Source organism: Ranitomeya variabilis, chromosome 7 (assembly GCF_051348905.1).
Source record: "Ranitomeya variabilis isolate aRanVar5 chromosome 7, aRanVar5.hap1, whole genome shotgun sequence".
Classification (NCBI taxonomy): domain Eukaryota; kingdom Metazoa; phylum Chordata; class Amphibia; order Anura; family Dendrobatidae; genus Ranitomeya; species Ranitomeya variabilis.
This window is the reverse complement of record NC_135238.1, coordinates 191,220,698-191,292,786: the sequence shown is the minus strand read 5'-3', so window position 1 is coordinate 191,292,786 and position 72,089 is coordinate 191,220,698. Positions and strand designations below refer to the sequence as shown.

Genomic DNA, 72,089 nt, shown 5'->3' with positions numbered 1-72,089 from the left:
GTTACTCAGTCACTGACTAACTCTCCCTAGAGCTGCAGGGTCTCAGAGGAGTTGTCGAGAAGTGGCATCTTTATCATGCAGATACAGTTGAAAGCTAGGGGTACAAAGAGTCAAATGGGGGATATTACTGAGTGGGGGCACAAATATCAGTATTATTATTGTATGGAGGTACTATAGGAGGCTCAGGTGAGGGATCACTTTTACTGTATGGAGGCACAGAGGGGGCTCTATTACCATGTGGAGGCACCGAGAGGGGCATAGTTACCCTGTATGGGCACATAGTGGGTACTTTCACTGTTGGGGGCAGAACAATGGGATACTATGACAATGTAAGGCACCGGGGTGGATATTATTGCTGTTTGTAGAGCTTTAAATAATAATAATGAGCCATGTCTATTTTTTCCATTTCATAGAGACGAATCATGGATTGAATAAGTCATCATGATGACATGGCTGGGCAGTATTGAGTAGAAATTGTAAAATGAGCATCTACATGTATCAATGTATGATATGTGCTGTATACACTTAGGTCTACTGAGCACCTGTCACCACACAGCTGTCCGGTGACCCGGGACCAGGGGTTCCTTCCCTGTCCCTAACACTTGGGGGCACCCTAGCTCGCCCTGCTCCCTGGGATACTTCAGATGGCAAAGATGCCGGGTCCGCCCTTGTCTTATCTCCTGAGTTAGCCCTCCGTCTGTTCTCTTCCCCCACCCAGGGAAGAGGGGATGCTACTGTGCACCGTAGTACACCAACTCGACAAACAAGGGGTTAGCAGAAAACTCCAGGCATACAAAATATTCACTCACATGTAACAGAGGAATGCACCAGGGTTTGAAGGTAGGGGAATAAACAAAAACAGAGAAGGATAAAGGTACCGTCACATTAAGCGACGCTGCAGCGATATCGACAACGATGCCGATCGCTGCAGCGTCGCTGTTTCGTCTTTGTGTGGTCACTGGAGAGCTGTCACACAGACAGCTCTCCAGCAACCAACGATGCCGAAGTCCCCGGGTAACCAGGGTAAACATCGGGTTACTAAGCGCAGGGCCGCGCTTAGTAACGCGATGTTTACCCTGGTTACCAGTGTAAATGTAAAAAAACAAACACTACATACGTACATTCCTGTGTCTGCTGCGTCCCCCGGCCTCAGCTTCCCTGCACTGTGTAAGCGCCGGCCCTAACAGCAGAGCGGTGACGTCACCGCTGTGCTTTGCTTTCCGGCCGGCACTGACACATTCAGTGCAGGAAGCTCTGAGCAGCAGCGCGGACGCCGGGGGACGTGACAGACATCAGAGGGTGAGTATGTAGTGTTTTTTTTTTACTTTTACAATGGTAACCAGGGTAAATATTGGGTTACTAAGCGCGGCCCTGCGCTTAGTAACCCGATATTTACCCTGGTTACCATTGTAAAACATTGCTGGCATCGTTGCTTTTGCTGTCAAACACGATGATACACGCCGATCTGACGACCAAATAAAGTTCTGAACTTTCAGCAACGACCAGCGATGTCACAGCAGGATCCTGATCGCTGCTGCGTGTCAAACACAAGGATATCGCTAGCCAGGACGCTGCAACGTCACGGATCGCTATCGTTATAGTTGCAAAGTCGTTTAGTGTGAAGGTACCTTAAGGAAATACCACGCATACAAACCAAGCAACAGTCACTGATAACTATACCAACTCTCCTTAATAATTATAATAATAATAATAATTTTATTTATATAGCACCAACATATTCCGCACCGCTTTACAACTTATAGAGGGGACTTGTACAGACAATAGACATTACAGAATAACAGAAATCACAGTTCAAAACAGATACCAGGAGGAATGAGGGCCCTGCTCGCAAGCTTACAAACTATGAGGAAAAGGGGAGACACGAGAGGTGGATGGTAATAATTGCTTTAGTTATTTGGACCAGCCATAGTGTAAGGCTCGGGTGTTCATGTAAAGCTGCATGAACCAGTTAACAGCCTAAGTATGTAGCAGTACAGACACAGAGTGCTATTAACTGCATGGTGTATGAGAACATGATGCGAGGAACCTGATTATGGTTTAAGTTTTTTGGGTTTTTTTAATGGGCCACACAGGGATAGTTAGGTTATTGCGTTGAGGCGGTAGGCCAATCTGAACAAATGCGTTTTTAAGGCACGCTTAAAACTGTGGGGATTGGAGATTCATCGTATTAACCTGGGTAGTGCATTCCAAAGAATTGGAGACGGGAGTGGGAGGTTCTGATTATTGAGGATGCTAACCTCAGGTCATTAGCAGAGCGGAGGGCACGGGTAGGATGGTAGACTGAGACCAGAGAGGAGATGTAAGGTGGTGCTGAGCCATGGAGTGCTTTGTGGATGAGGGTAGTAGCTTTGTACTGGATTCTGGAGTGGATGGGTAGCCAGTGTAATGACTGGCACAAGGTAGAGGCATCGGTGTAACGGTTGGTGAGGAATATGATCCTGGCAGCAGCATTCAGGACAGATTGGAGCGGGGAGAGTTTGGTAAGAGGGAGACCGATTAGTAGAGAGTTACAATAGTCCAGACAAAAATGAATAAGTGAAACAGTAAGAGTTTTTGCAGAGTCGAAAGTAAGAAAAGGGCGAATTCTAGAAATATTTTTGAGATGCAGATAAGAAGAGTGAGCCAGTGATCGGATATGGGGGGTGAATGAAAGCTCAGAATCAAGGATGACCCCAAGGCAGTGGGCATGTTGCTTTGGAGTAATGGTGGAACTGCACACGGAGATGGCAATGTCAGGCAAAGGTAGGTTAGTAGAGGGAGAGAACACTAGGAGTTCAGTTTTTGACAGGTTCAGTTTCAGATAGAGGGAGGACATGATGTTAGAGACAGTGGTAAGACAATCACTGGTGTTTTCTAAAAAGGTCGGCGTGATATCAGGAGAAGAAGTGTATAATTGGGTGTTATCAGCATAGAGATGGTACTGGAAACCAAATCTACTGATTGTTTGTCCAATAGGGACAATATACAAAGAGAAGAGGAGGGGGCCTAGGACTGATCCTTGAGGAACCCCTGCAGTAAGAGGAAGGTGAGAGCAGGAGGAACCAGCAAAAAATACAGTGAAGAAGCGGTCAGAGAGATAGGAGGAGAACCAAGAGAGAACGGTGTCCTTGAGGCCGATGGAGCAGAGCATAGTGAGGAGGAGCTGATGATCCACAGTGTCAAATGCTGCGGACAGATCCAGGAGAATAAGCATGGAGTAATGACCATTAGATTTAGCTGTTAGTAGATCATTAGAGACTTTAGTGAGGGCAGTTTCAGTAGAGTGTAAAGAGTGGAAACCAGATTGAAGAGGGTCGAGAAGAGAGTTATCTGAGAGATAGCGGGTAAGACGGGAGTGGGCCAAGCGGTCGAGGAGTTTAGAGATGAAGGGAAGATTAGAGACAGGTCTATAATTAGCAGCACAGTTTTGATCGAGGGATGGTTTGCTAACCCATTATCTACCAATGTCCTTTTTTTGGGACGCTTAATCTTTAGCTTCTAGCAACTAAGATTTTATAATTTTTATAATTAGGTCCAATTTTTTGTGTTGTGTTTGTAAAATGAATGTTTTCAAAATAGGAAATCACGTCATTGTCATTTTTAAGTGAATATTGGGACGCCCTTTTCTGAACAATCCGTAATTGTAAAAATTTTAATTTGGCAGGTAATGGGTTAAGTAATGGATGTATGATGGCATGCTTAAATGAGGAGGGAAAAATACCGGAAGAGAGAGAAAGGTTGAATATTTTTGTTAGGTGAGAGGTGACAGCCGTGGAAAGGGACTGGAGGAGATGTGAAGGAATGGGGTCACTGGTGCAAGTGGTTGGGTGAGAAGATGCAAGGAGCCTGATTACTTCTTTTTCTGTAACTGGTTCAAAGTCAGAGAGTGAACTAGATGCAGTGGGGGAGGGAGGACAGTGCATGGTATGAAGGGATTGGGAGATAATTTCCAGAGGAATGTGGTCAATTTTTTCTTTGAAGTAATTGGACAGATCGTCAGTACGGAGATCCGTGGTTGGAGCCTGCACTCTTGGGTTGAGTAGGGACTGGTAAGTGTCAAAGAGACGTTTAGGGTTATTGGACAGCGAGGTGATGAGGGTGTTGAAATAGGTTTGTTTGGAGAGGTGAAGGGCAGCGTTGTATGTTTTTAGCATGAACTTATAATGGATGAAATCTTCAGGTAGATTTTCTCCACAGACGTTCGGCCCACCTGCAGCACCGCTGCAGGAAACGTGTTTGCAGCGTGTGCCACTGTTGTTGCCGTCTGTGCCGAGTTATTCTATGTATAGGAGGTGCAGCTTCATCCAGGGCACTTTGCAGGGTTTCATTGTAATGCTTCAGAGCAGAATCAGGACCTTCTCATATGTACTCCTTTTCCTCCGTTAGGGTATAGACCATTAGGGTATGTTCACACCATGACTTTTCCAAGCCAGTACATTCCATAACCTACCTGAAAAAGCATTAAATAAATGCTTACAAGAATTACACTGGACACCTCACACCACACGTCAGTACAATATCAGCGGTATCCGCATCTTCAGGATGCACATACTGTTAAATGGAAGGATGGATCGATCGCCAGAAGGCTCCATGATCCACCATTCAGCCTGTGCATGTGAGTCTGAGACTCTGTGAATGACGGTGACGTCACTACATCACATCTGCAGTGCATAGCATCAGTACTCATGCTGCACACACTGGAGCTGCGCGACAGAGGAGGGCTGTGGGGCTATCATACTCTAGATGGCTTTGGGTTATGTTTATTTTAGAGCGGGAGACAAACTAAACCTTTTGCTTTGGGTTCCCATATTTACGCCTCTGTTTGCATGTATTGTTATTTAATGTAGGTACAGTGGGTATGGAAAGTAATCAGACCCCTTTAAATTTTTCACTCTTTGTTTCATTGCAGCCACTTGGTAAATTCAAAAAAAGGGTTTTTTTTCCTCATTCCTGCACCCCATCTTCACTGAAAAAATACAGACATGTAGAAAGTTTTGCATATTTATTAAAAAACAAAAACTGAAAAATCACATGGTCATAATTATTCAGACCCTTTGCTCAGACACTCATATTTAAGTCACATGCTGTAAATTTCCTTGTGATCCTCCTTGAGATGGTTCTACTCCTTCATCGGAGTCCAGCTGTGTTTAATTAAACTGATAGGACTTGATTTGGAGAGGCGCACACCTGTCTATATAAGACCTCACAGCTCACAGTGCATGTCAGACCAAATGAGAATCATGAGGTCAAAGGAACTGGCCAAGGAGCTCAGAGACAGAATTGTGGCAAGGCACAGATCTGGCCAAGGTTACAACAGAATTTCTGCAGTACTCAAGGTTCCTAAGAGCACAGTGGTCTCCATAATCCTTAAATGGAAGAGTTTGGACCACCAAAAGTCTTCCTAGACCTGGCCGTCCAGCCAAACTGAGCAATCGTGGGAGAAGAGCCTTGGTGAGAGAGGAAAAACCCCACGATCACTGTGGCTGAGCTCCAAAGATGCAGTAGGAAGAAGGGAGAAAGTTCCACAAAGTCAACTATCACTGCAGCCCTCCACCAGTCTTGCGTTTATAGCAGAGTGGCCAGACAGAAGTCTCTCCTCAGTGCAAAACATATGAAAGCCTGCATAGAGTTTGCTAAAAAAAAACACATGAAGGACTCCCAGACTATGAGAAATAAGATTCTCTGGTCTGATGAGGCAAAGATAGACCTTTTTGGTGATAATTCTAAGCAGTATGTGTGGAGAAAACCAGGCACTGCTCATCACCTGCACAATACAATCCGAACAGTGATATGTGGTGGTGGTAGCATCATGCTATGGGGGTGTTTTTCAGCTGCAGGGACAGGACGACTGGTTGTCATTGAAGGAAACATGAATGCGGCCAAGTACAGAAATATCCTGTACTCTGGACCTCAGACTGGGCCAAAGGTTCATCTTCCAACAAGACAATGACCCTAAGCACACAGCTAAAATAACAAAGGAGTGGCTTCAGAACAACTCTGTGACCATTCTTGACTGGCCCAGCCAGAGCCCTGACCTAAACCCAATTGAGCATCTCTGGAGAGACCTGAAAATGGCTGTCCACCAACGTTCACCATCGAACCTGAGGGAACTGGAGGGGATATGCAAGGAAGAATGGCAGAGGATCCCCAAATCCAGGTGTGAAAAACTTGTTGCATCATTCCCAAGAAAACTCATGGCTGTACTAGTTCAAAAGGGTGCTTCTACTCAATACTGAGCAAAGGGGCTGAATACTTATGACCATGTGATATTTCAGTTTTTCTTTTTTAATAAATTTGTAAAACTTTCTACATTTCTGTTTTCTTCACTCAAGATGGGGTGCAGAGTGTACACTAATGAGAACAAATGAACTTTTTTGAATTTACCAAATGGCTGCAATGAAACAAAGAGTGAAAAATTTAAAGGGGTCTGAATACTTTCCGTACCCACTGTATCTTTATCAGAGAAATCTTCTTATATCTACACCAGGACTGCTCATTCATTTTCAAAATTCTCAATTCTCGAGTAAAACCTGTCTTTAATGAAGACAGATTGTTTTATCCTGAGACAGGAGAGATGTTAGTTGCTGCCGATAACGTTCTATGTAGATGGGAAGAGGAGGAGCTCAGCCTGTTGCTCCTCCTACTCTCCCTAAGCGTGTTCATGGGTTGAAAACTCACCAACATAACAGAGTTGAAGCAGTTTTATAGGGAGGAATAGGCTGAAATTCCTCTAAACCAGGGGTGGGCAATTAATTTTCCCAAGGAGCTGCAGCGCCCCAGAGTCCTGGACGTTGCAGTAACGTCGCTCTGCCACTAAGGGGAGTGATGTTATGTCTGATTGCACTAAAGGAGTTTCTCTGACCAGGTAACACACACTACACTTCACACTCCGGCCACCAGGGGGGGGGTTCTATCTAGTAGGCCACTCCTCACACTCTGGTAAAACTGGGGGTTGGACAGGAAGAGGGTGAGAACTAACTGGGGAGAGCTAGAGAGAGGACCTGTCAGGGATGGGATCCTGGCAGACTCCTAGCAGCAGCACAAACCAGTGAGCAACGGGAATACAGAAAAGAGGCAATAGGACCAGAAGGAGTCGTGCTGTAAGATCGAGGCAACATCCTTCTGAGGTGCAAGCAGTCGGTGGCCAGAAAGCCGAGCAAGTAAGAGACTCTAAGCATTACTGCAAACCACGGCAGGACAGCCAATTATAGGTTGGCTGTCTCACCCAAATCACCTAAGCAGACAACGGAGGCAGTTGTGGGGGAGGGGCGACTCTAGGGTCCCGGAAGAACTCCAGGCCTACCCCGTCATACGGGTGCGTCCTACCATATCACCTGGGGGATGGAGAGAACGATTATCGGAGACAGACAGAACCAGTTGTGAGGACTATCCCGGGAGCTCAGCAGGGAAGGACTACAACACACAGGCGCTAGAAGGTAGACACTGATTCCCACCTGTTAAGGGAACTCCTGATGTGCCTTCGGACCGGCCGGTCTCAGGCAGCCCTGTTTACAGCGCTCTGGACTGAGGACCCTGAAACCTTCAGTAAAGAGGTAAAGAGACTGCACCCCTGTGTCCTTGTGATTGATTGCGTCCTGCACCACACACCGAACTGTCATTCCTTTATTTGGGCGCCCCTCAGCAGGGTCACGGATCGGGCCTAGCCACCGTGACAACCCCAGAACAGAGAATCAGAGGCCCGGTACCGGGTACCCCTCGGCCCTGCGGCGGTGGGGGCGCCGCAGAGCCACATGAGAAACTGGCACTGTTGTGGAGGGCCAAATAAATTGGCTAACTTAAAGGGGCGATCCGAAACCAAAGGTGAATTTCATACTAAATGTACCTATTTAGTGTAATTTAATCTCATTACATTCTGACTTCCTCTCTGTCTTTTTTTTTTTTTAACTTCTAATGACAGTTTGTTTGTGATTCACCAGTGCATGCTGGGATACTCAAATAAACTTCAACTCAAAAATATTGCACGAATCCGTTCATTCCTCAACCAAGAATCTGCAAAAACCCTAGTCCATGCCCTCATCATCTCTCGCCTTGACTACTGCAACCTCCTGCTCTGTGGCCTCCCCTCAAACACTCTCGCACCCCTCCAATCTATTCTAAACTCTGCTGCCCGACTAATCCACCTGTCCCCCCGCTATTCTCCGGCCTCTCCCCTCTGTCAATCCCTTCACTGGCTCCCCATTGCCCAGAGACTCCAGTACAAAACCCTAACCATGACGTACAAAGCCATCCACAACCTGTCTCCTCCATACATCTGTGACCTCGTCTCCCGATACTTACCTGCACGCAACCTCCGATCCTCACAAGATCTCCTTCTCTACTCCCCTCTTATCTCCTCTTTCCACAATCGTATACAAGATTTCTCTCGCGTATCACCCCTACTCTGGAACCCTCTACCACAACACATCAGACTCTCGCCCACCATCGAAACCTTCAAAAAGAATCTGAAGACCCACCTCTTCCGACAAGCCTACAACCTGCAGTAACCACCGATCGACCAAACCACTGCATGACCAGCTCTACCCTCACCTACTGTATCCTCACCCATCCCTTGTAGATTGTGAGCCTTCGTGGGCAGGGTCCTCTCTCCTACTGTACCAGTTATGACTTGTATTGTTCAAGATTATTGTACTTGTTTTTATTATGTATACCCCTCCTCATTTGTAAAGCGCCATGGAATAAATGGCGCTATAACAGTAAATAATAATAATAATAATAATAAGCAGTCATCAAGGGTCAAAGGCCGCTGCGCACTCTCTGAAATGAGGCATCATCAGTGATGTCTGTTTCAGGTGCTGGGTTAGTCTTGCTCACCTGATAATGCGTAAATTCTGACATATGCTCAGTATGAGCTTTCTGTGCTATATTCCTTTGAATGCACAGTGACGGTGCACTCCCTTGCTGGCAGAAGAAGTGACAAGCTGGCAACAGAGCGCACTGTCAGTCCAAATTGTAAGGAGGCAATGCGGCTAGCAGGCACTAGTCCAGTCTCTGAAACAGATGCCACTGATGATGCTTCATTTCAAGGTAGGAAAATCAGCTGTGGCAGTGACCACAGTCTCTGCTCACTGATGACATCCCATGTGAGTGCAGTGCCCCAGTCCTGGTCTTTGCAGTACTGTTGCTCCGCCACTAAGGGGGGCTATGGTACGTCTGATGGCACTGAAGGAATTCATCTGACCAGGTATCACATACACCAATACATTTCACAGTCTGGCCTCCAGGGGGAGCTAAGGGTTCTATTCATTAGGCCACTCCTCACACTTTGGTAAAACTGGGGGTTAGGCAGGAAGTTAGATGAGAAAGCTGACTGGGTTGGAACCAGGCAACACCTTGTGGCAGAGGGTGTTGTGGGGGAAGATTCGGTAGGGTCCCTGTCAGGAGTGGGACCCTGACAGAGGCCTGGCAACTAGAGAGAACGTTACGGGACCGTGCCTGCACGACAATGCGGCGGTGCCCAAGGAAGGAAAATAAGCGAGATTTATTGTGCTGAGTGAGAAACGAGATCAACGCATAAGGAGAAATACCAGTAGGAGTCGTGCTGTAAGATCGAGGCAACATCCTACTGAGGCGCAAATAACCGGCGGCCGGAACGCCGAGGAAGTATAGAGCTCCAGGCAATACTTCAAACCTACGGCAGGACAGTCAGTCACAGGCGGGCTGTCTCACCTAAATCACCTACGAAGACATAGGGGGCACACTAGGAGAGGGGCGACTCTAGGGTCCCGGAAGAGCTCCGAGCCTACCCGTCATACGGGTGCGTCCTAACCAGACCATCAGGGAGGGACGGAGGAGAAGAACATCATCCGATCGAGTTGTGAGGGAACACGAGAAACAGACACAACAGTTGTGGGGACTATCCCGTAAGCACAGCAGGGGAGGACCGCAGCACACAAGCGCTAGCAGGTAGACACTGATTTCCACCTGCAAAGGGAATTCTGGAGGTGCCATCGGACCGGCCGGACTTGCGCAGCCCGGTTAACCGTATTCTGGACTGAGGACCCTGAAACATTCAGTAAAGAGGTAAAGAGACTGCACTCCTGTGTCCTTGTGATTGATTGCGTCCTGCACCACACACCGAACTGTCATCCCTTTATTTGGGCGCCCCTCAGCAGGGTCACGGATCGGGCCTAGCCACCGTGACAACCCCAGAGCAGAGACTCAGAGGCCCGGTACCGGGTACCCCTCGGCCCTGCGGCGGTGGGGGCGCCGCATGAGTATCCAAAATGCACTGACATTCTCAAAGGAAACATCGTAGGAAGTAAAAAAAACAAACAAGCAAACAAAAAACAAGCAGACAGGAAGTTATAGAGGGGGAACAGGTAGAATTTTTTAAATTAAAGTATGTTAGAAAAGTGATTACATTATTGAATTAAATAGACATCTACTATGAAATTTACCTTCGGTTTCGGACCGCCCTTTTAATTCTGCATAATGTTAATTTTATTGCTTTATTAAAAGCAGTTGCTTATAAGGTTAAGTTTACAGGAGCATATAAAAATATCATGATTTTCATCCAGAAAAACAGACTGTTTTCCATTTGTATTCTCATCTGTAGAGCATCCATTTTTATATATCAGAAGCGTTAGTAATGGAAATGTAGTTGTAAAAACCAGATGCTACAGTATATGGATGATTCATATGGGATCCAATTTTTTTATCTTTTTTTTGCACACCCATAGACTTCAACAGGTGAGTCTCATCTGAAACACAGAAGATCTGCCGTGATCTTTCTCACACAGACATTTCGAAACTGTAATGTAAATGGCTCAATTCCATAACATTGCTCGTAGTGCTGCCTGTCTGCAGTCGGGTTTATTTTCTTTCACAGACGGCAAAATACAGTTGTGTGAATGTAGCCCGATAATACCTTCTGCAATAAAGCTTATCGTAACAAGCATTAGGCCGAGTCCCACGATCCAGTACTAGCAGCGCTTTGGATGGAGCGTATGTTCGCTGTGTCCAAACCATTGCCGTCTATTGAACGCAGCTAAATCTGCATGTGATCACCGAGCCGGGCGGATTTACCGCAATACATTTCCATTGATGTAATTTCTCTTGTGGACATGTTAAAAATTGTCATGCTGCGGTCTGCATGTCGGTGTCCACGAGTGATCCACAGGCGACTATGCATGCATGGTGGACATGAGATTTCCAGAAATCCCCTCCTCCATGGTGTAACATCTGGCTGCTGCAGATAAATATGCAGCATCAAACCCGCAGCAGTTCCTGATCATGAGCACATACTCTTACAGATAATCAAACAATATATAAATTGTGAGTATTGGGAAATAAGTTGTTTGCCCAACCTTGTAGATTGTGAGCCCTCGCGGGCAGGGTCTTCTCTCCTCCTGTACCAGATGTGACTTGTATTGTTTAAGATTATTGTACTTGTTTTTATTATGTATACCCCTCCTTACATGTAAAGTGCCATGGAATAAATGGCGCTATAACAATAAATAATAATAATAAATAATAATATCCTTGCTCCGCATGCATAGATCCATATCACATATGGGGCAGGAGGTGAAAGGCAGAGTGGGGTGGAGGAGCTGAGCAGCCCCGAATCCACCAATGAGAAGACAGGGGCGGGGCTACAATCCTACCTGATTCTGAGAAAGATCAGATTGGTAGATCAGTCCCTCTCCGGCCCTATGGCTGCAAGTGTCAGTGGGCCGGACAGGAGCAGTCAGAGGGCCGATTGTGGCCCACGGGCCGCAGTTTGCCCAGGTCTGCTCTAAGCTGATATTCAAGACTAATCAACACTTACCAGAAACATTTAGATGCGGTTATTGCCGCACAAGGTGGTAACACCAGACACTAAAAGCAAAGGTTCCCATAATTTTGCCACATACAGACATGATATAGGATAATTTTCTTCATTTAAGCAAATGACGGTCTATTATTTTTGACTTATTTGCTTGATTTTGTTCCTTATCTACCTTTAGGACTTGTGTGAAGGCATGATGTAATCTTAGGTTAATTTTTTCCCAAATATGTAGAATTCTGAAGGATGAACACATTTTAAAGCACCACTGTTAGTTTAGAAGAAAATAACCCCAAAATGGGCATATATCAATAAATTAAAAGCTGGGCGACACCCAAATGTGGTAATTACGTTCTTTCATTTTACATAAAGATATTAAGGATTTTTTTTAACCATTTGGTGTCTACACTAAGGCAGTACTTCCAGTTGTCACTTTTTCAGCAAAACAGAAAAGTACCAATATCTCTGTATAGAAAAAAATGTAACCTGCTCTGATTTACTATTATATGTCCATTTATATGTATTGGATATTTTTTTTTTACAAAAAAGAAGTTTCAGTAACATTTGTAGATATATGTAGAGATTTACAGAAGAGAAGATATGTGAGATAATACAGTGATCCATACTAATCCCATTACAGAACATGACAGTCAACCCCATCCCACCTTGTAGCCCCCCGCCTGAGATGTCTAACCGCAGAAAACAATAGATTGCATTAAACTATAGAATAAATAGAGATAAGTCTTTAGATTTAGGATGTTTAAACCCAATATATGGCTCTAAGGGGTAGTGTTTCTCCTTGTAAAGAGTAACGTCTGGCATGTCAGTGTAAGGAAGCTTATAAGCCATGCAATGCTCATCAGTAAGATCTCCCAGAGGAGCATTGCATGGCTTACAAGCCTCTAATACAGACAAATCAAATCTCTTGCTTTGCACTGAGGAGCAGCAACACCCCGAAACACGTGTCTGCAAATTGAGATTCTGGTTTGACTTTATCCTAAGTCATATGGCAAGGCTGGTTAAAGGGTCGACAATGACTTTTAGGATTGCTACTCCGAATATGTGGCACTAGAGTTCTGGTCCTCTTCCTCTCTGAAGAGACAGTTTGTTTAAGCCCAATATAGACCTTAGAGGAAGCAATCAATTAGTAGATCAGAAATTTATTGAACATGAATTCTTTCCTTGTTTCTCATCCACTGAGTTGCTTTATTTCTTACCAATAAAGAAAACGTTAACATCTCTAAAAGTGGAATAAATCTATTGCTTAGTAATCCGTGCAAATATAAAAGAGGAAAAAAAAAACTACAATCGACTACAATATCTTGTAGTAAACAATAGGTTATAACGTGCAATAGTGCAATTTCTTCTTTGCTGCTCCAACAATGCAAATCTTTGAATAAAAGTCCACAGAGTTTTATATACATTGTTCCCTAAGTCTAGCTATGCATTTGTCTTGAGTTGCTGTTTTTATTGGCATTTTGTGCGACAGATTTGATTTTTCTCGGACGACGCAGTTTCTGATCCCAGCGCTGAAAGTGGAAAAGAAAATTTATGTTAAAATAAAATCAGAATAACACAAATAATAATGATGTAGAAGAATTACATGACTTGAGCTGCATACAATGTGGTACATTCTGTTTTTGGGTACTATGATTTAGTATTACACTCCCTGACAGAAGTTATGTCGCTTATCCACACACAGCTGTCAGGGTATGTGCACCCGTCAGGATTTCTTGCAGAAATTTCCTGAAGAAAACCGGAAATTTTCTGCAAGAAATCCGCATTTTTTTTTTGCGTTTTTTCCCCGTTTTTTTTCGTGTTTTTTTAGCATTTTGCGAGCGAAATTAGCTTGCAGAACGCTAGCGTTTTCCAAGCGATCTGTAGCATCGCTTGGAAAACTGATTGACAGGTTGGTCACACTTGTCAAACATAGTGTTTGACAAGTGTGAACAACTTTTTACTATAGATGCTGCCTATGCAGCATCAATAGTAAAAGATAGAATGTTTAAAAATAATAAAAAAATTAAAAAAATGGTTATACTCACCCTCTGCAGACAGCCGATCTCCTCAGCAACGTCCGTTCCTATAGATGGTGTGTGTGTGCAGGACCTTCGATGACATCGCGGTCACGTGAGCGGTCACATGAGCAGTCACGCGACCAATCACAAGACCGCGACGTCATCGCAGGTCCTTCACCACACCATCTATAGGAACCGAAGCGGCAGCATGCACCGCTGAGAGGCGGGAAGACTCCGGGGCCATCGAAGGTGAGTATATCACAATTTTTTATTTTAATTCTTTTTTTTTTACCAATTATATGGTGCCCAGTCTGTGGAGGAGAGTCTCCTCTCCTCCACCCTGGGTACCAACCGCACATGATCTGCTTACTTCCCGCATGATGGTCATAGCCACATGCGGAAAGTAAGTAGATCAATGCATTCCTAGCCGAATGAAGGAGAGAAAATAGCTTATGGATGGCACTACCTCAATTAAATCCATAATCTTCAGGAAAACCGGTACTAAAGAGCTATATCATGTCAGCAACAGCCATGGCAGAAAAGATGTCGGGTGCAAAACCTTGAAATGACATGTATGTCTCAGGTAGCAAAAGAAAAAAGCAGGGTGCACTCACCAATCTTCAAAGTAGCAAATTTTTTATTGAGTCTTCACAATTAAAAACTTCATGGCCGGGGGACCCGTTGAAGCGCATGGACCACGCGAAACGGCCGTCGTCTCCCCTGCTCGCATGAGCTCCTTTTTCTCTCCCCCGGCCATGAAGTTTTTAATTGTGAAGACTCAATAAAAAATTTGCTACTTTGAAGATTGGTGAGTGCACCCTGCTTTTTTCTTTTGCTACCTGGGGCAATGCATTCCTAGGTGTGCGGAATCCCCACAATTCTGCAAATTTAATGAACATGTTGCTTTTTTTTCCGCAATGCGATTTTTTCGCGGAAAAAAATGCAACATTTGCACAAGAAATGCGGAATACACTGTAAATAATAGGAGGCATATCTAAGAGTTTTTTTCGCGTTTTTTTTGCGGTTTTATAGCGAAAAAACGTGAAAAAAACGCGAAAAATACTGAACGTGTGCACATGGCCTCAATGCGTGCTGTGGGGATTCTCCGATGCCAGCAGTCATTCGATATGCATTCTCCTGGCCACATTCTGACTAGATGGGCACAACCTCACTCAATGCTAGTGTTCTGAGCGAGGACGGACACAGTCTAGTCGGATTGTCGCCAAGAGTATGAATAATTGTGGTCATAGGACTTCTGTGCCCAGAGTTTGGACACTGCCCCACTGATCACTAATATTCACTTATGAAGGTCTCTATAGAATCAACCATTTCACAAACAAAATGTAACTATATTCAATGGTAAATTGCCAAAATCAATGAGATTATAGCTTGAGTTGGGCTTCTTCCTGACAAATACAGAGGTTGTCTTTGGATCTTATCTTCATAAGTGGCCCAGCTTCCTGGCCCAAACTGCCCGCTCTCCAATGTTGCCAGCAAGAGACAAATTTGCTTCTGCAACACTGGAGGAGCGCTGTGTTACTGGAGCTGGCAACATCCAGCAATCTGGCCAGCTTCAGAGCATGCTCCTTGCCTGTGAAACCGTACACCTGAGAACAGGGTAGATTTTTAATAAGAGGTAAGTTGTAAAGTTGCTTGTTTTTCCAAGCACTTTGCAATTTTTCTCCATTTAATAAGATGTGATAACATCTTTCCCTCTCCTTTCCCATAGATCTCATAGTCATGGAGTGATATGCGCTATATATAATGCAGCATTTTGTAGCAAAGACATACAGTGGGGAAAATAAGTATTTGATACTCTGACGATTTTGCAAGTTTTCCCACCTACAAAGAATGGAGAGGTCTGTAATTTTTATCATAGATACACATCAACTGGGAGAGACAGAATCTAAAATCACATTGTATGATTTTTAAATAATTAAATTGCATTTTATTGCATGAAATAAGAATTTGGTCAACTACCAACCAGCAAGAATTCTGGCTCTCACAGGTCTGTTAGTTTTTCCTTAAGAAGTCTCCTACTCTGCACTCATTACCGGTACTAATTTCACCTGTTTGAACTCTAAGCCTGTAAAAAAAAAAAGACACCTGTCCACACAATCAATCACACTCCAACCTCTCCACCATAGCCAAGACCAAAGAGCTGTCTAAGGATGCCGGGGACAAAATTGTAGCCCTGCACAAGGCTGGGATAGGCAACAGGACAACAGGCAAGCAGCTTGGTGAGAAATCAACTGCTGGAACAATTATTAGAAAATTGAAGAAACACAAGATGACAGTCAATCTTCCTTAGTTAGGGGCTCCATGCAAGACCATGCCTCGTGAGGTAAAGCTGATTCTGAGAAAGGTCAGGAATCAGCCCAGAACTACATGGGAGGACCTGGTCAATGACATGAAGAGAGCTGGGACCACACTGTCAAACATTATCATTAGTAAAACACTAAGACGTCTTGGATTAACATTGTGCAGGGCACGTAAGGTCCCTCTCCTCACACCCGCACATGCCGAGTCCTGTTTGAGGTTCGCCAATGACCATCGGGATGATCCAGAGGAGGCATGGGAGAAGGTCATCTGGTCAGATGAGACCAAAATAGAACTTATGATACAAATTACAGACCTCTCCATTCTTTATAGGTGGGAAATCTGCAGTGTATCAAATATTTATTTTCCCCACTGTATATCACTTCTGAGCTCTAAATTGCCATTGTTGTTTACTCCTATAACCCAGCTCGGGAGCTGCAATTATTGGAATTCTTACCTTAACTTTTTTTGCAAGACGATCCCTCCACTTTTCAGCAAGGGAACCTTCCACTAACAGAAGTCTGTGTTTAAAAAAAATAAAAATATCTATATATTTATATTTATCTCCTGTGTGGTAATATTTTGCATTTAAATTACGTCTCCCTTTTTAGCACCATGTGAGCCTGTTAGTGCACGTTTTAAAACGAATACTCGGCTTGATGGTTCCTGCAGGTGCGGCACTGGTCTCTGCACACCAGGTGTTCTTACAACGCGCACTGACAGTGCGCTCTCTTGCCGGCTCGTTACATCTGATCAGTGCCAACAAGCGAACGCACTGTCACTCTACATGCTGCACAGTGGCAAGAATCTAGTGAGTATCCATCAGAATTGACAACTGACACATACTCAGTAGAGTGGGGAGTAGCCCAGTCCCTGACAAAGGATTACAATTGTCCAAAAATACATGCTAATCTATGGGCTGGGCTCTGAGCAGAATCAGTCTCCTTCCCCCTCTGGCAACTGACAATATATACTCCCTTCTTACTTCCTTTGTAACAGTTTGGATATTGTTATGAATTTGCATCAGATTCTCTGGGAATGAATGATGTCTGAGCATAAACGTACACATAGAGTAAAGATTGTAAATGTTCTTACCTGGTGCGCTCCTTATCTTCATATCCCATTATTATGTACTCCTCATTGACCACCAGCTGAGGGCACAGGCAGCCGGAGTTCGTGTACAGAGTGACTGTATCTTTGGGAATGTTCACCAAGGAAGACTTTAGAATCTCCTTGACTTCTACGACTGCGGTGGCATCATGGCATTTTACCTTTACTTCTTTCACTTTTGCGCGAATTACTGGAAGAGGCAAATAATAAATTCTGAGCCTAAATACATTTTTAGAAAAACTTTTTAAATGATAAAGATTAACAGATGACTCATTAGACAGATGCTAATTATGGGAAGCAAAAATCGCTTTTTTTTACCTAAATGATGCAATTTTTCCACAATTGTAATATTATTATTATTATTCATTTTTATAGTGCCATTTATTCCATGGCACTTTACACATAGAAGGGGTAATTATAGACAAGTACAATAAACATGAGCAAAACAAGGCACACACAAGTACAGAGAAAGAGGACCTTGCCCACGAGGGCTCACAGTCTGCAGGGGATGGGTGAGGAGACACTAGGAGAGGGTAGAGCTGGTTGTGCGGCAGTTCAGCAGACTAAGGATCACTGCAGGTTGTAGGCTTGTCAGAAGAGGTGGGTCTTCAGGTTCCTTTTGAAAGTTTCCGTGGTAGGCGAGAGTCTGGTATGTTGTGGTAGAGAGTTCCAGAGTATGGGGGAAGCACAGGAGAAGTCTTGTATGCGGTTGTGGGAAGAAAAGATAAGAGGGGAGTAGAGAAGGAGAATTTGAGAGGATCGAAGGTTGCGTGTAGGTAAGTACCGGGTGACCATGTCACAGATGTATGGAGAAGATAGGTTGTGGATGGCTTTGTATGTCATAGTTAGGGTTTTGAACTGGAGTCTCTGGATGATAGGAAGCCAGTGAAGGGCCTGGCATAGGGGAGAGGCTGGGGAATAACAGGGAGACAGGTGGATTAGTTGGGCAGCAGATTGTAGGATGGATTGGAGAGGTGCCAGAGTGCTAGAGGGGAGTCCAGAGAGTAGGAGGTTGAAGTAGTTGAGGCGGGAGATGATGAGGGCTTGCACTAGCGTTTTTGTGGTTCGATGGTCAAGGAATGCACGAATCCCGGAAATATTTTTGAATTTGAGTCGGCAGGAGGAGGCAAGGGCATGGATATGTGGCTTGAAAGAGAGGGCAGAGTCGAGGATCAACCCCGAGCGTGTGGGACTGGGGAAAGTGAGCAGCCATTGACATTGATGGATAGGTCTTATGGAGGGGCAGAGTGAGATGGGAGAAAGATGATAAATTTTGTTTGTCCATGTTCAGTTTTAGAAAGCGAGCAGAAAAGAAAGCTGAAATAGCAGGCAGACATTGAGGGATTTTGGTCGGTAAGGAAGTGAGGTTAGGTCCAGATAGGTAGATCTGCGTGTCATCGGCATAGAGATGATACTGTAAACCGTGGGATTCTATGAGCTGTCCCAGGCCAAAGGTGTAGATGGAGAAGAGAAGGGGCCCTAGGACTGTGCCTTGGGGAACACCGACAGACAGGGGGCGAGGTGAGGAGGTGGTGTGGGGGAGGGAGACACTGATTGCTCGGTCTGTTAGATATGAAGAGATCCAGGATAGGGCCAAGTCTGTGATGCCAAGTGATGAGAGGATCTGTAGCAGGAGGTAATGGTCAACAATGTCGAAGGCAGAAGACAGGTGCAGGAGAAGGAGGACAGAGTAGTGTCGCTTGCTCTTGGCGGTTAGTAGGTCATTGGTGACTTTAGGCAGTTTCAGTTGAGTGATGTGGTTGGAAGTCAGATTATAAGCGGTCAAAGAGGGAGCAGGAGGAAAGGTGGGAGGACAGTTCAAGATGGACGTGCTGTTCCAATAGGGCCTTGACTAGTCATCTGCTTAATTCTTTGAGATTCTCCTTTTCACATCTGTCAACAGCACAATCCTAATGATTTTGACTTTTCTATCTTCAATCAATTTTAACTTTTACCATCTTCTTTCTTCAGGTGTACAGCTTCTCTGCCTTCTGGCTTCCTGCCTGCCGGGGGCACTGTGCTCCTGAAGATTATCAGTTCAGACTATCAGCATTGTTTTGCTGCTAATTTTAAAGGGGTGGTCCGAAACACAAAGCAATTTTCATCCTAAAACAAATATCTGTCTTGCAGAGACTAGCGCCACTCCTGCAAGTGACGTCAGTGGTGTGGGCGGGGTTATAAAGAGTTCAGCATTCTGAGCACTGCTAGATCTGCAGCAGAGAAGACAGTGATAGTATCAAAATAACAGCATGCAGACTAGCAAGTGACACATCACCGGAATCAGGGTCTCAGCCCCTGCATAATGCTGCTTTCAGATTACATAGCAAAAACCTGCTGACAAATTCCCTTTAAGAAATGTTGATGATTGAATGTCATTATCTTATAGTCTGAATGGAGGGTGAATGGAGATCAGCTTATGTCAAGGGATCCTACAATCAAATAGAGACTGTTCAAATAAGGGAACACATTTGAAGTGAATATGTCATCAGACGTTGACCTACAGTTTAAATGAGGTTGTTATGCTAAATGTATTTATATACATTTATTACATTATAAATGTAATTATACAGTTACATTATACTGGGACTATTCTAGACTTATATTTCCTGCTCTTTCAGGAAATACACATGTACATGAGCAACAATAGACTGTGTCATTCCTTATCTTTTGTATTATAGCATCTAATGAGCGTGTGCAAAGACCACTGTGCAGTAATGAGGAGCTGTGGCGTCACCTATTGTGTTATCCTGTGTTATCTTCTGTATGTTGAACTATTAGCTGTCATTGTAATCCTGCCTGTTATGATAATGAGACTGAGTAGCAAAAACAGTAAAGGTACCTTCACATTAAGCGACGCTGCAGCGATAGCGACAACGATGCCGATCACTGCAGCGTCGCTGTTGATCGCTGGAGAGCTGTCACACAGACCGCTCTCCAGCGACCAACGATGCCGAGGTCCCCGGGTAACCAGGGTAAACATCGGGTAGCTAAGCGCAGGGCCGCGCTTAGTAACCCGATGTTTACCCTGGTTACCAGTGTAAAATGTAAAAAAAAAAAACAGTACATACTTACATTCGCGTCCCCCGGCGTCCGCTTCCTGCACTGTGTGAGCGCCGGCCCTAACAGCAGAGCGGTGACGTCACCGCTGTGCTGTACTTTCACTTTCACTTTACGGCGCTCAGTCAGTGTGGGAAGTGGACGGCGGGGGATGCGAAGGTGAGTATGTACTGTTTGTTTTTTTTACTTTTACGCTGGTAACCAGGGTAAACATCGGGTTACTAAGCGAGGCCCTGCGCTTAGTAACCCGATATTTACCCTGGTTACCAGCGTAAAACATCGCTGGTATCGTTGCTTTTGGTGTCAAACCTGAAGATAAACGCCGGTCTGACGACCAAATAAAGTTCTGAACTTTATTCAACGACCAACGACATCACAGCAGGATCCTGATTGCTGCTGCGTGTCAAACTAAACGATATCGCTAGCCAGGACGCTGCAACGTCACGGATCGCTAGCGATATCGTTTAGTGTGAAGGTACCTTTATACGAGTATAAATTTTCCGCAGTGGCAAGTTTGAAAATTGCAAGTTTTCAATTTTTCAGATTAAAACCCCCCACAAAAGTCTGATTTTTATCTGATGCATTTCCGTTAAGAGTACAACATGGGATAAGAAATCTGCTTTCTCACTCACCATAGTTGTAGTTATTCTTGAGATAAGTCTTTTGTGAAGCTTTCATTGGCTTACATCTACAATGCTCTGAAAAAAAAAAAAAGAAAATGGCATTAACACTCAAAAGGTAAGCCCACACTGATTATCCTGCCACGAAAAACCCATCATAATTTCAGAGTATAGCAATTATCAATATGTAACCCCTGATCTGTTCTAATCCCATTCATTAAAATCAACAATCGCGATGACAATAGCCGTAGAGAGAACTATGGGACACTCAAAATTGGTTCATTGATGTTGCAGCAAGTAAAGAAACCAAAGTTATCTGGACATCATCAGTTAACATTGATAAATTATGCTGGAATTGGCATTTTCCTGAACAATCACATGATCCAAACCTATGCTAAATCCTATAGATATAAAATAAATATAATAATTAGTGATGAGTGAATGTGATCAGATAAGGTGCCACGTTTTGTAAACCGTGACCAAGTCAATTTTTCCAAATCTGACCAGTGTCAATTTAGGGTATGTTTCCACTGTCAGGATGGCCGGCGGTATCGCCGCAGCGGCGAAGCCGCTCGGCGCTAAACCCCGCCCCCTTTCTGGGACGCGATCATGCCGGATGTGTTAACTCTTCACATCCCGGATGATCGCTCTCTCCCATAGGGCCCTGTGATATGCCTTGCGGGGACGCAAGGTGTACGGACATGCTGCGATCTGAAAAGACGCGCAGCATGTCCGTAGTCGCAGGGCCGCCGCGTGCGGGTTTCCACGCATAGTGGAGACGGGATTTCATAAAATCCCCTCCACTATGCTGGAACATCTGGACGCTGCTTGTTTGACGCTGCAGCTCTGCGCAGCGTCAAACAAGCAGCGTTTCCTGACCGTGGAAACATACCCTTATGTGGCAGTAATTCTGGAACGTTTCAACATATGTTAGTTATTTTGTTTTTTGTGACGCATTGTACTTTTTGTTAATGGTAAATTTAGGTTGGTATTTTTTGCCAGAAATTTGACAAAAAAGTAAAACACATAGCAATATTCAAACTTTGAATAGATTATTCCTTTAATCCAGATAATAATACCGCATACAAGAGTAACTAAATAACATTTCCCTCATGCCTGCTTTACATCAGCACCTTCTGTAAAATGATCTTTTATTTTGTTAGGATGTTAGAAGGTTTAAAATTGTATCATCAATTTTCATTGTTAGAAGGAAATTTAAAAAACTTATTTTTTAGGGACCTATTTAGTTTTGAAGTGACTTTGGGGGTCCTATATATCAGAAACTCCCAAAAGTGAGACCATTTTAAAAACTGCGCCCCCAGCATATTCAAAACTGCTGTCCGGTAGTTTATTAACCCTTATTAATTTCTAGAGTATGAACATGCTGTACATTGAGTGAGCTTCTTTCCCGTGCAGAAGGGAAATTACCACGTTATTTACAGTACTATATGAAGTTTGTGATTTAGTCATTTTCTCTGCACTTTCACTGACCTCTTATCCCTATAGAAAAAGCAGCTCATTGAAATTCACTCAATGGTTACTGTGTCTATAGCACTGTATCTGCCAGACATTCTGCCAACATTTGTGCTTGCTTTCAAGAGCATGAATTGTGGTGCTTTTGCTCTATCAAACATTCCAGGGCAGCAACAGAGTTATCTGTTAATCCCTGTCTAATGCCAGAACTGACAAAAAAAAAAAGAAAACTTTATAGTCACATAAGGAAATTTGGGATTTCTAACCAATAGTCTTATTTTCAGGCTTTGAAGTGAAAAAGGAAAAATACTAAGCTAAACAAACTGTCCAATAATAATCATTTTACTGATCTTTATTTTTATGCCATTGACACATTCTACAGCTCTTTACATTGGGAAAATTGCACACAGGTAAAATGTTACATGTTCAAAATTTGGGTTTTTAGGACATTTTCGTAAGATTACGGAATAATATAAAATAAAGAAAGAACCAATATTTAACTAGTAAAAGGTACCTGACAGCTGACACAGACAGTGGCTGCATCAGAGGCATTTGTCCCGGGTACAGCCGGCAGGGGGACGCCATCAGTCAGTCTGATGTGGCAGTCAGAGATGTCTCACCAATGACTTCATTTTGCCACCTCCTGTAGTGGGAGTCTGCAGTTCTCTGAGATGGCTGTCAAGCTGACAGCTGGCTCACAGAAGGTGCCGCCTCCCGCAGTCAATTGTACTCCTGTCTTTCAGATGCCGGCACTTCCAGGTGAGGGCGAAGTCAGCAGCGTGATCTGATCACGTTGCTGATGTCACTGGCCAGCGCCTACAATGTTTGTGGTAAGTGTTCCAGTGGAGATGAAGACACCGAAGATTTATTGAAATTGAGAGGGAAGGGATTTGAGGATAAAGTATGGGGAGCAAGCAAAGGGATGGGTGCAGACACAGTTTAGGAAGTGAGGGAGGATAGGTGCAGACACAGTATGAGGAGCAAGGAGAGAATGGTTGCAGACACCGTATTGGGAGAAAGGGAGGGGTAATGGATGCAGACACAGTTTTGGCACCAAGAAGGGGTGGCTGCAGACACAGTATGGTGAGTGAGGAGGGATAGGTGCAGACACAGCATACAGAGCAAGGCAAGGATGGTTGTGGACACCTTATTGGGTGCAAGAGAGGGGGGAATGGGTGCAGGCACAGTATGGGGAACAAATGAGGGGGATGGGTCCTGACACAGTATGGGAAGCAGGGGAGGATAGAATAAACATCAAGGGGTAAATATGTGAGGAGACAGTATGGATAGCAGGGGATGGATGTTTGAGGAAACCAAATGAGGAGGAGGAAATGTGTGAGGAGACTATTGAGGGGAATAGTGCAAGTAGACAGTATGGAGGAGAAAAAAGTGTGAGGGGACTCAGAATAGAGACTGGGTAGTGTGGGGGGCAGTATAGAGAGATGGCATCATTGGGGGACAGTATGCTGAGGAAGGGAAATGTGATGAGGTTGCAAAGTATACAGTCTGGGTACTCTAGGGGGAATATAGTGTGAGAGAGGACAGTGTGAAGAAAGGGCCCAGTATGGAAAGGAGGGGGCAGTGATTAAAGCATTTACTATAAGAAGGACAGTGTGTGGAAGTCATATTTTGTGCAGCATGGTGAGGGGCAATTAATTATTCAGGGGCTCAGAGTATGGCAGATATTTTTTTCAGGAGCATTATAGTCACAGTGCTATGTAGGGCTGTGCTGTAGAAGACAAGAGAAAATGGAAGTATGCTGGGATTAGTTGTAGATTGAATCGTCATTATGGTGTCTGGACAAGATGAAGAAAAGAAAAAGAATGATTCCAATAAGAGACTATGTAATTTAGAAGATATCTAGATGTAAATGTTTATTTGTGGTACTGAATAATTCTCATCAGTACTGTGGTACCTGTATGGTCTGCAGTATGATGATGACTATAACAACAACTCCCAGCATCTCCTTATCATTGTTAAGTACATACTAGGAGCTGTAGGTTCATGTCATACAAATGTATATGGGTCTGGGTATGTATTCATGTACTGATCATGGTTCAGGTGATTTATTCATTTAATCATGGTGGTTATGGCAATGTATTCATGTACTGATGGGTTTTTTTGTGATCAATTTCTGTACTGCTAGTGATTCTTCTGATTATGTATTTCTGTACTGATGGTGATTCTAATTGTGCTTCTGAGCTGCTGGTGGTTCTGGTAATGTATTTCTATACTGATGACTGAGGGTTGTGATGCTGTATTTCTGTACGGATAGGGGTTCTACTGATATTATTCTGTACTGATAGTGGTTCTGGTGATGTATTCTTAAGCTGTTATTGGTTCTGATCCTCTTCACTTGTAACAATCCATAACTTGCAAGACTACGTGAGACATGTCTATGTTAATAAAGTGTTGTGTCGTCTGACAAGTTAAGTGTTACTATGTTTTTATTTGTTAGGAGCATTTAAGGGGTTGTCCAAGTTTCTGATGAAAGTCTGCAGTTACTGTATGTGACTGCAGACTTGTGAATTCTCATAGCGCGCCCTGCACGCTGTCAGGATTCTCTGGTGCCGGTGGTGAGGGCTGGAGGTCATGAAACCGCAAGTATGCAATTTACATACATGTGGTCACATGCCAACTAGACATGCGTGGCCTTGCTCAATGAATATGAATAGAGCGAGACAGGACTCTAGTCGGAATGTGGCTGGAAGTTTGCAAATCACATACTTGTGCTCACATGATCGTCTACTCTTGCCGCCGTTATGGGAGAATTCAAAAAGTGTGCAGTGCACATGATGTGACAACTCAGAAGAAGCCTGCAGTCTCTTAGAGTGACTGCAGACTTTCATCACACGCCTGAACAAGCCATTTAATTATAAAATTAAGTCCTGTAGCATGTCAGTCCTAATAGCATGTCAGGATTCAGCTCTGATTGCTAGTTCCAGCAGTCATCACATGGCAACTTCACTCATATGCGATGTTCATACTTACAGTCACCTGAGACCTAGTTTTTCTTCTTCTCTCAGTTTTTCACTGAACATTGAGAGAAATATGAAGAGCAGCTTGTCGGCACATGACCGTAAGTGTGCAAATCGAATATGGATGAGTGGTCACATGACAACTACTCAAACCGCTTGAGGGAGGGGGGAGACCCAAAACTGAATTCTTGTAACAGGTGAAACTAAGATAAACCTCTGGGATGTACAATTCCAACCATATATGTTTCACTCTGAAATGCTCTTGCATTTCAGAAAAAACATAGTTTAATATCTGCTGAGGGCCAAGCCATACTTTAGATTAGCAGCCCTGAAGTGGCAGGTCTCTCACTATAGACACACGCAGGGAGAAACCTGTCACTCTCAGGCAGCGGGAGCGGAGGAGCTGCCAAGGAATCACCTGTCTAACTGGTCTACAACATAGCTTGCTCCTTAGTAGCTATTAAAGGGAACCTATCACTAGTTTTGTTCTGTGTCAACTAAAACTAAGACCTTAATCAGCACCTGTCCTGCAGTTCATCAATGGTTATATAACCCCCTGAATCCCCCTGTATACTCCCCCACAGGTTTGAAGTTCTCCCGCGCTGTAGGTTAATCTTTGTCGGTTCATCTGTGATGATGTAACGTGGCGCGGGAGGTTGGTAGCCGTGGGTGAGTTACTCATTCCTTACACCTTTACACCCTGGTACGTTACATGAAAATGGGGGTCCTGGCTGGGTGTGTGCACTTGTGTTTTGGGGGCACTACACCCGTGCAGGCTGCATGTAACCGCTAATATTTGACAGTTCAATGAGGGAGACCACCAGTTCAAAATAAACCTTCTACTGAACATTAACTTGAGGAGGGTTATATACGTTAGATAGCGAGTACACATCTTCTCAAACGTTTCCTTGATCATGAGTAACATTTTCCATACACAGATTCAATCCCTTTCTCTTTATTTGTTCTCTGTCTTCACTATGCCTCACTATTTCACCACAACCTAGCTCAACACTAGAGTTCAGCTAGCAAGAGTTCTCTACTTAACCCATGACTCTGCATCTTCTCTCACCTCCAGGTAACTACGGTATATTGCCAGTATGGCCGGTACTTATACTCTCTGAGGCTGATGCTCTGGAACTCCCACCCGGGGCACTCTCTTCATCATGCATACTCCATCCTGTTTAACCTTTAGGAGCTATAAACTCTGGGCCATACAGCTAGGCGCCCTCTCCCAGGACCCATCTGCATAATAATTAGACCCCAAAGATTGTCTTTAATTAATCTTTTTGGGCTTTGGCAGGGCATAGTGCTGGACAAATGAAACAAAACTAGCAATTTGCAGTAATACAGTATATAACCATATAAATAAATTGCAAACAAAATAAAAGCAGCACAGACTTCAGTTAGTGATGCAATGTCTCCTAAGCCTGTAGCCAAAAACATCCTCTGGGTATACAATATAAGCAAACATGGAGGCAGCAATCAAAGGGTCCAAGTGAAAAAACAATAGTTTTATTCATCCTTCTAGGGTAGATTGGGAAAAACTGTGTCGCTTGAGCCACATCTGGTCCTCTGGCTGTTCCAGTCTGGACCTCAGACCGAGACAGCCAAAGGGCTGAAACAGTGGCCCACGGGCCATACCATGACCTCCCCCACTCACCGTCCATCTGTCGCCACCGTCACGCGTTGTCACCGCTATCGGCATCCTCAGGATGCAGACCGAGGTGAATACATTAGTGTATTATGGGTCCACAGACCTCCACAGACTCCATCTTCCACCAATCAGCATGTGAGACAGCTGATGCGCTTACGTCATTTCATTGTGCTGCTACTGAGACTCAGTGCACAGGAGACAGAAGCAGAGCATCAGGGGAACAAGAGCAAGGTGAGTATGTGGGGTTGTTTTTTTCATGGTATGGGATATTTGTATGTATACAGTGTGTGGAGATCACACTGTATATAGGAGGCTATGTGAGGGCTCACACTGTATAGGAGGCTATGTGGGATGCTCATGCTGTATATAGGACATTATGTGGGGCTCATACTGTATATAGGAAGCTATGTGGGGGTGCATACTGTGCATAAGGGGCTATGTGGGGCACATGCTGTATATAAGAGGCTATAATGTTGCACATGCTATATATTAGAGGCTTTGTAGGGCACATGCTTTATATAAAAGCTCACACTGTATATAGTGAGGCTGTATACAGTGAGGCTATGTGAGGGTTCACGCTGTATGTAGGGAAGCTGTGGGGACACACGCTATATGTAAGGAGGAAATGTGGGGCTCACACTTTATATAGGAGCTATATGAGGTTCATACTGTATATAGGATTTTAAGTGGGGATCATATTGTATATACAGAGGCTTTGTGAGGGCTCATACTGTATATAGGACGCTATGTGGGGTTCACACTGTATATAGGAGGCTATGTGTACTAACTAATGCTCTTCTATTGGCAAGGCAATAAATGGTCACTTCCAAATAGTAAACAACCTAATAATATCATCTAACCCAGACACACGCTGTAGTATGAATTTCAGACAAATGATCTCTAAATAGAAAAAGCATAAAACCAGTGTTTTATAAGACTGGATTATTTTACCAGAATCCTGCTGACACACGCTGCGTTCCACTGGCAGAGTTAGACATTTTTCACACTAGACTAGACAGTGTTAGACAGATACTATTTGGTCAGAACATATCTGGGCACCGAGCAGTGCACCGTCCATGCCAAATGCCCAAAAATGGTTACATGTTTAAAGTACAAGTGTGAAGAAATGAATGAACAAAGATGGCATTATAAAGGCAAAAATAAAGCTTACCGTACTTTGAATGAAAAATATAACTTTGGTTCTCAGCTGGTCTGTATTTCAGACCACGTCCTCACCTCATCAGAGAATTGTAGGTCTCAGGTCTGGGAAAAGCCATCTGTATAATATGAAAGTGCGCTTCTGTTGTGTCCTACAGGAATTCAGTGATATTGGCTATGTCACATTTTTACTTAAAAAATGGAATCTACCATCAAATTTGATTTGCCTGATGTAAGGGCAGCACACAGTAGTGATGACACCATGATTCTAATGCCGGGTCACATACTGGGCTTCTTGCTGTAGTTTTGATACTATAACTGTTTTGACTACTGAAAACATGCAGAAACATGCGTCTTGTCCGCCCATACCCACCTAATATGTTTATAAATGTATTGGATATGTGTAGATGTGGTACCAATGGGACCCGATCTAACTTAAGAATGGGTTCCTGATGTGTGCCACTGTAGTGGAGAAGTGGACAGATTTGCCATTCATTTTTATGGAAATTCCAACCATCTCTCCATTGACGGCTGCTTGTGACAGACCTCCAATCTCAAGATAGATGCAGGTACCATTAGTGGGATCTGCATCTTCTAAACATTTATGGCGCCTAAAAATGGCATAAATGTAAGAGATTGCTTCAAGTATCTTCTTGCCTAGATGCATATCTTAGAGGGGTTGTCCACTACTGGAAAACCATTTATCAATGGACCCAGGGAACTAAAAATAAATAATAAATGATACTCCCCTCCTGGACCGGTGCCTCACCTCCATAGTCAGTGATTCGTATCTGCTGGTCTGCTGCTATCAACATCTGGTGGGGACATGCGGGCGCTTCAGCTGGCTAGTATGGAGGAATAGTGCTGGTCTAACAGCATGAGTATACAGTTACGGTAATTTTATTTTTTTTCACCTCTCCGGGCCAATTTGGTTGTCTGGTAGTGGACAACCCCTAAAAGCACCATAAGGATATACCAGCAAGCAGAAAATCTGTAGCTGAAATATCTGAAATATCTTTAACTGTAACATACACTGTACATTGTCTGAATGCGGGATTCAGAAATCCATGCACATGCTACAGAAACAGCTCCATTCAGAAATACCGATGCAAATCCTCATACATGTAAATCTATGCTGCGGTTGACAGGTGGTTTTTTTGCAACGGCTGGAATTAGAGATAACTCTGATGGCAATTTAACCCAGATCACTATAAAATTAATATCAACAGGAGCTCCCTCTGTTACCAATACCCCCGGGATAGCAGCTATGGCACCTGGGGACCCAACAATAGCCCCTAGGTCCACCATAATAGCACACCAGTTGGTCCTAATTAGTGATGAGCAAACGTGCTGGGATAAGGTGTTATCCACCCATGCTCACGTGTTATCCTAGTGTCTTGGGCATGCTCGAATAATATGTTCAATTCCCTGCGGCAGCATGACTCGGGGCTCCTAGACAGCTGCAAAACAGAGGCTCAAACATATTATTCGGGCACGGCCAAGATACTCGGATAACACCGGAGCATGGGCGGATAACACATTATTCCAGCACATTCGCTCCTCACTAATCCTAATAAGATCTCTGTCAGCATAAAGCATATTGCAGTATACATCAGTGATCAGGTCAATGGTCAAGTTTGTAGGTGAGAATGAAAAAAAGTGGATAAAAGTTTAAAGTCAAGTATAAAAATATTACGAATAGAAGCAAAATGAAGTAACACGAAAAAATGTCTTTCACTCGGTATTAGAGTATCTGTAACAATCTGAAGTGTAACATTCTGCTTTAATCTGCCCAGTGAACATTGTAAAGTTAATAAATAAATTAAAATAAAACATAATGCTAGATGAGCGCATCATGCTGCTTCCGTAAGATCATTTTATGCCCCGATGATATACCGGAGGAGCAGGTGGAAATTACTGTATTTAAAACTTTTTCAGAAGTCAAACTTGAGTTTGGGACTTAGAAAGAGCCCAAGGCTCATGTGTCACCACACTCATTATCTGAGCACAAGAGGTCCCTACAAAACTTCTGGCTAATTAGAGACTAGCTCAGTTCACAAGAAATGTGAGCTCAGTCATAAATCCAATTATGGTAACCAAACACAATGAGATCAGTAGAGCAAGATTACATGGCGGGGATTGTATGGAATAGGTTTAGGGATGTGAACTGAATGAAGACGCTGATCATGTAGATCATGTGTAATTATCGGCTTACAAATCAATGATGTCTTTCCATAATTGATGTTTGCATAATTGGGATATTACAATTTTGGAGTGTACATGTTATAGTGCTTCGCTCTAGAAATTGACCATACGGAGGTTTTTATAGATCTATAATATAATATTAGGAGACTTATCAGAGATCTAAAGGCAGATCGTGCAAATGTAGAAATTGGGGATAGTGCTATGTAAAGTAATCTGTGAGAGCTGCAATTTAAGTATCAATCAAAAGTAAGTACAGATGGAATATGTATTATGATATTTGGCAGGCACTTTCATTGCTTGCAGATTGGTGGGGGTCCGGGTCCTGACACCCCCACTGATTGTCAGTAGACCTATGAACAGTACACAATGTGTCTAAGCATGCACAAAGAGCAGGGGTCCAGATTCAATAGAAAGCATAAGGGAGGCATATTTAGCGTTTTTTCGCGTTTTTATCACGTTTTTATAGCAAAAAAACGCGAAAAATACTGAACGTGTGCACATGGCCTTAGGCCTCTTTCACACTTCCGTCGGTACGGGTCCGTCGCAATGCGTCGGGCCGACATACCGACCAACGTTGTGAAAGTTTTGCACGACGTGGGCAGCGGATGCAGTTTTTCGACGCATCCGCTGCCCATTCTGCAGTCCGGGGAGGAGGGGGCGGAGTTTCGGCTGCGCATGCGAGGTCGAAAATGGCGGACACGACGGACAAAAAAACGCTCACTTGAACTTTTTTTGTGACGACGGTCCACCAAAACACGACGGATCCGTCGCACGACGGACGCGACATGTGGCCATCCGTCGCGATCCGTCGCTAATACAAGTCTATGGGCAAAAAATGCATCCTGCGGGCACATTAGCAGGATCCGTTTTTTTGCCCAAAACGATGGATTGTGACGGATGCCAAACGACGGAAGTGTGAAAGAGGCCTAAGCTCTGTGTATTGACAGATCAGGGGGAGTCTCAGGATCTGCAGGCATTTAAAGTACTCGACTAATATGGAAAAACATTCAAAGATTAGTTACTCTTTAATCCATTCAGGTCTTTTGACTTTACAATGACTTATTAAAGTAAACTTTACAGAGTAGTAGCTTTTATTGAACAAGAGAAGAGATTGAGTTGATTACTGTAGTCTATAGCCTGGTCAATGCAGAGTGGTCAGAAACCGGTGGGTGTCCTACACACAGCACCTTCCAACGATCAACTCTGGTGGTGCACGGATGTAAAAACATTGAATGCAGTAGCAATGTAGCCGACACCGCCGGATACTGCAGAACAGCTACAATTCTCTTGAATATGAGCAACTGGTAGGTCCTTATAGGATTTAAAACACAACAAGGGCCAATACATCTGACCAACATGCTGGGTCGGATGGGATGGGGGGGGGAGTGTGGGGAAAATCTTGGCCCATTTGGACTCTAGTTACGCCACTGAGTGCGCCTATATCTTTAAGAAGAAAACGAATATGGCTGAATCGGTAAGCAGTTGCTGAAGGGCACAGAAGGCCATCGCAATGAGGAGATGTAAGCCAGATGGTGGTGATGTCTGCGGTTCTCTGTGTGTCAGAATCCAGTATAATTAATAAGAGCAATGATTATCTAAAATAAATCATGAAAACTCACCGCTCACAGCTCCTCCGCATTTTCCATTGTTTGAGTCAATTGGAAAGTCCGGCATGGATTCTTAAAATGCAAAAAAAAGCAATAGTCAATAAAATGATGGTCAATATTCAAAGAGTTCTTAACATTTCATGTGTTTTGAGAATGTTACTTTATTACTGGTCAGTATCAGAGTTGTGTGCACTTGCACTTCATTGCACGTATGAAATGGTTTTCCTTCATCGAGGTTTTTGGTAAAAGCCACATAACTACAGAGGAATCAAAATCAGTGTCATCACCAGATATAGGTGGCAAGGTGCGCCGAGATATCAGTGACACAAAACTGTCTGAAACAGAAGGAAAAACTACAGGTTTTATTTCCACAGGACCATAGGAATTAATATAAGATGCAGTAAATTACATTGCCATCATTTGCTTCTCCATGACTATCAAGGGGATACTACTACTACAATGCTATGGTTAGTATATGAAGATATGACATTTATTTACTTTACTTGCTTATAGAACACCATTAAATTTACAACACTTTACTCTTCTACATAAGGTGAGGAGGAGAGGAAGGTTGTATTAAAGAGTAGCGGTCACTTGTCAGAGATACATATTTGTTCTACTTGGTGTAAATGAATCTGTTCTCTCCACGCAGTAAAACGAGCGCCTCCTGCGAGGAATAAAGTCCATTCTCCCCCCCCCCCCCGCGATCCGCACTATTTTGTACTGTGACCAGGCACCTTCATAACGTTATTAACCCTATATCTGCAGGATAGGAGCGTTATCGGATCTGACAGGTTCCCTTTAGGCACGAACAGCACATGGACTGTACACTGATGGCATCGGGTGCTGTCCGTGATTTTCACAGACTCAGATTTGTGTGGGTCACTTTGATCAAAGACTCTGATCAAAAACTGACATGTCTACGTGATTTTTTTTGTGAACACAAAAAGCCCCACAGACATGTGAATTGCATACATTACAACGGGTACAAGTTTCATGTTGGAAACCATGGATGAAACACGTACGTGAAAAACGGACGTCTGGATGAGACCTTACACTTTTACTAACCAGATCTATTTGTCAATTTCTCAAAAATCATTGACGATTATTTAATCCTGTTAGGCTACTTTCACACTTGCGTCGGTACGGGTCCGTTGCTAAGCGTCGGCGTGACGTACCGACGGACGTTGTGAAAATTTGGCACAATGTGGGCAGTTTTTCAACACATCCGCTGCCCATTGTAAAGTCCCGGGGAGGAGGGGGCAGAGTTCCGGCCGCGCATGCGCGGTAGGAAATGGCGGACCCGACGTACGAAAAAACGTTCCCTTGAACGTTTTTTCGTGCCGACGGTCTGCCAAAACACGACGCATCCAGTGCACGACGGACGCGAAGGATGGCCATCCATCACAATCCGTCGCTAGTTCAAGTCTATGGGAAAATGCAGGATCCTGCATTCTCAAAAAACGACGGATTGAGACGGAAGCTGAAAAACGCAAGTGTGAAAGTAGCCTAACTGGATTTTATAAAGCAATATATATTCGCCACATTTACCATTTTTTCAGTTAGGTTTTGAGATGAGGGGTGTGAGTAACATTACCGTTTACAAACATCCACATACACTTGGCTTTTATAGATCGCTCAGTCAGATGTTCCTGTTTCAGCAATACCAGAAATATACCCCTTGTGTCACCTGAATAAAAGACTTGTTATTGGAAGACTCGGCCATCTGGGCACTGTTTATTTTATGTCATGTAATAGGATAATTACTGTATAAATGTATAAGATGCAGGAAGCAGATCTCAAGTGTTGAAATGTCCAAGTTTTGCAAAAATGACTCACTGTGATTGACAGCACGGTCAACGCAAACATAAATACTCCTATTCACTGAAAGTCCTATGTGCAAACTGGATGTAAGTGGCGGCATTGTTAACTGAACTTCTGCAGCTCTGCAAAGGGAATCTATCAGCAAGTTTTTGCTATGGAATCTGAGAGCAGCATGATGTAGGAGCTGAGAGTCTGATTCCAGCGATCTGTCACTTACTGGGCTGCTTGGTGCAGTTTTGATAGAATCCCTGTTTTCTCTGCTGTAGATTTAGCAGTTCTCTGAATGCTGAGCTGTGTATAACCCCACCCACACCCCAGATTGGCCTGTGTACACTGTACATTGTAAGCAAGCTGCCAATCAGTGATGTGGGCGGGGTTATACAGATTAGCTGCACTGCCTATCTCATGACACCTAGTCCTGCAGTGATAATCTCCTGCTGATAAAACACTACAGAAAGCTGCCGAGCAAGTGATACATCACAGTGATACATTATTCTGCTCTCAGGGACTAGAGTGAGATTTCTAGAGTAGGGAGCACCACAGCTCATCATGAATTAGAAGAGCCGTGGCGTCCCACCCCGGCTCTGCCCATTTTGTGGGAGATGGGAGTCACAAAATGTTGGTGCAACTCTGAGTTTTCCCTAAATTTTGCAACTCCTCAAAGCTTTTACGACAGAATTCTGGCATGAAAGCTTTGATGAATTGGGGCCTAAGAGTTCCCTTTACTTTTCATTAAAGTGGCTGATCCACCATTTTCCCTCTATTTCTATTGGGCAGCATGGATAGTCTAGAGGTCCTTCACGAGCATGACTACACCATGATTGTGCTGGTAACTATGAGATTATTTGTAATGGCTGTCCTATTGAACAATCAGTTTAAATTGTTTGCCATACTAAAGCCCCGATTCATCATTTGCTGGAAAGGAATTAAGTCACTTTCCTTTTTTGTCTTGTTGTATTAGTTGCCATTTCATTAAAACTGCGCACGAGATTCATGAATTTGGCTCAAGGTAAAAAATGGGCTTCTTCCTGTGTTGTACTGCTTTTGTGACTTTTGATATCAAAAGGCGCAATAGGCGCCAAAAGTCACAAAAATGCTGCAACGCTAAAAAGTACACAACGATGGGACTAGAGTGAAATTGCTCCAAATTTTGCAGCATTTTGAAAAATGATGAATCATATTGAAACACCTGGAATCGCTAAACTCTGTGTGAGGATCCATGAAAGTTTCCTTCAGATTGTTTTCATCTATTCACGACAATGGCATTGAAGGTATTGCCCAGCAGCTGGCATTGCAGGAAATGGGTGAGCGAACCAGAGACCTTAATTGTCACCAACCATTCTGCAGGATTTTTGTGCATAGAGAAAGGGCTGACAGATAACACTCAGGGCTCATTCACATTTCATTTTTTCTTGTACGAATGCTACGTTTTCATGGATAGTACTCGTATCTATGACAATCTTTGGGTGGTTCACTTGTCCAATTTTTTTCCTTGGAACGAGTGGTCTGTAAAAACACACGGAGACTTGAGAAACCGCCATTTTTTTTTCATCTGACTTATACTGACCACGCCCTGATGACGCTCTGATCAAAAATACTGATGAAGCTCAATCAGTTTTTATGAGAAAAATCACTGATGTCTGATTGAGTCCTTAGGGGGAAAATTCATCAAGACTGGTCTTGATTAAAAGTCAGCTGGAATAAAGTGTGTCAAATTCATTAAGAGGTACTGTTTCCTACTAGTACTAGTACTAAATTGGTGCATTTTTCGTTCAACCCATGCACCAGACGGAGTACATCTCAGCTATTATTTGTACCGGCTCCTGGTTTGGCCTGAGAATACTGATGCGAAACATGGAGTAACAGTGTCTATAATAATAATGAAGATGATGATGATTCTGTTGCAAGCATTTCTTCTTAAATATTTGCACACTTACTTTGTGAGTTATATTCCAATTCGTTTTATAATTCCTTAAGTATATGACTGGATAACAGCAAAAAGAACATTAATGTATCATTTGCCAATTTTTTATGCCAAGGTTTTTGATGTATTTGGCAGTTTTAACACAATTGCTGCTTGCCAAGCCATGGTTGGGTCTTTTTCATAAAACATATGTAGATAGATAGATAGATAGATAGATAGATACCAGCTTTGGACATCTAATGTTTGCCCATTCTTCTTTGCATTCACGTACATGAATAAGCTTTGATCTAAACCACCCATTGTAGCTTTAGCAGTATGTTTAGGGTCATTGTACTGCTAGAAGGTGAATCTACAGCCCAATTTCAAGTCTTTTGCAGCCTCTAACAGGTTTTCCTCCAGAATTGCCCGGTATTTAGCTCCATCCATCATCCCATCAACTCTGACAGCTTTCCTGTCCCTGCTGAAGGAAAGCATCCCCACAACAATATGCTGCCACCACCATATTTAACGGTGGGGATAATATTTTCAGGGAGATGTCCAGTCGTAGTTTTCCCCCACACATAGCTTTTTACATTTAGGCCAACGTGTTCTTCATTGGTCGCATCTGACCAGAGCACCTTCTTCCACATGCTAGCTGTGTCCCTTAGATTACTTTTTGCAAACTGCAAACAGGATATCTTATGGTTTGCTTTCAAAAAATGTCTTTCTTCTTTTTGCAGCGCCCCAGAGTCCTGGTCGTTGCAGTACTGTCGCTCCGCCACTAAGAGGAGTGATGGTATGTCTGATGGCACTAAAGGAGTTCATCTGACCAGGTATCACAGTCACACATTACACTTCACACTCCGGCCACCAGGGGGAGCAAAGGGTTCTATGTATTAGGCCACTCCTCACACTCTGGTAAAACTGGGGGTTGGATAGGAAGTTAGGGAGAAGCTGACTGGGTTTTGCCCAGGTAACATCTAGTGAGAGAAGAGCGTTGCTTGGGAAGATCCAGGGGGGTCCCTGTCAGGGGTGGGATCCTGGCAGAGACCTAGCGAAAAGGACAGATCGTTACGGAGCGGCGCCTGCACTTCATTGCGGTGGCATCTTAAGAAAGGACACGAAGCGAAGTATATTGTGGAGAAGTGAGAAACGAGATCACAGCACAAAGGCGATAGAACCAGTAGGAGTCGTGCCCCGAGATCGGCAACATTCTACTGAGGCGCGTAGCCAGAACGCCGAGGAAGTATTGGGCTCTACGCATTACTTCAAACCAACGGCAGGGCAGTTAATTTTAGGTTAGCTGCCTCACCTAAATCACCTAATGAAGACAACGGAGGCAATTGTAGGAGAGGGGCGTCTCTAGGGTCCCTATAAAATAACTCCAGGCCTACCCCGTCATACGGGTGCATCCTATCCATATCATCTGGGGTCTGGGGGCCGCTCCATTTTCACTCTTCCATAAAGGCCAGATTTGTTTAGCAAATCACTAATAGTTGTCCTGCGGACAGATTCTCCCACCAGAGCTGTTGATCTCTGCAGCTCCTCCAGAGTGACCATAGGCCTCTTGGCTGTTTCTCTACTCAGTGCTCTCCTTGCTTGGGATGTCTGTTTAGGTGGACGACTAGGTCTTGATAGGTCTAGGATTGTGCCATAGTTCTTGCATTTTTGGGTGATGGATTGATTAGTGCTCTGTGAGATGTTCAGAGCCTGGGCTATTTTTTTTAGAACTTAACTCTGTACTGTACTCTTCTCCACAACTTTATCCCTGACCCGTCTGGTGTGTTCCTTTGTTTTCATGATGCTGTTTGATCCCTAATGTTCTCAAACAAATCTCTGTAGCGTTCACAGAACAGCTCTTGCTATACATAGAATAAATTACACACAGGTGGACTCAGTTTACTAATTATGTGACTTATGGAGGCAATCGGTCGCTCGGGAGTTTAGTTCTGAGTATCTTGACTACAGGGGACTACATACAAATGCATGTCACAATTTTTAAGTTTATATTTTTTAAATCATTAGAAAACCATGTATCATTTGCTTTACACTTCACAAATACTTGCTACTTTGTGTTGGTCTATCAAATAAAATCCCAATAAAATACATTTAAGTTTATGCATTTAACTAAAAATTTGGAAAAGTTTAGGGGGTATGAATACTTTTTCAAGACACTCTAGATAGATAGTAACAAATGAATGAAAATGAGGACACAGAAACAGCTAAACTTAGCTGCGCCTAGGAAGTACAACTGGCTAAAACTAAACTTTCAGCACTGAGCCACAGACATAATAAAAAATATACAAAAAAATAAATAAATGAAACACAAAATCCCCTGATTCCAATGTTTTGGTTTGAACCTAGAAGCAAATTTGTAACATTCAAAATCCTTCATTCACTATCCAGCCAAGTAAAATGACCTTTCTTGAGTCCTCCCATTCTTTTCAGAGAATCCCTCAAGCCGCGCGCACAAAGGCTCTTGGCCGACACTGAATTAGGCTAAATTATCCATCAGAAGTAATTATGCAACAACTGTTTGCCAGACTACTGACAATGTGTAAAGAAACTTCCCATTAGACTTCAATAGAAGAGTTTCATTAATCCTAGGATCCTTTATGCTTGTCTTTACTTACTGCCTACCGTGACTACTGCAAAATCCCTTTAAAGGAATCTGGCAATATTTGAAGGGGCACATAATCGCAAAATTAGCCAAAATGTAAAATCTGCATAGGAAACGTCTTCTATCCTAGTTGGCAACTTCTGACATTTAATGGATATTTTGATTTTCTTAAAAATGTCGCTTTCACTGTGATATAACATGAGGGGTCTTAAGAGATGTAAAAGGGGAAACTCATGCACCTCTGTAATAAATTTGGAATAAACATCTTTGCAGCACAATTTTTTTTTTTCGTTGTCATATGCAAACCTGTGTCACATTGACTGGTTAAGACAAATTTGGAAAGTAAACTAGTATGGAACAGGAAAATCTAAATTTGAGCCATAGGCAGGTACGGTAGTAAATGTATGAAAAATACTATACTATAAAGTACTTCTTCAAAATAAACCGCACAAAATGTATCACATGTGCAAAAAAAAATTATCAAAACTAGCGCAGGCATTTTTGCAAATTTGATGTACAAAGTGACGAAATTGAACCACAACCCCAAAATTGAAAGCTACAAATAAGAAACCTGCAAAAAAATTGAAGACAAGACACTATATAAATTTGGTGCCTGTGCACTTTACCATTCCACGAGTTTATGATATGGACCCATGGGAACATTGTGTGTTGTGGTTCTCACATTGTGCACACTTTTTTGTCCTGTCCAAGAGCCCTCCTACAAAAACACTGGTTCGGTTTTTTGAACTGTGTTAAAGCCAGTAAAGTATCTGGCTTTAAAGCGTTCTATGTTCTGTTTGATGGATGCTCACAGTAGGAAACTTAGTATTTAGTCTTAAGAAAAATAAATTTTGACATTGGCCCTGTAAGAAACTGGAATAACAATGGCCCTTGTGAATACAGTGAGTGAGGTAGACCACCCTGTGTGATTTGCATGGAGTGAACCTGTTAGACCTGTTGACCAGCTCTAGACTGCTGACCCTTCAAGAAAGAAGTGGCCCTAGGACAGAGTGACTGGATAGAGACCACTTTCTGACAACCATTCTGTGAGATGAGGAATCTCTAGCAAGTGATAAGTGTTATACCCTAAAATGACCTGCAGTGACAGACTACACCAGCCCGACTGCCCTGCATCCACCTGATAGGAGATGAGTCAATGAGAAGACCTGACCTGTGGTCCTACAACTTTTAGAGACCGCTCCCTGTCCCTTATGGTCAGCGCCCCGCAACGTTATCGCAAGGGCCCGATCATTGCCATCACAACCCAAGGTTGTCATGATGATCTCTGGGGTCAGCCAGCTATGGCAAGCCTATTAGATCATGCTGAGAGCATGGTCTAAGGGTACCGTCTCACTATACGATTTACCAACGATCACGACCTGCGATACGACCTGGCCGTGATCGTTGGTAAGTCGTTGTGTGGTCGCTGGGGAGCTGTCACACAGACCGCTCTCCAGCGACCAACGATGCCGAGGTTCGCTGGTAACCAGGGTAAACATTGGGTTACTAAGCGCAGGGCCGCGCTTAGTAACCCGATGTTTACCGTGGTTACCAGCGTAAAAGTAAAAAAAAACAAACCGTACATACTCACCATCTGATGTCCGTCAGGTCCCTTGCAGTCTGCTTCCTGCTCTGACTGAGTGCAGCCGTACAGTGAGCAGAGCGCAGCAGTGACGTCACCGCTGTGATCTGCTCTCACTTTCCGGCCGGCAGACAGACAGAGCGGGAAGCAGACGGCAAGGGACCTGACGGACATCAGATGGTGAGTATGTACGGTTTGTTTTTTTTTACTTTTACGCTGGTAACCAGGGTAAACATCGGGTTACTAAGCGCGGCCCTGCGCTTAGTAACCCGATGTTTACCCTGGTTACCAGCGAACGCGTCGCTGGATCGCTGTCACACACAATGATCCAGCGATGACAGCGGGAGATCCAGCGACGAAAGAAAGTTTCAAACGATGTGCTACGACGTACGATTCTCAGCGGGGTTCCGGATCGCACTAGCGTGTCAGACACTGCGAGATCGTAACGATATCGCTAGAACGTCACGAATCGTGCCGTCGTAGCGATAAAAATGCCACTGTGTGACGGTACCCTAAGACAGAGGTGTCAAACTGCATTCCTCGAGGGCCGCCAACAGGTCATGTTTTCAGGATTTCCTTGTATTGCACAGGTGATAATTTAATCACCTGCACAGAATGATTCCAGCACCTTGTGGAATGCTAAGGAAATCCTGAAAACATGACCTGTTGGCGGCCCTCGAGGAATGCAGTTTGACACCTCTGGTCTAAGAGGCTTCTGTCAGTGCAGCACTGACAGGTATAATGCATTGAAATGCTGGTTGAAAAGTTAAAATAGTCCCATAGAGGGGCTAAGCAAAAAAGTAAAAAAAAAATTGTAAACATATTCAATAAAAATTATAAAACAATAAAAATGAAAAAATATATGATAAACCAATAAATATGTACATTTATGTGGAAAAAAAGAAATGTCAAGGACCTTCACTTGAGCTCAAATTAAGATTGTTTTGTCTTGTTATTTGCATAGCGATGATCCTCCGAGGAAGCGATCAAATCAGTTCTATTTGTAATGCATCTTTGTTCAGGGACCCTCTCTAGGAAGGTTTCACATAATTATTTCTAATAATTATCAGAATAATCACTTGCTACTTTAGTGAATATACAAAAATGGCTAAAGAGTTAAAGAGGGCAACAGATACATTTTGGCATTGGAAAGCAAAACTCAGAGTCAGCTGGTACAACACATGTATGGAGCTAATATAATTTAAGAAGAAAGCCACTGGTAAAAAAAAGTAACTGCACTGCTATTTACCAGATGTCCATTACCAATGATAAACATTTCTTTGGGAATACCTCTGTAAGTATACATGTATTTCACTCTGACAGATATGTTTAAAAGAAGTCAAACCCATCTTATTGAGAGTGAAGAGCAGTAAATAAACACAGACGTTTGGTCTGAGGTCTCAACTGATTTTGGTGTATGGTTTGGAGATGGAATTTAAGGTATTGGAGAGGATAGATTTATTTTAGGGTCTGGGTTGAAGTCTGAGTTAACTTTGGGGTGATCAGAATCTATAGTAAGGGTCTGGTTTGTGGTCTGAATTTAGTTTAGGGTATTTTCTAGTGTCTAATTTAATTTTGTAGTCTGATCTAACTAATTTTAGGAATTTGGACTAGGGTCTAGACTGCTTTTACTAGTCTGGGATCTGGATTAAGTTAGAGATCTAGAATGGAGTTCGAACTTTGGGGTCTTTGGCAAAACTGCCCAAAACAAAACACATTAGAATGACAGAATAGCCCAAATACAGATAAAGATTTATCTTTGCATAGAATACCCCTCTAGTTTGCAATGCAATAGAGCAGCCAGATTTTATTTTTGTACTGAAACTTTGATATATATGTATATATTGTGAGGAGTTGACACACTCGGCTGCTTTGAGAAGTAGATAGAGGTACGCTTCTTGTGGTAAAACACCTGCTGGTTTATTAGAGCACAGCATAAACAATAGCAGGGTTAACCAAAATAAACATGGCCTTTCTGGCATAATGACAAAACAAAAGATAAAGTCCAGCAAAGTCCTTATTTTTGTGGATTCGCACACTCAGACCACCATATGTCTTTGGAGCGGCCCCCAAACGCAGGGCAGCGGGGTACTCAGTACCGGGTTCCTCGGTTCTGGGGATGTCACAGTGGTCTGACCCGGTCCGTGGCCCTGCTAAGGGGTGTCCAATTAAAGGTGTAGGTGAGAGTTTGTCAAGTGTTCGTGACGCCACCTGTGGTATTGGGTCAGGGTGACCGACGCTGCTAGGGGTCCGCTGGGGTGATGGAATGGCAGCTAGATGGTGTAACTTCCCACAAGTGAAGTATGTCCCCAGGGCTTCCCTTGATGGGTAGATGGTAATGGTGTAGGTCGCAGTAAATGACGAGGACACAGGGTTGCAGTCTCTTTACCTTTTTACTGAAGGCTTCGGCATCCACAATCCAGAGCACTGCTAACAGGGCTGGCTGAGACCGGCCGGTCCGAAGGCACATCCAGAGTTCCCTTTGCAGGTGGAAATCAGTGCCTACCTACTAGTGCCTGGGTGTTGTAGTAATTCCCTGCTGAGCACCACAGGATAGTCCTCACAACTGTCATGTATGTTTCTGTTCTCTCTCCGTCCCCCAGATGATATGGATAGGACGCACCCGTATGACGGGGTAGGCCTGGAGTTATTTTATAGGGACTCTAGAGATGCCCCTCTCCCACAATTGCCTCCGTTGTCTTCATTAGGTGTAAAGGTGAGGCAGCCAACCTAAAGTTAACTGCCCTGCCGTAGTTCAAAGTAATGGGTAGTGTCTATTACTTCCTCGGCGTTCCGGCCGCCGGCTACACGCCTCAGAAGGATGTTGCCGATCTCGGGGCACGACTCCTTCTGGTTCTATTGCCTTTGTGCTGTGATCTCGTTTCTCACTTCTCCACAATATACTTCGCTTCGTGTCCTTTCTTAAGATGCCGCCGCAATGAGGTGCAGGCACGGCTCCATAACAATCTGTCCTGTGCTAGGCCACTGTCAGGATCCCACCCCTGACAGGGACCTCCCTGTGTTTTTCCAAGCAACCTCTTCTCTCACTAGATGTTACCTGGGCAAAACCCAGTCAGCTTCTCCCTAACTTCCTATCCAACCCCCAGTTTTACCAGAGTGTGAGGAGTGGCCTAATACATAGAACCTTTTGCTCCCCCTGGTGGCCAGAGTGTGAAGTGTAATGTGTGACTGTGATACTTGGTCAGGTGAACTCCTTTAGTGCCATCAGACATACCATCACTCCCCTTAGCGGCGGAGCGACAATACTGCAACGACCAGGACTCTGGGGTGCTGCATCTTCAGCTCCTCCTGGAGCCACTGTCAGGAGACTTTCCTCGCCAAACACAGAAAAAAAAATCAGTGGCTGCACATTTAATTCCTCAACCACACCCTTGAGGTGGAGATATGGTGAGTAGGCGTCCCTATTTCTCACCTACTCACCAAAAACCCAGTACCTTGTAATGGCTGGTTAACCCCTTCAGCACATAGCATGCTGGAAAGAAGTCGGAATTCGGGAGAGAGTAATTGCGTTACTGTGTAACTTCCCGGGTCTGTCTATGCTCTACGTGGAAACTGAAATTTTGTAGACCTAAGAACCACCTAGTTTTCTTACCCTTCTTTTCCCTTAATCATCTCAGAGGAGCATGGTCTGACACTAGTGTGAACCTTCCCGCCTAGTAGGTAATATTTCAGTATATCCACAGCCCATTTAAAGGAGATCTGTTAATGATGCGGAAATTATAGCAAAACTTGGGATAAACCACCGGTAATATGCCACAATTTCAAGAAACGTCCTCACTTGCTTCTTGCTTCTTGGAAAGTGGTTGCGGCCACTTCTGAATCGACTTGACCACACTTTTCTGGATTTATAGTGAACCCAGCTTTTCTCAACGCATGCAGGATTGCCTGTACCTTTTGGTAGGTGACTAATCCAGTCAGGGCTTAAGACCACAATGTCATCAAGGTGGCTGCAGAATACTTCTTATGTGTAGCCAAGATCTGATCCATAGCCCTCTGGAAGGTAGATAGGATCCCCTGCAGTCCAAAGGGCATTCTGGTGTATTGAAAACACCCATCAGTCATCGAGAAGGTCATCTTCTCCTTGGCACTCTGGGACATGGGGATCTGTCTGTAGCCCTTTGTCAGGTCGAGGGTTGTAATGTACCTCAATGAGTTTGTCCATGTGGGGCATTGAATACGCATCAACTGGACACCTCGGTCAGCCTGCGGTAGTCATTACAAAACCGCCACTCCCTGGCGGGCTTCAGCACCAAGACGATGGGACTTGACCATCCACTTTTTGATTCCTCTATGACACCAAGGTCTAGCATTCTCTTAACCTCATTTGATATTTTCTCCCAACCAATAGAACCTTCATATTATTCTCTCCTGAGTTTTCTCTACCCCCAGATGTCCCCACAAAACATGTGAATGGGCCATGTCTAAAACCCTCTGTCGATAGGGTCCTGGAACCAACAGCTGCTCCACTAACTCGCCTCCCCTCAATTTGGTCACCTGATACAATAAATCGCCATTGACTGTAAAGTGTGAGAACCTTGTGTCAACCCCTGGCTCTTGAGTATCCCTATTAGATATGGTATCATTATCAAATCCCCCTTTAATGTAAGATCGCGAACTTGAGCAGTCCAAAAGTTCTCTCAGGCACGTCTAACTCAGGGAAGTTAGGCTCCTCTGTCACCATCTCTTCCACCTCTCTAGCGAGGACACCTAGGGGAAACTCCTCCATATTTGATTTTGATGGAGTCTTTTCCCAAGGGATCTGGCTTCTGTCCGAGACACTCTGTACAGCCCCCTTTTGCCACAAGTTCCAAAATAATGAAAAATCCCACCCCAGTGTGACGGAATGTATTAAGTCTTTTACCACCCCAACCTCATGGGACTTAGTACCACAGTCTGTTACCATGGTTCCTCTGGCCACAGGGTAGCATTTGGCATCTCTGTATATGCAGCGGATACCACAAACTTATCAGGGATTAACTGGTGGGGCAGTGTAGCACTGAACTGATTAGGGTCACTGTTGTGAAATTGGATTCTGGGCTCCCCCGGTGGCCACTTGTGGAATTTAACTTGTGTGCATCATCCCCTCTGTTCACCTGCTCCTATCAGGATGTGGGAGTCGCTATATAACCTTGCTCCTCTGTCAGTTTCATGCCGGTCAACAATGTAATCAGTAGCCTTTCTGTGCATGTTCCTGCTACTAGACAACTCCCAGCTAAGTTGGACTTTTGTCCTTGTGTGTTTTTGCATTTTGTTCCTGTTCACAGCTGCTGTTTCGTTACTGTGTCTGGAAAGCTCTTGTGAGCGGAAATTGCCACTCTGGTGTTATGAGTTAATGCTAGAGTCTTAAAGTAATTTCTGGATGGTGTTTGGATAGGGTTTTCTGCTGACCATGAAAGTGCCCTTTCTGTCTTCATGCTATCTAGTAAGCGGACCTCGATTTTGCTAAACCTATTTTCATACTACGTTTGTCATTTCATCTTAAATCACCGCCAATATATGTGGGGGCCTCTGTCTGCCTTTTGGGAAAATTTCTCTAGAGGTGAGCCAGGACTGTCTTTTCCTCTGCTAGGATTAGGTAGTTCTCCGGCTGGCGCTGGGCATCTAGGGATAAAAAACGTAGGCATGCTACCCGGCCACTTCTAGTTGTGCGGCAGGTTTAGTTCATGGTCAGTATAGTTTCCATCTTCCAAGAGCTAGTTCTCATATATGCTGGGCTATGTTCTCTCGCCATTGAGAATCACGACAGTTTGACCGGCCCAAAAAAGGGTTAAATTACTGGCTGAGAAAGGAGAGAAAAAAGAAGTCTGCTACAATTTTTATTTTTTTTTTTCCCTCTAGTTCTGAGTGTGCTCTTAATTGAATCACTTGCTAGTCTGCCTATACTGCAGCCTTCCTCTCTTCCTCTCCTTCTAATCCTTGAATGGCTCTGTGTTCACCTGTTTCAAATGGATCTTCAGAGTGTAGCTACAGGTTTGAATTATCTCGCCACAAAGGTACAAAATTTGCAAGATTTTGTTGTTCATGCACCTATGTCTGAGCCTAGAATTCCTTTGCCTGAATTCTTCTCGGGGAATAGATCTCACTTTCAAAATTTTAAAAATAATTGCAAATTGTTTTTGTCCCTGAAGTCTCGCTCTGCCGGAGACCCTGCACAGCAGGTCAGGATTGTAATTTCCTTGCTCCGGGGCGACCCTCAAGACTGGGCTTTTGCATTGGCACCAGGGGATCCTGCGTTGCTCAATGTGGATGCGTTTTTTCTGGCCTTGGGGTTGCTTTATGAGGAACCTCATTTAGAGCTTTAGGCGGAAAAGGCCTTGATGTCCTTGTCTCAGGGGCAAGATGAAGCTGAAATATACTGCCAAAAATTCCGCAAATGGTCTGTGCTTACTCAGTGGAATGAGTGCGCCCTGGCGGCGATTTTCAGAGAAGGTCTCTCTGATGCCATTAAGGATGTTATGGTGGGGTTCCCTGTGCCTGCGAGTCTGAATGAGTCCATGACGATGGCTATTCAGATCGATAGGCGTCTGCGGGAGCGCAAACCTGTGCACCATTTGGCGGTGTCTACTGAGAAAACGCCAGAAAATATGCAATGTGATAGAATTCTGTCCAGAAGCGAGCGACAGAATTTTAGACGAAAAAATGGGTTGTGCTTCTATTGTGGTGATTCAACTCATGTTATATCAGCATGCTTTAAGCGTACTAAGAAGCCTGACAAGTCTGTTTCAATTAGCACTTTACAGTCTAAGTTTATTCTATCTGTGACCCTGATTTGTTCTTTGTCATCTATTACCGCGGACGCCTATGTCGACTCTGGCGCTGCTTTGAGTCTTATGGATTGGTCCTTTGCCAAACGCTGTGGGTATGATTTGGAGCCATTGGAGGCTCCGATACCTCTGAAAGGGATTGACTCCACCCCATTGGCTAGTAATAAACCACAATACTGGACACAAGTGACTATGCGTGTTAATCCGGATCACCAGGAGGTTATTCGCTTTCTGGTGCTGTATAATCTACATGATGTTTTGGTGCTGGGATTGCCATGGCTGCAATCTCATAACCCAGTCCTCGACTGGAGAGCTATGTCTGTGTTAAGCTGGGGATGTAAAGGAACTCATGGGGACGTACCTTTGGTTTCCATTTCATCATCTATTCCCTCTGAGATTCCTGAATTCTTGTCTGACTTTCGTGACGTTTTTGAAGAACCCAAGGTTGGTTCACTACCTCCGCACCGGGAGTGCGATTGTGCCATAGACTTGATCCCGGGTAGTAAATACCCTAAGGGTCGTTTATTTAATCTGTCTGTGCCTGAACACGCTGCTATGCGAGAATATATAAGGGAGTCCTTGGAAAAGGGACATATTCGTCCTTCGTCATCTCCCTTAGGAGCCGGTTTTTTCTTTGTGTCTAAGAAAGACGGCTCTTTGAGGCCGTGTATTGATTATCGACTTTTGAATAAAATCACGGTTAAATATCAATATCCGTTACCACTGCTTACTGATTTGTTTGCTCGTATAAAGGGGGCCAAGTGGTTCTCTAAGATTGATCTCCGTGGGGCGTATAATTTGGTGCGAATCAAGCAGGGGGATGAGTGGAAAACCGCATTTAATACGCCCGAGGGCCATTTTGAGTATTTGGTGATGCCTTTTGGTCTTTCAAATGCCCCTTCAGTCTTCCAGTCCTTTATGCATGACATTTTCCGCGATTATTTGGATAAATTTATGATTGTGTATCTGGATGATATTCTGATTTTTTCGGATGACTGGGACTCTCATGTCCAGCAGGTCAGGAGGGTTTTTCAGGTTTTGCGGTCTAATTCCTTGTGTGTGAAGGGTTCTAAGTGTGTTTTTGGGGTTCAGAAGATTTCCTTCTTGGGATACATTTTTTCCCCCTCTTCCATCGAGATGGATCCTGTCAAGGTTCAGGCTATTGGTGATTGGACGCAACCCTCTTCTCTTAAGAGTCTTCAGAAATTTTTGGGCTTTGCTAACTTTTATCGTCGATTTATTGCTGGTTTTTCTGATGTTGTAAAACCATTGACTGATTTGACTAAGAAGGGTGCTGATGTTGCTGATTGGTCCCCTGATGCTGTGGAGGCCTTTCGGGAGCTCAAGCGCCGCTTTTCTTCCGCCCCAGTGTTGCGTCAGCCTGATGTTGCTCTTCCTTTTCAGGTTGAGGTCGACGCTTCTGAAATCGGAGCTGGGGCGGTGTTGTCGCAGAGAAGTTCCGACTGCTCCGTGATGAGACCTTGTGCTTTTTTTTCCCGTAAATTTTCGCCCGCCGAGCGGAATTATGATATTGGGAATCGGGAGCTTTTGGCCATGAAGTGGGCTTTTGAGGAGTGGCGTCACTGGCTTGAGGGGGCCAGACATCAGGTGGTGGTATTGACTGACCACAAAAATTTAATTTACCTTGAGTCTGCCAGGCGCCTGAATCCTAGACAAGCGCGCTGGTCGTTGTTTTTCTCTCGGTTTAATTTTGTGGTGTCTTACCTACCGGGTTCTAAGAATGTTAAGGCGGATGCCCTTTCTAGGAGTTTTGAGCCTGACTCCCCTGGTAATTCTGAGCCCACAGGTATCCTTAAAGATGGAGTGATATTGTCTGCCGTTTCTCCAGACCTGCGGCGGGCCTTGCAGGAGTTTCAGGCGGATAGACCTGATCGTTGCCCACCTGGTAGACTGTTTGTTCCTGATGATTGGACCAGTAGAGTCATCTCTGAGGTTCATTCTTCTGCGTTGGCAGGTCATCCTGGAATCTTTGGTACCAGGGATTTGGTGGCAAGGTCCTTCTGGTGGCCTTCCCTGTCACGAGATGTGCGAGGCTTTGTGCAGTCTTGTGACGTTTGTGCTCGGGCCAAGCCTTGTTGTTCTCGGGCTAGTGGATTGTTGTTACCCTTGCCTATCCCGAAGAGGCCTTGGACGCACATCTCGATGGATTTTATTTCGGATCTGCCTGTTTCTCAGAAGATGTCTGTCATCTGGGTGGTGTGTGACCGTTTCTCTAAGATGGTCCATCTGGTTCCCTTGCCTAAGTTGCCTTCTTCTTCCGAGTTGGTTCCTCTGTTTTTTCAAAATGTTGTTCGTTTGCATGGTATTCCGGAGAATATCGTTTCTGACAGAGGGACCCAATTCGTGTCTAGATTTTGGCGGGCATTCTGTGCTAGGATGGGCATAGATTTGTCTTTTTCGTCTGCTTTCCATCCTCAGACTAATGGCCAGACCGAGCGGACTAATCAGACCTTGGAGACATATTTGAGGTGTTTTGTGTCTGCGGATCAGGATGATTGGGTTGCTTTTTTGCCTTTGGCGGAGTTCGCCCTCAATAATCGGGCCAGCTCTGCCACCTTGGTGTCCCCGTTTTTCTGTAATTCGGGGTTTCATCCTCGATTTTCCTCCGGTCAAGTGGAATCTTCGGATTGTCCTGGAGTGGATGCTGTGGTGGAGAGGTTGCATCAGATTTGGGGGCAGGTGGTGGACAATTTGAAGTTGTCCCAGGAGAAGACTCAGCTTTTTGCCAACCGCCGTCGTCGTGTTGGTCCTCGGCTTTGTGTTGGGGACTTGGTGTGGTTGTCTTCTCGTTTTGTCCCTATGAGGGTTTCTTCTCCTAAGTTTAAGCCTCGGTTCATCGGCCCGTACAAGATATTGGAGATTCTTAACCCTGTGTCCTTCCGTTTGGACCTCCCTGCATCCTTTTCGATTCATAATGTTTTTCATCGGTCATTGTTGCGCAGGTATGAGGTACCAGCTGTGCCTTCCGTTGAGCCTCCTGCTCCGGTGTTGGTTGAGGGTGAGTTGGAGTACGTTGTGGAAAAGATCTTGGACTCTCGTGTTTCCAGACGGAAACTCCAGTATCTGGTCAAATGGAAGGGATACGGTCAGGAGGATAATTCTTGGGTCACTGCCTCTGATGTTCATGCCTCCGATCTTGTCCGTGCCTTTCATAGGGCTCATCCTGATCGCCCTGGTGGTTCTGGTGAGGGTTCGGTGCCCCCTCCTTGAGGGGGGGGTACTGTTGTGAAATTGGATTCTGGGCTCCCCCGGTGGCCACTTGTGGAATTTAACTTGTGTGCATCATCCCCTCTGTTCACCTGCTCCTATCAGGATGTGGGAGTCGCTATATAACCTTGCTCCTCTGTCAGTTTCATGCCGGTCAACAATGTAATCAGTAGCCTTTCTGTGCATGTTCCTGCTACTAGACAACTCCCAGCTAAGTTGGACTTTTGTCCTTGTGTGTTTTTGCATTTTGTTCCTGTTCACAGCTGCTGTTTCGTTACTGTGTCTGGAAAGCTCTTGTGAGCGGAAATTGCCACTCTGGTGTTATGAGTTAATGCTAGAGTCTTAAAGTAATTTCTGGATGGTGTTTGGATAGGGTTTTCTGCTGACCATGAAAGTGCCCTTTCTGTCTTCATGCTATCTAGTAAGCGGACCTCGATTTTGCTAAACCTATTTTCATACTACGTTTGTCATTTCATCTTAAATCACCGCCAATATATGTGGGGGCCTCTGTCTGCCTTTTGGGAAAATTTCTCTAGAGGTGAGCCAGGACTATCTTTTCCTCTGCTAGGATTAGGTAGTTCTCCGGCTGGCGCTGGGCATCTAGGGATAAAAAACGTAGGCATGCTACCCGGCCACTTCTAGTTGTGCGGCAGGTTTAGTTCATGGTCAGTATAGTTTCCATCTTCCAAGAGCTAGTTCTCATATATGCTGGGCTATGTTCTCTCGCCATTGAGAATCACGACAGGTCACAAGGCTTCCAGAGTCCAAAAGTCCAAGAACCAGTACCCCATTGACTGACATAGTACATGCCTGCGGCCCTTCGCCGGGTTGACAGTCCACACTGCAGGCTGGTAGGCATAATAGGAACTACACCGGCCTACACTGCAGTTCATTGGTTCAGGGGACATATGAAACCTGGCTTCTACATGTCCAGGATTGTGACATCGTGAACAGACCACGTCCTTATACCAACAACCTTAAAGGACCCTGGCAAGATTGGGAAGCCCCCATTTGTGGGTCAAGACACTCTCCGTGGTGAGCCCACCACCCCTTAGGTTTCCCAGTATGGGGAAGTGGCAATGTCTGGTTTCCCGAGGGATTTCTCGACAACCTCCCCTCTGCTCACTGCTCTGATGGAAGTTTCTACTGTTCAGCCACCCTCTTGAAACCAGTTAAAAAAGCTTCCATTCCATGTCATTCCCCAGGGCCATCTTTTGCATGGCTCGTCCTACTGCTTTCCGGATGTACAAGTCGTCACCTGGAGTTAGGGAGGAGACTGCTGGCCTCCCACAAATGGCCTCTTCGAGGAGTTCCATCTGCCACGTTAGCGCCTCCTGTTACTGCCACTGCTGCTGCTGTTGGAGCTACTGTACCAACACTTTATTTGTTTCCTGTTACATCATTTGCTGCTGTTAACTTGCCAGCTGCTGCTGCTGTTAGACCTGGACCAGATGCTTGACAAGCTTCTCCATGCTGACGGATGTCTTGTGCTGGATGCTGGATTTTACCCAGGACATGCAGTTTGTCCACATCCACTATGTGTGTTCCTGGATCGATGCCCATTTCGAAAACTCCAACTGTAAGGCCATGTTCACACGCTGCGGTTTTTACCGCGGAACCGCCGCGATTTTGATGCTGCGGGTCCGCAGCAGTTTCCAAAGCGTTTACATTAACATGTAAACCCTATGGAAACCGCAAACCGCAGTGCACATGCTGCGGGAAAAACCGCGCAGAAACGCAGCGGTTTACAACCCGCAGCATGTCACTTCTTTGTGCCGAATCGCTGCGATTCTGCACCCATAGGAATGCATTGAACCGCTTACTTCCCGCATGGGGCTGTGCCCACGTTGCGGGAAGTAAGCGGTTAATGTGCGGGTGGTACCCGGGGTGGAGGAGAGGAGACTCTCCTCCAGGCCCTGGGAACCATAAAATAGTGTAAAAAAAGAATTAAAATAAAAAATGAAGCTATACTCACCTCTCAGCGCTGCCCGCGGCGTCCGGTCACAGTTGCTGTGCCGAACAGGACCTGTGGTGACGTCGCGGTCACATGACCGTGATGACGCCGCGGTCACATGACCGTGACGTCACGAAGGTCCTTGTCGGCACAGCCGCTTGCAGCGCCGGGGAGATCGCGACGTCAGAGGGTGAGTATAGCCAATTTTTATTATTTTTTACATTACTATTGATGCTGCATATTGCTGCATATGCAGCATCAATAGTACAGCAGTAATCCCGCAGCGGAAACCGCGGAACAAACCGCGATAAATCTGCAGGGATAACCACAGCGGTTTTGCCCTGCAGATTTTCAATTCCGCTGCGGGATTAACCCGCAGAGGAACCCGCAGCGTGTGAACATGGCCTAAGGGGTTGACTCACTCAGCTGCTTGTAGAGGTAAACACTGTAACACTTCTTGTGGCAAATCACCCACTGGTTTATTAGACCACAGCATAAACAATACCAGGGTTGATCAAAATAAACATGGTCTTTCTGGCATAACGGCAAAACAAAAGATAGAGACCTGCAAAGTTCATATGTTTGCTGGATTCGCCCGCTCAGACCACCATATGTCTTCAGCTCCTCCTGGAGCCACTGTCGATATTTTCCTCTCCAAACACACAACACAAATAAAAAAAATCTGTGGCTGCACATTTAACTCTTCAACCAGACCACTGAGGTGGAGATATGGTGAGTAGGCATCCCGCCCATCTCTCCCCTACTCACCAAAATTCCAGTGCCTTGTAATGGCTCGGTAACCTCTTCAGCACATAGCATGCTGGAGAGAAACTTATGGGTTTCAGATCAAGGAAGAAAGCAATCTTCATGACACATATCTTCCCTACACATACAGTGCCAGTGACCCTGTGGTGTGTGTATATATATATATATATATATATATATATATATATATACTGTACAGTTGTGGCCAAAAGTATTGACACCCCTGCAATTCTGTCAGATAATACTCATTTTCTTCCTGAACATGATTGCAATCACAAATTCTTTGGTATTATTATCTTCATTTAATTTGTCTTAACTGAAAAAACACAAAAGAGAATGAAGCAAAAAGCAAAACATTGATCATTTTTCACACAAAACTCCAAAAATGGGCCAGACAAAAGTATTGGCACCCTCAGCCTAATACTTGGTTGCACAACCTTTAGCCAAAATAACTGCGACCAACCGCTTCCAGTAACCATCATTGAGTTTATTACAATGCTCTGCTGGAATTTTAGACCATTCTTTTTTGGCAAACTGCTCCAGGTCCCTGATATTAGAAGGGTGCCTTCTCCAAACTGCCATTTTTTGATCTCTCCACAGGTGTTCTATGGGAGTCAGGTCTGGACTCATTGCTGGCCACCTTAGAAGTCTCCAGTGCTTTCTCTCCAACCATTTTTTAGTGCTTTTTGAAGTGTGTTTCGGGTCATTGTCCTGCTGGAAGACCCATGTCCAGGTTTCTTACACTGGGCCCTACATTATGCTGCAAAATTTGTTGGTAGTCTTCAGACTTCATAATGCCATGCACATGGTCAAGCAGTCCAGTGCCAGAGGCAGCAAAGCAACCCCTAAACATCAGGGAACCTCTGCCATGTTTGACTGTAGGGACCGTGTTCTTTTCTTTGAATGCCTCTTTTTTCTCCTGTAAACTCTATGTTGATGCCTTTGCCCAAAAAGCTCTACTTTTGTCTCATCTGACCAGAGAACATTCTTCCAAAAACGTTTTAGGCTTTTTCAGGTAAGTTTTGGCAAACTCCAGCCTGGCTTTTTTATGTCTCGGGTAAGAAGTGGGGTCTTCCTGGGTCTCCTACCATACAGTCCCTTTTCATTCAGATGCCGACAGATAGTACGGGTTGACACTGTTGTACCCTCGGACTGCAGGGCAGCTTGAACTTGTTTGGATGTTAGTCGAGGTCCTTTATCCAACATCCGCACAATCTTGCGTTGAAATCTCTTGTCAATTTTTCTTTTCCGTCCACATCTAGGGAGGTTAGCCACAGTGCCATGGGCTTTAAACTTCTTGATGACACTGCGTACGGTAGACACAGGAACATTCAGGTCTTTGGAGATGGACTTGTAGCCTTGGGATTGCTCATGCTTCGTCACAATTTGGTATCTCAAGTCCTCACACAGTTCTTTGGTCTTCTTTCTTTTCTCCATGCTCAATGTGGTACACACAAGGACAGAGGGCAGAGGTTGAGTCAACTTTAATCCATGTCAACTGGCTGCAAGTGTGATTTAGTTATTGCCAACACCTGTTAGGTGCCACAGGTAAGTTACAGGTGCTGTTAATTACACAAATTAGAGAAGCATCACATGATTTTTCGAACAGTTCCAATACTTTTGTCCACCCCCTTTTTTATGTTTGGTGTGGAATTATATCCAGTTTGGCTTTAGGACAATTCTTTTTGTGTTTTTTCATTTAAGACAAATTAAATGAAGATAATAATAACAAAGGATTTCTGTTTGCAATCATTTTCAGGAAGAAACTGAGTATTATCTGACAGAATTGCAGGGGTGTCAATACTTTTGGCCACAACTGTATATATGTATACTGTATATGTATAATATAATCTGTGTATGTATCTATATGACATCCGAGGAATGGGAATGCTGTGTTAACATTGTACATCTTAATGTACACACAAATGTCTACATGATGCAATTTTGATTTTGCATATTGGTCAAGACAGGAGGAGGGGGCCAATGTTGAACTTTTGCACTAGAGACAATGAGCCATTAGCTTCTATTCTGCAAGAATTCCTGATTTAGAGATTGTAAATGTGAAATTCTGCTTATTTCCATGAAAGTATTCTGACTATAAGTATGTGGTTCCAAAGCATTTTGACAATACAGAACTTGTCACGATCGTAGCCACGACTTTGCATCCATGACCAACTTTAGAAGTTTTTATTATGTGCAATGTTGCTATCTGGAGAGATAAATATTCCCTAGAATTATGTTTATATACATTTTTTGGCAAAAGTAGGAACACTGTGCTTGCAAAGCTACAGAAAAACACTGTATAAACTTCCACTATCCCAATTTCTCTTTCCCCCATTCCACACATTATATGACACCTAGCTTTGACATTGTGATCAAGCAACATAGCCCATCACTTGCCATGGGCATCACCTGTTACTTTTTAAGTTGGCATGTCCTCTGCTGAGCTATTCCTAGGTCACCTGTTGGGATTTAATCTCATTCTAAAAATGAACATTTAATGTCTATATCTTTATGTGAAGACAAAGCATAATAGAAGGTTTCACATAAGCATTAGGTCTCATTCACACATGAATGATTTTTGCAAAAACAGTCTGCTATTCATCATTGCTTGTTCAGTGTGTCCGTTTTTTATCATCAGTGTTTTTTCTGAAAAATAAATACATTCCAAAGATTCTCATATCTTTAATGTTAAAAATGGAGAGCACATGGATTGCAATGTGTACTGTCTGTAATTTTCACGGACCTATAGACTTGCATATGTGATTTTGATCTGTGACTTGGATAAAAAAAAAACGGACATTTCTCCTTTTTCTTTTCGGGACCATTTTGTCCACAAAAAATAAAGACGTGTACAGTTCTTTTCAATGGCCACGACACCTGTTGCACAAACCAAAGTTCGCTAAGTGTCGCTGCTACGTTGCCGCGCAATACAAATGAATTGGATCACACTGTGATCTCAAAAATATTGTGACTGTGACAAGCAAATTGCAAAAACTCTGATATGGTTCAATTTCTTACGACTTGCTTGTCACAGTACCTGGGGGTTGCAATATGACCCCATTCACTTGTTTTTTGCTGCAATGTAGCAGCGACACCTAGCAAACTTTGGTCGGGCGTCAGGTTTCACTGCCATAGTCGCTGCGTAGCCCCAGCCTTATGGGCACATATTCTATCTGTAAAGGACAGGGATAAAACACGCACGAGATTCATGGATGTTTGAATGAGCTCTTACACTGACAATTATAAGGGAAGACTATGAACTGTAATAGACTTCTCAGGGTCATAAAAGTCAACAAATAGTTAGGAACATATACTCAGTAAAATAAAGATATGTCAGCAATTCATAGGGGATACTGCAAAATACAGACCACACTATATAGATAGGTGTGCATCACTACAGTGATGTCATCAGTTTAAAACAGTGACATCATTGCTGTGACCTCTGACACCCAATATGTAATATTAGTCAGTTAGTTAGACATTTTATAGTCAGGCATTTCATGAAGTTGTGTATTATAAAAAATCATATTTTTTAATTTACGATATATTAGTTATAAAATGTCCAATTTATTGGCAGTATCAGTCGGCTAATGCATCTATACGCATTAGACAGTCAGACGAATCCATCAATATCGGTGAGATCAGCCGACATTAGTCTAATGTGTATGGGGGCCTTTCTAGTATTCGCATGTTCTTTATAAAAGAGCCGCTGTCAGACTCCTCCTGCAGAAGCTTATCTCCTTGAGAAAAAGGGATGGACCATTGGAAATCCAACAGGCAGGATCCTTCTTTCCCGCTACATCATCTATTGGGGGAGAGTTGGACGGAACCCATACACATTAGACTGTCAGACAATCCAGTTGATATCGGAGGGTTCAGGCAATTTTTGGCTTACATGTATGGGGGCCCTAAGAGAAAAGCTGATTATACACTTTAAGGTTGGATGACGAACAGTAGAGTACGCTACAACTTTTCACATTCAGATGAAATGAACTGAAAATGATTCCTATTTCGGCAAATATTTGGAGCGTATCAACTGACCCACATGAAAAATTTTTGACCACTTGCTAAACACCAAAATTGTAGCAAAAATAATAATTTAATAACTGATTGATGCAGAAATTTTCATCAGTCAGAACCAATCCCTTTGGATTCGTAGATTCACAATTTATCAATCTACCAAGTAATCACTGACCATCTATTGCCAATATTATATTTTGTCTACCAGTTGAGATACTTTTATGCTCTTACAAGGTTTAGGGAAATATCTAGAGCATTTGCTATAATTGCTACTTTGTAAATGTTGACCCGATTACCTTCACTTTTTTCTTCCTATATTGAAAAAGGTAAAACAATAGTAGGTATATACAAAAACGTAGAACTTACCGGTTCCTTGTTCCACGGTGATAATTGCCTCTGGAGAAATGCAGACTCCTCTGTCATAGACAGGTAGCTCTTCACATGCCAGGCTCTCTGGCCACGTATGCCTATACTTTATGAGGATGGGTTCACAGCCTGTTCTTGCCCTCTCACAAACTGATTTACATGGCTTAATAGGCTCATGCTGGAAATCAATGGTGCATATAGGGGCATACATGGCACAAAGAAAGAACAGGAGGTCGTGACTGCATTCAGTGGCCAACAAGCCCTCAAACTGCTCAATGGCCAATATAGCATTGGCTTGGGTGCTGTGATGCAAATGGTTGGGCATCTTAGTCATGTTCCAAGGCATTGACTTGCACATGGGAATCCTTACAGGCTCACATGATGCACTTTTTGCCCTGGGCAGAGCGATCAAAAGCCCCAAAGCCATTAAAAGGAAATAAAAATTCCCAGAAGGGGACATTCTTAGCGTTACGATGAAGTTCAATGTCAACTTTACGTCCAACCAAAATATTAAATTACATAAACTTTTATAGTAGCAGAAAAAAAAAAAAAAAAGTGCAAAGAGTATAAAAAATGTATATAAATCCTTGAGTACAGAGCTAAGAAGTCAATGTAAAAAAAGGTTAAAAGTCATATTATAATAGATCCATTTGGTCGCAGTCTGGTAGAGCTGCAGTGAAAGTGTCTCTTGTTCTCCTCTCCTGGAGCAGAAGTCAGGAGTAAATGTAATAGTCAAACCCCGGCTGCTTTTTACTCCAGTGCCCAGGACTCCTCCTCTCAGATGTCTCCAGCCCTCCCCTGTCTGGGATTTAGGAGGGGGAGACACTTTTTTTTTTTCTCTACAATAGATGCTAAATTCTGCAAAACTTCTTCCCAGCTCACACCTAAATCATTGCAATTAATCAAGCAATGCTATGTTTGAAAAATGGATCCAACTTTCTAAACCAGATGCAGGAGTTTCTGTAAACTAAAAGCAATTAGAAAATCCTTTTTTTTCTGGACACACAACTACTGCCACTCAGACGTGCAGTTTGTAAGCTCAGTGTGCCGTATACATTAGGTCACTACTTTGTGCTGACACTTGCCTGCACAAGATGAGCTGTGATGTCTGGGACTTGGTCTGTTCTCATTCGATATGTGCCCATTTTTATTTTGGACATACCGGTATATTATATATATCTGTATACTGATATGGGAGATCACGATTTTTTTAGCACTTTCTATTTAGACTTCATTTTCGGTCATTTTACAATTACAAAGATATGGATGACCCTAACCCTCTTCTCCAACGCATAACTACCATGCCCCATAGTGAGTCAATGATCTTAAAGTCTTCAGAACCAAATAATCGTCACTATTAATTAATGAAGAGTTTTTCAAAGGAAGCACTACATTTAGTTAAATATATAAAGAACAGAGAGCCCCTCAATGCTAAAAAGTTGGCCGCCTTCAGGTGCCGCTATACACCATCAACCCTCCATAATAATGGCCCCCATACACATTAAACTTAAGCTGGCCAAACCAGTTTTTGTTGGGGGTCATATGAATTGGGTGATTATAATGAAATCGTCTGATCCTTTTGTTTTGTGGGGAGATGAACAATGGACCCTGGACTCTGGCAGTGTAGAGAAAACAGGAAATCTCAGCTGAGCTGAAGGGAGTAAGAAGAGATAGCTGTCAAATTAATTACAGCCGATAGCTACTTATCATGTATCGTCAGCTTAAGAATCAGAATAAATTTCATTTTTATATCTTTACACCCATTCTTAAAGGACTGAAAATAGTTTTACACAAAAAAATTCTATATTTTTTTGACAAACCACTTCATCTCGAAGACCATGTATTTGCTGACGATCTATAGGTCGTCTAAGGGGAATGTTTCTCCTTGTGGAGAGTGCCATGCCATAAGTAGACTTGCAGACCATGCAATGCTCCTGTGGGAAATTAAATATATAAATATCCTCTAGAGAAAGGAAGAGGATTAGAACTCTAGTGCCACCTGTAGAGGGGTAGCAATCCTTAAAGTCAATGTTGATCCTTTAATAAGCCTTACCACATGAAGGAAGAGAAAAACATCCCATAATCACCTATCCCCAAATGGAGTGTCTGATTTGTCTTTTTATCCTAATACATGTGGCAAGGCTCATCAAGGGTCAACATAGACTTTTAGGATTGCTGCCGCCAATTAATTTCACTAGAGTTCTAGTCCTCTTCCTCTCTGATGAGGATATTTGCATATGACAATCTATAATGATAATTATCTAACAATTTTTTGCCATGTGGATACTTTTTCTGTAAGATCAGTTTTCCATTTATGTCATTTTGGTGTTAAATTGATTAAAGACTAAAAGGGGTTCTCCAGCAATGCGATAAAATAGTCCTTATCACATATTCCTAATGGCAGCTGTGACGAGAATAAATAAATATTTTCCTTGCCTGACTGAGCACTGATTACATAGACTGGAGAAACTATTATTATTTTTTTATTATTATTATTATTATACATTTTTATAGCGCCATTTATTCCATGGCGCTTTACATGTGAAAAGGGGGCAAATATAGACAAATGCAATAAACATGAGCAAGAAACAAGGCACTATCAGGTACAGAAGGAGAGAGGGCCCTGCCCTTGAGGGCTCACAGTCTACAGGGGATGGGTGAGGATACACTAGGAGAGGGTAGAGCAGGTTGTGCGGCAGGTCAGTAGCTTGAGGATCACTGCAGGTTGTAGGCTTGTCGGAAGATGTGGGTCTTCAGGTTCTTTTTGAAGGTTTCCGTGGTAGGCGAGAGTCTGATGTGTTGGGGTAGAGAGTCCTAGAGTATGGGGGAAGCACAGGAGAAGTCTTGTATGCAGTTGTGGGAAGAAGAGATAAGAGGGGAGTAGAGAAGGAGATCTTGTGAGGATCGAAGGTTGCGTGCAGGTAAGTACCAGGAGACCATGTCACAGATGTATGTAAGAGAATGGTTGTGGATGGCTTTGTACGTCATAGTAAGGGTTTTGAACTGGAGTCTCTGGACGATAGGAAGCTTTGTGTTCTGTCAGCCAAGGAGATTTATTTATTCTCTGGAGCCATCTCCCTCTAGGACGTCATTCAGCAGGTGGAGTTTCATTACCACTTATAATCAGTCTCATGTAATAGTTAGGAAACTTTTAGCAAAATACTGGTTCATTCTGAAAGGGGATCCAGTACTTTCAAGCCACTTACCCCCCATCCCATAACTATATTTCGTAGAAATCAGACCCTAGGTAATAAGATTGCACCCAGCAATACGACAATAGTTCCTTTCCATCCGGAACCTCGTGTGTCTCCTAATTCTGGTTGTTTTTCATGCGGGAATACCAAGTGCCTCTGTTGCATCTCTATTGGGAAGGGTGCACTTAATTTCAAATCGAACACGACAGGTACTATTTTTAAAATTCTTTCGTTAATTGCCAATCTACTTACGTAGTATATTTGATCGAATGTGGCTGCGATCTACAATATGTGGGCCGCACCATACAAACGATGCACGCTAGGTTAAACAAACATGGACAGAATATAAAAAATATCTTTCTGCTACACAGCCTGTTCAAGCACTTTTTATTGGTGCACCAAAAAAATTGGAAATCAATTAAATTAATAATTATCGATCATATACCCGATAATGTCACATGCCGCCTAAGCAGTTTAATAAAAAAAGAAAGCTTTTGGATATTTAAGTTGGGCACATTGGCCCCTGAAGGACTGAACCTTGTGATTGATAAAGTGACTAGTTAGATGTCGATATTATTTTTATTTTCTTTTTTCTTATTTTAATTTTTTATGATTAGTTTCACTATTTTACTTATTTTTTTATCCTGGGTTGTTTTTATTATGTTTTTATCTGGTAGGTTTCTGTTTTTAAAATGTTCTAATAAATGGCGCATTTTCTCCTCTTTTTTTATTCATTGTAATGATATATTTGCATATGTAACTACAACTGTTTTGTGATTCGTCGCCTTTGGTTTAAATACTGCTTCCCTTTTATAGAACCAAAAAAACGTATCAACTAAATACCCTGTTTTCTTTACATCTTTTGACTAGCACTTGCGGATTACTGTGATTTTTTTACAACAGAGTATTTTTGACCTCACTGTGCTCTTTTGTGTCTTCATGCTTCCCTTTTATGACTAATAAATATCCACCTGAAGAAGACGGCGTATGCTGTTGAACGCGTTGTGGTTCAACCCAAACTGGTGTCTGTGCCCTTCATCCTGCGCTCCTGTGACCGGTCTTTTTTTAATTTATTCTCTTGTCACAGCTCTTCTCCAGCAGCTCACCAAAATATTTGCTGACAATACAGCTCCTCTGTCAGTTGAGACACACATCTTGGGTGCTGTGTTTCATCAGACTGTGGCCCATCCTGACACGTGTCTAAGACGGGCTGCCGATTGAATTACATGACAGGGGCCATTTTATCACATTCTTGGAGAACCCCTTCAGCCAACCTACTGTCTCCTTCACCATTACCTGGTAGACTGTAAGCAAGAAAGAGCAGGGTCATCCCCCCCACTTTATCAGTTTGTCACTGTTCATTGTAATTTATATTTTGTATGTAAAACCCTTTTTACATATACAGCACCATGTAATCAATGGTGCTCTAAAAATAAATAATAATAATAATATTGTGTGCAAACCACACCTTGCACATTCTACGAACAATTTTGGCTCCCAACAAACAAGATATTTGGTGTCTGGGAAAAATAATTGCTCACTCTTTAATTTACTTACATAGCACCATCATATACTACATCACTTTTCAGACATAATCATTGTCCCAATTGGGCTCTCAATGTAAATTCCCTATCGGTATGTCTTTGGAGTGTGAAAGGAAACCGGAGAACCTGTAGGAAACCAGCGCAAACACAAGGAGAACATACAAACTCCTTGCAGATGTTGTCCGTGATGGGATTTGAACCACCATGTAGCTGAAAGGCTATAATGCTAACTACTGAGCCACCGTGCTGCCCATACAATGCCCCACTGTTAAGGATCAATGGTCATCTATAAAGTAATGTTTCCATTAAACGTAAAGTCACCGTACCTTGAAAATTCTTTTGACAAAAACAAAGTGCACTTGCAATAAACAGAAATAAGATAACATACTAGGATAGCTGAGCCCTCCAGCTGGAATTATAACAAGTTCTCATATTTAAGCCTAGTACCTTAGTATCCTTAATCCTACCCAAAGGGCCAGGAAGCAGTGCTCTTGAGATATTTCTATGGTAATGTTGTGATGACGTACAAGGCGCATATTTTTCTTCACTCTTTAATAACAGATAAATTATTCCGAAATTACGCAGATTCCATATTTTGATCTCTCAGTTCTGTTGTTTTTCCAGTATTAGAGATGAGCAAATCTGACAAAAATTTTAATTTGGCCGATTTTTTTGATCGTGTCCTGGCAACTTGATTGGCTTTGAAATGAATGTGCCTTATTATTCTCTTAGATCAAAGAAATATATAAGAATTAATACTCACCTCTTTCTAGTCCCCACCTGTCACTCCCACCAGTCTAGTATTTTTTCATGACCTCTTTGGTATTCCCGGCACTGGTTAGACTTTGTGACATCATGACATTGTGCTAGGCTAATGGGACATCATAACATGTGTTGCTGCACGACAACATGTACCTGCAAGACGACTTAGTTATAGCTAGAACCACCAAAGATGCCAGACGAGAAGAGTGAATCAAAGGGGTGTCGGAATGTCTAAAGAAAAAGTCAGACCAAATCATGGACCAGAGGGAGTGACAGGAAGCATAAAGAGAAGGTTGGATCAGAATTTTTTGTCTCATTTGATGCAAACCTGATTAGCTTTTAATCTATTTTCTCATCGCTACCCATCCTACTACAATTAATGCATATATTTCATATTCCAAAGACTCTACATTTAGCACGTACAGGTTGGTTGGATCTGCGGGAAATTGGACATGTCCCAGATGGGAGGACCTCTTCTATGTTGATATAGAAAGAGCTGCATCCTAAATACCATTGTGCCTATTTTGTTCAGTCACCCAGATCACTGAACGAACCCCTATGGAGTTGTTATGAATAATTATGCCAGTGGCCATTGTCAATAATTGAATAGCAAATATTCTATTAATCCAAAATGTCTTAACACTTCCATAGACAGGAGAAGACTAGAGTTTACCCTTCCCCCATTTTTCACACTGTGTCACCTCCAGCTGACTAAAGTAATCTTATAAGTGTTCCCTGCTGTAATGTGAGTAATCAGGATGTTCTCAGAGAATAGCTTGTTATAGCTTCTCACCTTCTTCTTCTAGACATTAAGGGCAAAGTGCTACTAATGGATTTTCTGTTTACCTTGATAAAGGATTGCATCAACATCTGGGGCTATACTAGGGTCAGGTTGGGATTGTATACTTGGATTAGGATTTTCCTAATGACGCCTATAGAGCAGGGTTGGACATACCATTGGTGCAACTTGCGCAGACGCAAGAGGTAAGGGGGTCAACTTCTATCTCCAGCTTTTGTCAAAAACACAATGCATTATGATAAACTATTGGACTGCAGAGATCCCATATATTGTTCTTGCACAGGGGCCCTCTTTTGTCTGTGTCCATCCCTGCAATTCTGGTAATGAAATTGTTAATAATGCAAGGTGAATGCTTACAAAGCAAACTACTACTCCAACACATATAGGAGGGGAGCAAGGGTGGTAGTTGCACCTGCATGAAAATCCTGGTGCTGAGGGCTCACGAGTGCCACTCTACAACATAAGAAATCAGTATTATAAAGAGCACATAATAGGTAGAAGGGCCTGGATTTTGAATTGTTGCACTTCTGAGGAGTAGCTGGAATCCTCAATGCAAATTTTCCAACAGGGCTCCCAACTATAAAGGGTCTTTATTAGTATTGGCTTTCTCATATGGGCCAAAGTGACCTTGTGTGTCCCAAGCTTCCATGTTCCAACTGCAAACTGTCACGGTTCCACCCCTCCTCAGTGTGTCTGGGATGCCATTACTGACAGCTCAGCCATCCAATCTGGTGCAGGGGCATGCTGAGCTGTTGGTGTGTTGATTGACAGCTCAGCTGTCCAATCTGAGACTGAGAGGGGTTAACTGTCTCCAGGTGTTCATTATCCCAGGTGATTGCCAGACTACTTAACTGAGCTGTTTCTCCCAGACCTCTGCCAGACATACATTCAGCTAAGTGTGGTTTGTCTCTCGGTGCCTTGCATTCTGTATATTGATCTTTCGCTGCCTGACCTTGTACCTCGGTCTGACCATCTGTCAGTTTAACCCTTTCTGCTCTGATCTGCAATCTCTTGGTATTCTGACCTCGGAATGTTACCTGACTTCGCTTTTGTCTCTTTCTTCTGTTTATGACATACCCTCCTGGCTTTTGACCTTGGACTCCTTTACTATCCTGACTCACAGCTTGGCCGTGAGAAGTGACTAGGGTCAAACAAACCTGCCTTTACTAAAACCAAGGAAAAAAAACCATATAAACCCTATAGTAAGGGCAGGTCTCTGAAAAGTCAGGCTTGGGTCCTGCTCTTCCTTTATCTATATTGAGGTCAGCTGACACAAGGTGCGGTTTCAACATTAGAGATAGGACCGCCCTAGCTGGGTACACCTTGCTGAGGTGAGATGGCTTTTACGCTTTTTGGATCAAAATAGTGTTAACTAAGTTCCCTATGTTATTTCCATGTACTATTACTAATTACTTACTACAGGGTACATGCTCATTTTGGGTTTTGTCTGTGAAATGGCCACATTGTGAACGTACTCCTACACATTGCCCGTATACCAACATATGCGCCGGCTCTTTTCTTTTGTTCTGCTGCACTTCTATAGTGTTGCCCCAGATTCTGAACAACATAGGGCACCAAACTAATCTGTGACTGATGAGTGATCTCGGGAATTCTCTATGACCAAATGTGTCCCACTTTTAAGAGGGGGTAATCTCTGGCTATTACTGGAGGTGCAGATGCAGTTTCCTAATTCACACATGAAAGTTTCACCTTAGGCTCTACTTTGCTTAACATTAGAATAATGTCCCCTACATCAAATGAGCAGGTCTCACATTTCGGCAAGGTAGAGCACCTGAATAGACACCTTAGTCCCTACAGGCAATATGGAGAACTCTGTAAAGAACCATTGAGCTGTGGACAAAAGCTGTCCCATATTTCATAGAAACATAGTTTTAGGGTATCCTGGAGGATTTTAAGGAAAGAAAGGAAATATATTCTAAGATGAAAACAGAAATGAAATTTAGAAAAATTGAATTTATAGAATATTTTCCATGATTCCAACCATCATTGCATGGTACAGGTGATTTTTATCATTAAATTGCTTGTTTAATTCCCTGACAAATTGGTTTTTGACGACTTTATTGTCACTGTAATTACCAACATTTGTAAGGAGAAACCCAGAGATAAGATTACAGAAATCACCATCAACTTGTGCATTGTAGTCTTTAATCCCCATCCCACCCTCATCCATCGTTAAGATAAAACATCTAATGTGTCCTAAATGATCAATAGTCACAATTCACATTTCATTATCATTACCTATTGTTTCTGAAAATTAGAATTTGCTTATGTTAATGTTAACGAATACATCATGTGCCTACAATAAAACAGTTCCTGGAAAAGTCGGAATAAACTTCAAAAAGAAAAAACATTATAAACCCAGATAAAAAGGCCCTGATTCATCATTGCTGTTTCTTCTGTTTTCTAGAGTAATTTTCTTCTTTCTAGTGGCTTTAGTATTTGCACCTTAGTCTTTATAAGCTTTGCGCCACTTTTTAAGCTATCTTTCTTTTTAAGTCTTTTTTTGTATGTTTCCTTTGCTTATCCAGACAGATTTATGAAATTCAACTTTTACCAAAATGTTGCATTTTTGGGGCGTATCTCATTCCAGTCCCTGTCTGGAATTAGGTTTCTGGTGTTTTTTTTTTTTTTTTAATTTGGCTTATTTATGCCACTTCTTAAAGGGAACCTGTCACCTAAATTTGGCGGGACCAGTTTTGGGTCATATGGGCGGGGTTTGCAATATTGCCTTGCGCTGGCGTGTACTCCGGAGGACAGAGAATGAACTTCAATCCAATATTGCGGCCAGCATTCAGCCAGCGGGTAAGGAAAGGGTGAATCAAACACCCGAAAACCCCACCCATATGACCCAAAACTGGTCCCGCCAAATTCAGGTGACAGGTTCCCTTTAAGGGATTTGGGACTGCTGGTGCTGAAAAGTCACTAAAAACCGGTAAAGATAAAATAAAGAGCATTTTTGATTTTTCACCAGATCCATGAACCACGTGCATCACTTTGAAGAATTTGGAGCAAAAATGTCAATAACACAAGATAAAAAGAAGTGGCTTTAATAAATTGCAAATGATGAACTAGACCCAATGCATACCTACTGGAATATGACATGGCTGAATGTAAAAGCCTTAGTGGGAAATGGAGGCTCCAGCTCATATTGCAGGTATTTTTTTTAATTTATAGGAAGTCAAGAGTGCAATGGAAGCAAAGTTCTGATGTTTTCAACCTATATAATTCTTTTATAGGCCATGAGCCAGCTTTCATCAGCAGCATTTTTTAAGTCACTTTTTGTCTTTCACTTGTGGTTTTCACTGTCTTTTTTTGCACCAAATGAATCAAAATAGTCATGAATTTTGCACAAAGCCAAAAATTTTAGGGGGAAAAAATTGCACGTTTTGTAAGGTGTCACAAAAAATTCATTAAAAAAATAGCGTGCATAAAATAACACCTGGGGAAGACTGGAGAAAAATCGCAGCACATTTTTGGCCCCTTTTTTAAATAAAAATAAAAATTTGCATTTAATGAATCTGTCTAAAATATCTGGAAGAGTCACATTGACATAAACAATCAGAAAACTAAGTGAACAACAAAAGACAACTTGAAAAAATTAGCAAATCGTTTCAAGAATTTGTTGCAAATCAAAAACTCACTTGTTGAAAGTTCTTCATGCCAAAAAAATGGCAAAAATGTAATGATGAACCATCCAGGCCCTATATTCCTAGATACACGAGACTGGGGCAACAAACCACTGTGCATTAAGAAAATGTTTAGCAAATTGACCAGCACTCCAGACGGGAGGGAAGGGGTTATTAGAGGAGTAGATTTTGACAAGTTTTGAGTTGGTGGCAAAAATCGATTAAGATCACTGATTTATTTCATTATTGATAACATGATAAAGGGAGAACTTGCTTTGTAGTATGAGTTAGTGAATATGACTGTGATCAGTTAACAGCCTAGTTCTAAAGCTTTTCAAAATGTATCAGTTCTATGGACAGTTCTTTTTTGACATTCCTTGTAATCTAGCACCTCACATTGTTTTTTCACTCACAGCACAAGTTCCAGTTCATGGTGTTGTTTTTGGAAAGAAAGGTTCTGAATATCCACCACATTTTGGGAAACTTGAGATCTTCTGGGACTATCTGCTCTAGAAGGCACTGTCATACAAAAGTTCCCGTAAAGACCGCTCCATCATAACTTGGCAGCACTGCCCTCTAGAGGCCAAACATTACTATCATTTCTGTACTGGCAAAACTCTTGTTTTATAGCAGTTTCACTATAGTATCAGGACACAGCATTTTAATATTATATTCTTTATAAATGTTACATTGTTGCCTTGAATGCCAGCACCGTCCTAGGGAGCTGCCACTTATCAGCTTGTCCAGGAAAAAGTCTGTCATAACAAACTGCAAAGTTGAGTGTTTTCTGGAACTTTCTGCTGACCACCGAGGGTCTGTGTGTTTTCCCAGCCTTAGGGCACGTTCAGACAAGCATGTTTTCATACAAAATAATTGGTTTCGCTAAGTTACAGCTTTGATAGTAGAAGTGTTATTTTAAGTCAATGACTTACCACTGCTGAGATAACTCTTTTCCTTTTATATAATTGAAAGCCATTGATCTGAATCATGAACATGGTGTTGGAATGTGACAGTGAACTGACTCATATCTGTCTGGCCACTGATTTACCATCTCATTAAATACCTCCTCGATTGGGAAGATTAATTGCCGCCTTATAGTTAAACCACATTTCCAGTTATCAGAACAGTTATGAGAACAAAAAAAGCAAAGCTAAAAAAACTTGTGTTCTTAGGCCATGTGCACACGTTCAGGATTTTTCGCGTTTTTTTCGCGTTTTTTCGCTATAAAAACGTGATAAAAACGCGAAAAAAATGCTTACATATGCCGCCTATTATTTGCAGTGTATTCCGCATTTTTTGTGCAAATGTTGCGTTTTTTTCCGTGAAAAAATCGCATCGCGGAGAAAAAAAAGCAACATATTCATTAAAAATGCAGAATTGCGGGGATTCCGCACACCTAGGAGCACATTGATCTGCTTACTTCCCGCACGGGGCTGTGCACACCATGCGGGAAGTAAGCAGATCATGTGCGGTTGGTACCCAGGGTGGAGGAGAGGAGACTCTCCTCCACGGACTGGGCACCATATAATTGGTCAAAAAAAAAGAATTAAAATAAAAAATAGTCCTATACTCACCCTCTGATGGCCCCCAAAGTGTTCCCGCCTCTCCGGTGCATGCTCTCTCTTCAGTTCCTATAGATGGTGTGGTTCAGGACCTGTGATGACGTCACTGTCTTGTGATTGGTCGCGTGACCGCTCATGTGACTCACGCGACCCATCACAAGCCGCGACGTCATCACAGGTCCTGAACCACACCGGCATCTATAGGAACGGACGCCGCTGAGGAGATCGTCTGGGTGAGTATAACCATTTTTTATTTTTTTTATTATTTTTAAACATTCTATCTTTTACTATAGATGCTGCATAAGCAGCATCTATAGTAACAAGTTGGTCACACTTGTCAAGTTGTCAGTCAGTTTTCCAAGCGATGCTTGAGATCGCTTGGAAAACTTTAGCATTCTGCAAGCTAATTACGCTTGCAGAATGCTAAAAAAACACGAAAAAAAAACGGGAAAAAACCGCAACAAAAAAATGCGGATTTCTTGCAGAAAATTTCCGGTTTTCTTCAGGAAATTTCTGCAAGAAATCCGGACGTGTGCACATACCCTAAAGTCGACAATTCCAATTCTTTTCAATCTCCAATCTCAAGAATAATCTGTCCTTTATTTACCTACTTGTGGATAGGGACACATTTTTTCTCTTACCCCATGACGGCACCACAGAGAGAGAGAGGGATCCACCCTCAGGGACAGGAAACCCACAGGTTAAAAAAGGCGGGACCTCTCTTCCACCTCAGTTCGGTTTTCTGTCCCTGACGGGGAACCTACAGGTGACATACCTTCGTCGTGGGATGCTGGGGACCATCTGGCCGACTACAAGCAGCCCGTCCCTGAAGGCACAAATCCGGGTCCGGCGGGTCCTGCGTGTGTGCAGGGAAGAGGCAGTGAAGAGGAATCCAGTCTGCCTCTTCCTTTCTTCAAAGCACCGGTAATAGGTAGCGGCGGCTACCTGGTAAATTACCGCCGGTCTGAGGCCCTGGGGGAGAGTGGCGGCCACTGGCAGGAAGCGCCGCTAATAAAGGCAGCGGCGGCCACAGCGGCGCTTCCGATACTCCTGGAAGCCGGCTGCCAATATGGATGCGCGTGCGAGGCGGCCGCAAGATAAGTGCGCAGGCGTGGCGGGTCACTTCCGGGTCGGCGCTGAACCTCCGAAACCGGAAGAGGATGGGCTGCGGATGGGGAATTTAAACAGCAGAGCAGCCTGGTACAGCTGCTCAAGCGATTCACGATGAGTGGAACAGAGCAACCCGCAGAAGAAGTTCTGCAGTCCCCACCGAAGGTACGCCTGCAGCATAACCCGCAACGGCGTCAGCAGCTGCAGCCTACTCAGCACCACAGCTCAGGATCCCAACGCAGCAGAGGCTCCAGTGGATCCAGAAGGAAGGCAACGGTTCAAATCGAGGACGCATCTCCGAGACCTGAACCGGTATCTCCCTCATATTAGGAGGGTAAGTGACCTCCGTGAATGTACATATTCTAATAGGGTTTTATTGTACCCCTTAGGGAAAGAAATGTACAGAAAAAACTAAACACAAAGTGTGTGAAATCTGCTCTGCAGATTTACCTGCTACATGGGTGAAAAAACTCTGTGCGATCTGCATGGAGAAGACGTTAAGTGAAGAATCCCCAAGATTCGCAGCTGACCTTAAGGAACTGATTAAATCTCAGGTGGAAGATGCATTAAAAAATCTAGACGTAAATCCCCGGATTCCAGTTCTAGTGAGGAATACAGTGTCCAATATAGCTTGGATAATTCCCTGTCCTCTTCATCATCCTCGGCATCATCAGAAAGTGGTCGTAACTGTTTTCCTATAGAGGAAACAGATGCGTTGATAAAAGCGGTTAGAACGACCATGGGGCTGGCAGACACTCGGTCTAAAAAAACGGCGGAAGACCTTATGTTCAGCGGATTAGAGCAGAGGAAACGTCGGGCATTCCCGTTAAAAGAGAAAATACAAACCCTTATAAAAAAGGAATGGAAAAGGCCGGACAAAAAAGTCCTCCTAGCTCCAAAAAGAAAATATCCGTTTGATGACCCTGCATGTGCTTCTTGGGGAAAAGCGCCAAAAGTAGATGTCGCTATTGCGAAGGCCTCTAAAAAATTTGCTTTACCCTTTGAGGATATGGGGACCCTTAAGGACCCTATGGACAAAAAGGCCAAAACTTTCTTAAAAGGCTCCTGGGAGGCGGCTAGTGGGGGTTTAAAACCAGGAATAGCCGCTACATGCATGGCAAGAGCATTAATGGTTTGGTTAAATCACCTAGAGTCCCTATTGAAAAATAAAACCTCAAGGGAATCGATATTGGATTCTGTGCCAATAATGAGGGGTGCCGCTGCATATTTAGCGGACGCTTCCATAGACTCTGTAAGACTGACGGCAAGGTCGGCTTCATTTTCAAATGCAGCTAGAAGAGCATTATGGCTCAAGTGCTGGCCAGGAGACCTACAAACTAAAGCAAAGTTATGCTCTATACCATGTGAGGGTGAATTTTTGTTTGGGCCTACCTTAGACGACATTCTTGAAAAGGCCGTAGACAAGAAGAAAGCCTTCCCAGGTTTTCTTAACCAATCTTACAAACGGCCCTTTCGGAGTAGGAAATTTATGCATAAATGCCCCCCAAAAAAACAAAAAGAAGGATGGGAGGATAAAAGATTTAGAGGCAGAGGCTTCATGTTCAACAAGCCGGACAATAAGAAACAATCCCAATGAAGGTACGCCCCAGGTGGGAGGGAGACTGACATACTTTCTTCAAGCCTGGGAAAAAATATCAGGAAGCGAGTGGACACTAAGTATAATAAAGGCGGGTCTAAAATTAAATTTTCATATGATGCCACGCAACCATTTTGTGATAACACCACAGAGAAAATCAGAGATCGAACAACTGGGCCTGCAAAAGGAAATATACAGTCTTCTCACAAAGAATGTTCTACAAGAGGTCCCACAACAGGAAAAAGACACGGGATTTTATTCTCCGCTTTTTCTCCGATCGAAACCAGATGGAACCTTCAGAACAATAATAAACCTGAAAAAATTGAACAAATATCTGGTGACCCAGAGTTTCAAGATGGAAACAATAAAAACCTGTGTCAGAACCCTTCATCCGTCTTGTTTTATGACTGTAGTCGACCTAAAAGACGCATACTATAATGTGCCCATCCATCCCAGTTATCAGAAATACCTCAGAGTGGCGGTGATAATGCAAGGAGAACTGAAACATTATCAGTTCAGAGCTCTCCCATTTGGCCTTGCTATAGCCCCAAGGGTGTTTACGAAACTGATGGTGGAAGTGATGGCCCACATAAGGGAGCAAGACGTGCTAATAGTCCCATATCTGGACGATCTCCTAGTAGTGGGCAGATCCTCACATCATTGCAGTCAGCAGTTAGACAAAGTGATGACAGCCCTATCAAAACTGGGTTGGATGTTGAATCTAGAAAAATCTAGGATTATTCCAACACAAATACAACAGTATTTAGGAATAATGATAGATTCAACAAAACAAGAATGCCGTTTTCCGGGGGTGAAAGTCTCCAACATGATACAATTAAT

General features: G+C 43.3%; 1 protein-coding gene across 1 annotated transcript; it reads right to left on the bottom strand.

The window, feature by feature from the left end:
- Positions 1 to 12,928: 12,928 nt before the first annotated feature.
- On the bottom strand, positions 12,929 to 57,765 carry FRZB (frizzled related protein). Its single transcript, XM_077272579.1, has 6 exons — positions 57,035 to 57,765; positions 31,997 to 32,056; positions 20,922 to 20,987; positions 17,218 to 17,422; positions 16,580 to 16,643; positions 12,929 to 13,314 (listed from the first exon to the last, which is right to left on the bottom strand). The coding sequence occupies exons 1-6, from the start codon at positions 57,492 to 57,494 to the stop codon at positions 13,222 to 13,224; spliced, it is 948 nt and encodes a 315-aa protein (XP_077128694.1). The 5' UTR covers positions 57,495 to 57,765; the 3' UTR covers positions 12,929 to 13,221.
- Between the last annotated feature and the right edge of the window lie 14,324 nt (positions 57,766 to 72,089).

Bases quoted from the DNA above. Each gene is read 5' to 3' on its own strand.
- FRZB (XM_077272579.1), bottom strand. From the start codon at position 57,494: ATGTCCCCTTCTGGGAATTTTTATTTCCTTTTAATGGCTTTGGGGCTT. The intron at 17,423-20,921 runs GTGAGTGAGAAA...TGCCTCTTCCAG, and splicing joins CAAGAATAACTACAACTATG to TAATTCGCGCAAAAGTGAAA. The intron at 16,644-17,217 runs GTAAGAACATTT...TTTTAAACACAG, and splicing joins GAAGATAAGGAGCGCACCAG to ACTTCTGTTAGTGGAAGGTT.